The following is a 72,089-nucleotide window of genomic DNA, read 5'->3' on the forward strand; positions in this document are numbered from 1 at the left end:
GGACCCAAATGAACTTGTTAGAGCAACCACCACTTGAAGGAGTAGACTAGAAAAGTGTGTGTTGCACAACATTGTTTTCATCATAGTCACACACTGGAAACTACATAAATAATCACTTGAAGTGCACCTAGAAAGTTGAAAGCTTGATTTTACATCATGCACAAAAGGAAGCATCCCACAAGCACCTAAGTGCACTTAAAATTGAGAACTATTAGAAAAAACAAAGGAACTCACATGCAAGATAAGCAAGACTGAATGAACCCACTAATAGGAGAAGACCCTCAGATCTTGAATGTGCAACCAAGGATACTAAGCCCTAGAGTAATCCACTTGGAGAGCACAAGGAGTGGACACAATTAGGGATGCAACTCTACCCGACTTGATCAATCTAATCAATGTTCTAATTGCTCAAGGAGTCAACAATATGTTAGGAACCAATACCAACTCGAAAAATGATGAGCTTGACCTGGGAGAATTCTCAATCAACACCCAACAAAAAATTGATGGCCTGGTATGACTTGCAAACCAAAATGGAGCATCATGGTAGACCACTTGAGGACATCTTAGCCAATCTAGAGGAGAAGAGAAGGTTGGCAAGAAAAATGCAGCAAAACATGGCCACCTACAACCAAGAGCAACGAGCTCAAAAGCTAAGACAAGACATAGAAATGCATGAGGTTCAACGTGTCTTAGCTCTCACCAATAGATCCAGGATAAGATCAAATGTTGAGAGGGAGAGAGCCTTAGAGGTTAATCTTACACTAAGAGCGAGCTTCTCATGAAGTAACTCTTAGACAACACAGTTGCGAAGCAGAGCAAAGCACATTTAGTGACTATGTTGCTAGCAGGACTAGGCATCACCCCAAACTCTAGGAGCTAGACCAAGATACCTGTGGTTGCTAAGCAACTCAACAAGTATTAGCCTAACAATGACTTATATAGCTTTGTGGAGTAGTTTGAGCAAGTGCACGAGGCGAATGGCCTCACAGACCTAACTCAATGTGCATAACCTTTCAAACTTTGCCTAGGAGACAAAAGACAGTAGTGATACACTAGTCTAGAAAATGCCGAACAAAATGACTTTAATAACCTCAAGAGTCTCTTCATCAAGAGATTATCTGAGGTGTGATACTCTGACAACCTCATTGTTAGATTGATGAATATCAGTCAAAAGGACAAGGAGGATAACTGGGACTATGACATCTACATGCAAAGTCTCTTTAAGAGAATTCTAGCCATAGAGCAACCTAAAAAATGAGTGGTCTCCACTGTGTTCATAAGCGAGATTAGAAGTGAAGAACTTTACAAGGCCTTGATGAGCAACTCAAACCTGCAAAGGGATATGCTAGCTAAGGTCTTCGAAGAAGCCATACGAGTGGATGACCTACTCAAGGAGAGGAGCTCGAGACCCACAATCCAAGACAACATTGTCTCTAGAACATTAGAAAGGGATACAACCATTGGTGAAAGATCTAACCAGAGCACCCAAGACTAGGGAAACAATGTCGATCAAAGCCAAGAGTTGGCAAACGTGAAGCTAGAGTTGGCTAAGCTTCAAGAGATGATGAGAAGTCCCACACGACCTTACATGCAATGCATGCATTGCGAAGAAAACCACTTTTCGGTCAAGTGCATGGATCCTAGATCTAGACCCTGTGCCAATTGTGGTAGGTTTGGTCATGACGCAATGCATTACTGATTGCTAAAGCAGTTTCCATACAATTAGCCTTACTATCTTAGGGAATAGATTGCCACATTATGGAAGGGGAGCTCCACTAGCTCTCCCAGCACCCAATGATTCAAAGCTATTGTCCCTAGGATGGACATCAACCCCAAAGGGATACCTAGACCACCTCATGTACATTACATAGAGGAGTCGAGCGAGGATGAATCATACATAAACCCTTATGTCTCATATGATGAAGAGGGTAATCCCATCTTGATGGATTTCAAACCAGTGCATGGTGATGGCATTGGACAAGGGAAGAGGTAGAGGTCTAGGAGAACATAACCAAGAACCCATCGCATGCTAGACTTGGGGTCACCCAAGACACATCTCACCTTGATGCCTTGAAAGGGAGCAAGCCAATCAAGTGAAGACTGACTTGAGATGCCCTAAGTGTGGGATCACACACTTGTACACCAAGTGCCCTAGGCAAAAACCTTCCACTATTTTGGCTATTGTGCCATCCATGCCATTGGGGTTGTTCGGAGTTGAAGCACTTGATGGCAAAGCCAGGCCAATTTTGCAAAATGTCATGACCCGAGCACAGGTAAAGTAACCCAGTATTTCATTACCTAGACCTAGCAACCTCAACACAGCTTCAATAGGGAAGAAAATCCATAGAAGAAGGAAAAAGAGGGTTGAGACAAAGATTATACTTAAGATGGATAGTGCCACCATGTTACCAAAGGAGAAGCAAGTCACAGACACAAAAGTAGAGACATTTGCTCCTAAGATAGCAGAAAAGGAAAGTGCCAAGATTGGAGAATACCTTGATCCAAGGCACCAATTATAAGGGGTTGATAAGGTCAAGAAGTGGGTGAGAGAAACCTAAGAGTACCTAAAAGATATGGAACCCATCATGGAAGATGAAATTGATGATCTCTCTAGCGTGAGCACACCAGTCTCGCATACTCAATTCAGATCAAGAGACATATCCACACCTTACATAACACCAGAGACAAAGCCTAGATGACACAGATGAGCAAATTGCCCAAGATCATTGGCAGAAGAGTGTGGAGCCTAGAAAAAAGCAAGGAGTTAGCAACCTGCTCACGACATTGATATCAGCCCCTTTGACCCTACTTTTGGGAGAACTATTTAGGCAGAACCCAACACTATGGCAAGGGTTGAAGCAATGGGTAGAATGACATAACAATCTTGGAGTGATGGACTTGCCTAACTACAATGCAGTAATGCACATGCCAAGCTTAGCCTATCCTTTGCAATGAAAATGTTGAGTTTGAATGTGTACTCTAAGAAGTCTACAATAGGTTTTTTCTACACATTTAGAGGAGATGCACCTCCTTAAACTCAGTGCCTAAGTCTTTGCGCCAAGATGTCGAATGTGAATGCTTTTTGGGAAGGCACAGAGATGCATGCAGTCTTGCATGGCAATGCATTAGGAGATGCTACAAGGAAGGTGTTGTAGATACAGGAGCAAGAGTCAATGTACTCAGCCATGTAGTCCTGCAGGCTTGGGACAACCCACATGTGGAGACCACAAGGTTTAATATCACTTTGGCTAATGGAATGAAGGTTAGACCATTTGGAGTATTGAAAGACTGGCTGCCCTTAAAGATAGTGAGAGTCCAATTCTCAGTGAACTTCATAATCATGAAGGGAGTGGAGTACGGCGTCCTTCTAGGCCAACCTTGGATGCAAAATGCACGAGTGATAAAAGATTAGAGCAATGGTATCATATTCTTAGGCAATAGATTGGAGGTTGTAAGAGTTGAGATGGATACTTGGAAGACCACCCCAATCAACCTAGATGCCATCTTTGCTATATTGAAAGGAGACTCACAAGTTAGAATATCCTACGGGCCCCTAACAAAGTATGTCCCTTGCCCTGAGAGGGCTAGTAGGATTGGATGCACGTACTAGCCACCATCGATCTGCCATTCTCAAAGGAAGAGGAGGATTATAAGCAAGATACCATGGCAATCGATGAGTCCCAAAAAGTCACATCATCTCAGTTGCTCCCTAAAGAGTAGAGTCCCACCATTAGTACTACTCTACATGATGGCCACAAGCACTAGTAATTGACCAACACCAGTGTATCTACCACACAAGCCTCCAATGTTGAACTTGCCTATACACGTAGGAGTGGCCACCATCACTAAGATTGAGGAAGAGGGTGAGGAAGCCATGGCACTTGCCTTCCTACACATATCAGTGACTGCCCACTAGAAGACACATGTCTTTGATGCACTCATTGATGAGGGAGCTGATTGTAATATCCTTACGCATGATCATTGGAACCTCATTGGTCAGCCCCAATTGCAGTCTACTAATGCTAAACTCAACCCATTTGGGGGACAGTCCTACTCCTTGGGAAAGTGCAAAATAGTAGTCTCTATCAAGATTGAAAGCCTTCCTATGATCTTCTATGTGATGCCTAACACCAAGGCCATTGGTAAGGAATCACTACTAGGACATGCATTCAAAAAGCAAGCACACTGCAATGTTAACTATGACTCACAGTGTATTCACCTTGCCATTGATAATGTTCATGTAGTGATGGCTTTTAGCAAGTGCAGTGCATCTCCATCAAAGCCTGCAATGCCATTAGTAGAGGAGCCTAATGCAAAGTCTAAGAAGGGGGGTCATAACTTATCCCACCCTGCCAAGACAAATCGCCCGCAACCCAAAGGAGACACATCTAGGACCATTGAGCAACAACTCAATTGGGCACCCAAACAACAACCACATGCTCCTAGAAGCCAGTATGCATGAACTCGTAACCATTAAACCTCATGTCCTAGCCTAGGAGGCAAAGATGGTGCTACCAAAATAAACAAACAGTCAAGCCACGATGGGTGTTCAAAGACCTTTTGCATGCTCAAGGCTATTACGAAGGCAACAAATGGATTTGGTTGCCCAAGATTAGGAGCAGCATGCATGCTCCTCAATCCAAGCCCTCTAGTCCATCTCCACAAAGTAGTGAGCTAGCTAACGATGATAAATCTATTGCCTCAAAAAGCACCAAATAAATAGAACCTCAACGAGTCTATTGACTAAAGTCACAACTAGCCAGCCCTAGGCAAAAAAAAACACTTCCAATGTCCCAACTACTCCAAAGCAAAGAGCAGCACATCAACTAAGCCGCAGGACCAATCCATCGCACAAGTGGCTAATAGACACCCTATTTATCCAGCTCACAACCAAACCCCAACCTCTTACAGACCTTAGACCCTCCTATGAGTGTAAATCTATCCTTACATTAGCCATAGATCTAGCCACGAATACGAGGGATGACTTAGTCACTTGCATTAGATGCTTGAATGCCATTTTCACCGCTTTAGCCAGGAATTATGAATGGCTAGACTTAGGCCTCCTCAACGAGTCATTAGCAATGGAAGTATGCTCCATGACATGCACTTGGGAGGACTATGAGTTTGTGTTCTTCAAGATTCCTAAGGTAGTTAAGGAATTGATTAACAGTGAGATCTCTCAAGAGCAAGCTTGCACACATAGGTTGATCACATCTTATTGCAGGAGCAATGTCTCTGCAACAAGCTAGGAGTTAGAAGAGTTGAAAAAGCTAGCCGACTTTGACTCTTCCTTTCTACGAAAATGGTATGCTCTATATCTCCAATGGGAACAAGAGGGCTGCCAAATCATGACTAATGCCAAGCAAAGATGTGCAAATCAAAACCGCTCAGTATGACCCTATCTATGTGGCTCCTACCTCATTCAAAGTATTGGCCATCATGTGCAAACAACCTTTACGGGAATATGTCATGGCCCACCCCTCTTTTAATCAAATCCTGACCGAGGAAGAATTGCATATTGCTAGCAAAATGAACTTTGGTGACTTCATCACTTATATCCTGACCTACATTACACACGTAGGTATTAGACCCCATGACATGGACTATCATGCCCACTTGGAGTATAACCCAAATTTCTATGATTGGCTCATGATGAAGTAAAGCACAACAAGAATGTGCTTAAATGCCCTTAATCCTTCACTCTCTAATCCTAGGAAGGATTTTCATCATTCCCGCAAGGGAGGGGATAAGGTGGAAAAGAAAACATGACTTGCACTTCAAAACTTCAAACTGAATTTCAAAAGCAAAAAAGAATGAATAAAGGAGACTTGTACCTCAAGAAAATCTTTTATGAAATTCATGGTTGGAATGTGTGGATTGCTTGAAGTATAAAAAGTTCACATTCCCTACTAAGAAAATCGTACCATTCCATAATGTTCAATCTTAAACTTTTTATTTTTTGCAAAAAGTACTCTCAAATGAGCTAATTGTGAGCTGTTGTGTGATAATAGGAACTCAAGATGGCAGGCCAACTTCTATTCTTAGAGGAAGAACACAACATGTACCAAAACAAATGGCCATTGAAACACAAGTCTACAACTAGCTAAAGTATCCTAGCTTCAGTAATTTGAGAGAGTTGGTGAACAAGGAAGGCGTGGTGAGACAAATAGTTGACCAGTGCAATCTTCATAAATATATAGAGAAGATTGGCTAGAAAATCGACCACAACACATGCACAGAATTCCTAAGAGCTTTTGGTGTGTACCATTGTTGGAGAGTCTTGCATCCAATGCCTTAGATGAGGAAAATTGGAACATCTACATCTAGAGGACAATACATGCACCATTGGCAAAGGTACAAGCCACAGCACCAAGGGTGGCAAAAAAGGAGTCTCTGACTACCATAGCAGAGTCCCGAGAGGAAACAACTAGCCTCCAAGGCTTTGATTTTAGGCTTTGGAGGAGTGTTAATTGCCATCATTCAGAAAGATCTAGGGGAGGTGGAAAAAGAAGTAGTAGAGAAGACCCCGGGGCCGTCACCAATCCGAGAGGAGCATCGCTCTTCAACCCCAATTAGCATGCCAACCATCTCACTTTCAACAAGAGAACAAGGGGAAGATGAAGTCCACAAGGAACATCAGCACAACATGGAGAGAGAGTTACTAATGAAAAGGAGAATGACCAACCATCTCATAGCAAGAAGCCTTGAGTGAGAGGATAGTCAGTGAGCAGCCAAGGCTCAAAATTGTTGAGCCAAGGGGAGAGAAAAAAGATCGCTCTCAAAATCCCCATAAGAAGAACTTGATCCACCTCCGAGGAAAACTGAGAGTTGCAAAGGGTGGAGGAGGAATCGAAGAGACTAGAAGAAGAGTGCAGGAAAATGCAAGAAGAGGAGGAAGAACGACTAAGGCAACAAGAGGAGGAGGAGGAGATTGCTCTAATGAAAATGGAATCAGAGATTTAGCCTACAAGCTGGCCCATCTCGAGAGTGAACGCCTCATGGAAAAAAGCAAAGCCGCAATTGTCAAGAGAGGACTGCAGGAGTAGCAACGTACATTCTTGAGTACAACATTGAATGTCACGCAGCTGAGAGGAGACGAGACATTGGAGCAACTAAAAAGAAAACTAGAGCTAACAATGAGGGTGCTACAACATGGAATCCATGGCATGACACCCAAGCCTAGCATCGACTTGGGAGTAGAGGAGAAATGTGCTCCCCTAATCTCAACTAGTTATATCTCATAGGAACTCTCCTTCCTAAGGCTTCGGGAGCCAAAATAACAAATGTAGCCACCTCAACATGAGCCATTGGAACTACTCCAAGAAGAAGGACCTAATTCTAAATCAGATCAATAAAATAAAGAATGAGTGTAGGAATCAAGCCCCCTCTATGCCCACAAGTACAGTCAGAAGAGCAAAGTATTACATGCCAAGCCATGCATGCCTTGACAAATCTCTTAGACCCCCTCAAAATCTAACTATTGAAGAGCACCAAGATGATATCTAGCATGCTTCCTCCCAATTTATCTTTTTAAAAAAGGAAAATAATAAAAATGAAAATGAAAAGAAAAGATAAAAAAATAAAAAACCCACACCAAGTAAAAGGAAAGGAACAACGAGCCTTCTCATGTATATTAGAGTGCCACAAACACTCTGGTGAAATCCCATGCTGCACAAGAACCTGCTAATCCTCTCACACCAAGCTCTTAGTTCTTGCTTCAATCCATACAATGCTTTGTTCAACTTGCATACATAATGTAGGTATTTAGGATTTACATACCCTTCAGCTTGATCCATGTACACTTCGTCTTCTAAATTCTTATTCAAGAATGCATTTTTCACATCCATTTGATACAATTTCTAGCCATACATAGAAGCCAAAGCAATCACTGATCTCACTGTAGTCATCTTTGCCACTGGACTAAATGTCTCCTCATAATCCAATCCATATGTTTATGCATAACCCTTTGCAACCAACCTTGCTTTATACCTTTCTAGAGAACCATTTGATTTGCACTTGACTTTGTACACCCATTTGTAACCAATTTATTTCTTTCCATGAGGAAACTGCACTAAATCCCAAGTCTTTTTTTTCTTCAATGCATCCATCTCTTCATCCATAGCTTGTCTCCATTCTTTGCTTTTCACAGCTTCCTCAAACCAAGTAGGTTCCACATGATGTACATATGAAACCATATAAGCATAATGCATCTTTACGAACCCACTATATGTCAATCTATCAACAGGATATCTAACCCTTTCTTATCTCCTCAACTAAGGTGGACTACTTGGTGTCTCAACTACTCTTATATGTGGTGGTACATAGTGTTCCTACACTTCCAGTACCTAGAGTTTTTACATGAGGAATACCATACTCATCATCAATAGATTCATCCTTTGAACTTTCAGCCATAGGCCTCTTTCCTTTTGCAATCGCTCTCTTTTATGAACTCCTTAACCTATCACTCCATGGACTATAGCTACCACTACTTTCTACATTCTCCTGAAGTCCAAACGTATCTTCTAAGTGCTAATTTCCAAGATTACTATTTGCTGAAATTTTCTTCCCATGAGCATCATCATCACTACTCTCATAAGAATCCAAGTCCATTGCAATCTTGGGCTTGTAACATGATTCATACTCATTGAATCTGACATCCTTGCTAATGTAAACTTCCTAAGTCACTGGATCATAGCATTTGTAACCCTTCTTCTCATCAGGGTATCCAAGAAAGATGCATTTTATAGCCTTTGGCTCCATCTTCTTCCTCAAATCATCAAGAACATGAACATAGCAAACACATCCAAAAACCCTGAAGTAAGCAATAGTGGGTGTCCTACCATACATCTTTTCATATGGTGATACATGATGAGTCAATGTTGTAGGTGTCATATTCATGATATGTACTGCAGTATGCACTACCTCTGCCCAATATGTCAATGGCATATTCATTTGGTTCATCATTGCCCCCTAGCAATCTCTACTACGATATAATTCTTCCTTTCTACCACACCATTCTGCTAAGGTGTATACCTGCATGTCAACTATCTTTTGATTCCATGATCTCTCAAAAAAACTAAAAATTCATATGACATGTACTCTCCTCCATTATCATACCCCAAGCATTTTATGTAACAACCAAATTGTTTTTCAACCATAGCTTTAAACTTCTAAAATTTTTCAAAGGCTTCACTTTTATGCTACATGAAATAAACCCAAGTCATTCTGTTATGGTCATCAATAAAGGTGATACAGAACCTACATCTCCCACTCAATGAGACATTCTGACATGGACCCCAAATATCAAAATGCACCATTTCCAAAGGATAACTATTGATTCTCCCCCTCTTTGGAAATGGTAATCTAGCTTGCTTGCCAAACTGACAAGCCTCACATACATTATCATAATTAACATAACCAAAATGGGGCAAGCCATGAACCACCTGTTTAGTTTGCATTTGTTTTAGTCTTTGTAGGTTTACATGACCAATTCTAATATACCATAATTCAACATCCTTATCTTGACCATGCCCGCATTCAACATACATAGAATTCTGAATGATGGAAGTACATGCATCCAAGGCAAATAACCTGCCTTTCTTCTTCCCTTTTGCAATCAATTTTCTAGGCCTTCCATTTCAAAATTCCTCAATGAAACATCCATATCTATTGAATCTCACCTACATTCCTTGGTTTGCCATTTGACTAACTGATGCTGCTAAGTTCTTAATGATTGTAGGTACATAAAGTACATCCCCGAGCTTATTTTCAACTCCATCTCTAGTGACAAGTGGAACACTACCAATATGAGTAATTTTATGCAAAGTGCCATCCCTAGGAGCCACATATTCTTCATTATGCATTTGTTATTTTGTGTCAAACCAGTCAACATGATGAGTCATGTGTTTTTGTAGCCCCTGAGTTCAAAACCAATTATCCTCACTGAGAGGGTGTGTCATGTTCCCTAATACATGTTCCATGGCAAATAAATGGCCTCTAGCATAGCCACCTCTAGATCCATAACCTGCACCTCCATAGCCACCCGCATAATGGTCATATTGAGTCCTTCCTCGACCCTTAGGCATAGCATTTTTCTTGTGATAACATTCCCTTTCAAAATGTCCATACTATTGGAAGAGAGGGAGAGAGACAGAGTGGAGCGGAAGATGAGCCTCAACTCATTGGTGTTCTTCTTCCATTATTCTTCCATCATATTAACTGAAAAGAGACTTACGCACATAGGTATGACTAACCAAGACTAATTGTGGTTAAGTTACTGACTACACCGACTTATTGAATATCACACACATGTACAGCTATATCTAGCTAATGTCAGTCACACACATAAAGATAGACTGACTGAAGAGTAATGGGAGCTTGATATTCTAACACTCCCCCTCAAGCTCAAACCATCTGATAAACTCCCCCTCAAGCTCAAACCATCTGATAAACTCCCCCTCAAGCTCAAACCATCTGATAAACTCCAAGTAGCTATCTAAAGTATATGAAGTTTTCTTTACCAAGTGACTTGGTAAATATGTTTGCTACCTGGTCTTCAGTCTTTACATGAATCAAGTCAATCTGCCCTTTAAGAACCATTTCTCTTATGAAATGGTAGTGAACCTCAATATGTTTGGACCTAGCATGGTAGACAGGATTGCTAGCCAACATAACACTACTGAGGTTATCACAATGTAATCTCACTCTGCTTTCCAGCTGTATTCCGAAGTCTTTCAGTAATTTCATTAACCAAACTACTTCGCAAGCCGCTAAGGCAGCTCCTCTGTACTCAGCTTCTGTACTAGACAATGCAACAGTAGGCTATTTCTTACTCTTCCAACTAATCATACTGTTGCCCAATCCAAATTCATAACCATTGGTTGACCTCCTATCATAGGCACAACCAGCCCAATCAGCATCAGTAAACCCTATCAAGTCAAGAGATTTTCCATATGCATAAAACAACCCATAATCTATAGTACCCTTTGCATATCACATGATCCTCCTGACTGCATCTAAATGTGGTTTGCAAGGCTTCTGCATGAACTGACTAATCAGCTCCACTGCATAAGATAAGTCAAGACAGGTAATAGTCAAGTATAGCAAGCTGCCCACCATCTGTCGATACATTGTCACATTCTCTATGTCATTCCCAACATCAATTTGTAGCTTGACATTCTGATCAAGAGGTGTCTCCATAGGCTTGCATTCAGCCATACCATACTTCTGTAACATGTCATGAGCATACTGCTTCTATAGTAGCCATATACCTTGAGGCATAGATACTACCTCAATTCCAAGAAAATACTTCAGCTCACCAAGGTCTATGACTTTGAATTCAACTTGTAAACATGATTTAATTTCAGCAATGCCCTCTTCATCATTTCCAGTTATGATAAGATCATCTACATAAACCACTAGAAACACATATCCATGATTTGTCTTCTTCGTGAACAGACTGTGATCTGCATCACCCAATCTAAATCCATGTAGTTGTAAATAACTGCTAATCTGAGCATTCCATGCTCTAGGTGCCTGTTTCAGTCCATATAAAGCATTTTTCAGCTTACATACATTTGTAGGAAAGTCCGAGTGAACATAGCCTTCATGATGCTCCATATATACTTCCTCGACCAAATCACCATTCAAGAAAGCATTCTTGACATCCATTTGCCATTGTTTTTATCCTTTGCATGCTGCCAAAGCAATGACAGTTCTGACTGTTGCCATTTTAGCCACCGAACTGAAAGTCTCCTCATAGTCAAGGCCATATTGTTCCGCATACGCTTTTGCAACTAGCCTGGCCTTATAGCATTCTAAGGAACCATCTGATGTGCACTTAACCTTGTACACCCATTTGAAGCCAATGGGGACTTTGCCTTTAGGCAACTCAACCAATTACCATGTCTCATTTTCAGCCAGGGCTGCATACTCCTCATCCATGGCAGCATACCAGTTATCATCTGTAACTGCATCATCAAACTTTGTAGGTTCTTTGTAACATGTCACACTAGCCATATATGCATAATGGCGGGCTAAATAACCAATGTATGTAAACCTGTCAACTGTTTTTTGACTCTCTCAGATCTCCGTAACTGTGGCTCACTCTGAGCTTGCCTCTCATAAGGCAATACATAATGACTCTACCTTGCTCCAAGTGTCATAACAGACGGAATGCCCAACTCACTTTCCAAACTGTCGCTGTTAGATGACTCACAACCTGCTGTAACTGAACCTGTCACATCCTCAAGTATCTTTTCTTTTCCCTTATTCAATCTCCCCCTCATTGACATATCCATGTCAGTGGACGTAGGAATACGACTCCGCAGGCGTCCTGACCAAGGACTTACTGTAGGTGACCCATCACATGCAGGACCACTCATAGATGTACTCACTGTAGGTGTATTTTCAACATTACTAGTGCTAGTTGATCCATCAGTAGCCACTGCAACAAGATTACCATACCACAATGCCAGCTCATCAAAAACAACATCTCTGCTAAATCAATGTCTCATGTGTAGATGGTACATAATACTTGTAAGCTTTCCGGTCTTGTGCATAACCAAGGAACACACTCTTGACAACTTTAGGATCCAATTTCTTCCTCTTTTCATCGGGAACATGCACATATGCAATGCTACCAAATACCTTCAAGTGTGAAATGTAAGCTTATGACCATACAACCTCTCATATGGAGTTACATCATGAATCCCTGCTATAGGGGTTCTATTCAGCACATAGACAGCAATCACTATTGCTTCAGCCCAATAACCATTTGGCAAACTCTTCTCATTCAGCATAGCTCTTACCAATTCCATTGTTACCATATTTTTCATTTTTGCTACACCATTTTGCTGCGATGTATAGCTGCAAGTTAACTATCTTCTGATCCCATGTTTAGCAAGGTACCTGATAAAGTAATTAGAGACATATTCTCCACCTCCATCTGATCTAAGACATGAAATTTTACAGCTCAACTCATTTTCAGCATGCTTCTTGAAGTCCTTGAATGCATCAAACACATCATCCTTATGTTTCAGTATGTAAAGCCAAGTATACCTGCTGAAATCTTCAATGAAGGATACATAGTAATGAGCACCACCAAACAAAGCATTATGAGATGGACCCCATACATCTGAATGTACCAATTGCAAAGGTCGTGAGCTATTCCGTACATGTCTCATAAATGAAAACCGTGCTTGCTTTCCAAACTGACATGCATCACATACATGTCCAAAGTCATGATACTTGAACTTAAGTAGTCCAAGCACAATCTCCTTCTACTGCATAGATTTCAGCTTTTGTACATTCACATGGCCAATCCACTTATGTCATATCTCAACATCCCATATAGCACCATCATCATGTGCAAACATGGCTGCTTTCAATTCTAGAATTGGCGCATCAAGAGTAAAAATTCTGCTATCTCTTCGGCCTCTAGCAATCAATTTGCAGCCATTACCATATTCTTCAACAAATCATCCATCTCTATTAAATCTCACCTACAGATTCTATTCTGCCATTTGTCTAACTGACAAAAGATTCTTGGTTATTGCAGGTAAATGTAGTACATCATGCAGGTTCTTTTTCTTGCCATCAGGCATCAACAACGAAACAATCCATGTGTGTTGAATGTCATGTTGGGTGTCATCCCTAGTACACACATAACCATGTGAAGCTGCAACCATCTCATCAAACCATTCTCCATGAGATGTCATATGATTTGAAGCCCCTGAATCAATATACCATCTCTCATCTATGTTTTTCCTAGATGCATTCTTGGACACATGCTGCATGGCAAATAATCTGTCAACCTGCTCATCATGAGCACCGCTAGAAGATACATAGTGCCCATGTTGTTCACCCTTTGCCTTCATATCTCCCTGCTTCTCATAACAATCCTTTGCAATGTGTCCATATCTGCCGCAGTAATGACAATCCTTATCTCTGTTTGACAGATCATTTGACTGCCATGAACCAGATCCACCACCTCTACCATGGGGTGATCTCCCCATGCCTCTAAAGCCGCCAGATCCACGATGTCCCTGTGTATTTGTGCTATGCCATGCATTCTACTAATGCTGTCCATAAGTGTTTCGAGTGTCTCCTCGATCTCGAAAAGAGCCATGGCCTCTATCGCCTCTGCCACGCTAGCTAGAGTAAAGAACAGTGTCTCTACTTTGAGACGTACTAGAACATATACTCATCCCAAGCTTAACTTCCTCATGCAGCAGCAAAGCAATCAGCTCATCCCAATCAGGGGTTTCAACTCTCACAGAAATAGATGTATCAAATGCTTTATACTCTTTGCCAAGTCCATTCAATGTCACTGCAATCAGGGGTTTCAACTCTCACAGAAATAGACGTATCAAATGCTTTATACTCTTTGCCAAGTCCATTCAATGTCACTGCAATCATATCATCCTCAGACACTGAAGATCCAATGGTGGCAAGCTGATCCGCTATGTCCTTGATCTCTGTAGTGTAGGCCTGAATGCTTCTGCCTTTCCTAGAGATGTTATTGAATTGTTGCTTTAGTTGAATCTTTATTGTATGTGTTACATTTCCATAATTCTTCATGAGTATGTCCCAAGCATCCTTCGGAGAACTACATCTAGTAATCTATATAACCATAGCATCTGATATACATAAGAAAAACCAATGTAACACCTTGCATGCTCTCTCAATCCATAGCCTATGAGCCCTTTTCTGATCATTTGTCGGATTCCTTTCATAAATTTCAGGTTCAGCCTCATCACCTGTACATAAGTCTCGATAACCTCTGCCAACCCAAAAAATCTTCATATGGAACTTCCATAAAGTAAAATTTTTGTTGTCCAGCTTTTCTCCCACAATTTGAATGATATTGTCAGTGCCTTGAGCATTTTCCATAGTTGCAGCTTAGGTATTCAATGATGTATACAACCTATAAGTATCTGACTTTTTTTCCTACAGTTCAGGATTAGTTTCCTGCTATTCAGGACAGTTTCTTGCTATTCAGGACAGTTTCTTGCAATTCAAGATAGCTTTCCTGACAACCTGCTTACTGTAAACTGTATTCCAACAATAAAAAAACATAGTCAACTGAGCATAAACCAAGCTCAAATCAGTTCAAAACATTCTATGGTAGTGGCAAAACATCTCGACAACAAAATATGTCCATACAAGTACAATGTTTGTACTGTCTGCAAGTAGCAGTACCAAATACAACCAGCCCACTGCTATAACCAACAGTATTTTCTCTGTTAAAACAAGAGTATTTAGACCTCAAAACAGCCCTAAAACATCTCATTCAATTGCCACTCTATGCAGGAGTTGATACATGTCCAACCGGTCAGAATATATTGCATGTATGTCAAGTGAAGTTGATAGGTATCCTTCCTGTAGACAATAACCAGTCAATACCCTAGTATAACCAACAACAAATCAGTCCAAACTTTGGATTTTCAGCACACAGTATCCCAAAAAGCATCTACCACTCAAGTGGTATGATCCAAGTATTTGTCAATAGCAAATAAACATCACAGATACTTCAACCCTGTAGGTAAATTGTTTCCAGATTCAAGACAGCAAACCCAGTTCACTGTCTCCAGCCTGCAAATAAGCTCCACAACTGAGCATTTAACACTCCAATATCATGCTTAAATCCATGATAATAAGGGCATATACATTATTAGAATGAAAGCCACTAGTGCCCTGGAATCACCTACTGCTTATTGCAGTAAACAACCAGTATGCATAGGTCTATGCTAAATATCTCAAAATCTGTGAGGAATTTGAAAAAACTTTCTTCTGCAAAGTTGTAGACCACGTCGAAATGGTCAAGATAGCGAGCCATTTCTCCAAAAACCATTTCTGTAGTAGCAAGATATAGCTTCTGCAAAAAAATGGGCTGTATGCATAGTCTCCTTTGATGGCGTTTTCTTCAAATCTGATGCATTGATGTTAAATGGCCATTGCCAAGCCTTCAGGCTTCAGGCGTTCATGCTCTGATACCATGTTGGAAAAGAGGGAGAGAGACAGAGTGGAGCAGAAGATGAGCCTTAGCTCATTGTTGTTCTTCTTCCATTATTCTTCCATCATACTAATTGAAAAGAGACTTACACACATAGGTATGACTAACCAAGACTAACTATGGTTAAGTCACTGACTACACCGACTTATTGAATGTCACACATGTGTACAGCTATATCCAACTAATGTCGATCACACACATAAAGATAGATTGGCTGAAGAGTAAAGGGAGCTTGATATTCTAACACATACTACCCACAATAATTACATGCACCATCTCTATGTAGAGGAGTAGATTGTCCTCTACCTCTAGAGTAAGCTCTCTCCTTGCCTCTAGGCATGAAACCACCATGACCAAAGGTACCTCGGCCACATGCAAAGCTATCACCACCACAGCCATAAGATGAGCATCTAGCTCTAGATGGGCTACCACACCCTCTCTGATGATAAAAGACATTATCTCCACTTGCATTCTTGCTACTGCTAGATGCATTCAAACCCAACTTTATTTCTTCTATAAGTAGCAAAGCAATCAATTCTTCAAAGTCTAGCATAGAGCCTTCTCTAACTGAAATAGAGATATCCAAAGATTTATATGCTGGGCCAAGTCCATTAAGTGTGACTAAAACCAAGTCATCATTGGCATCCGTTGATGCATTTGCAGATGCAAGATCTTATGCAATCTATTTGATTTTTATAACATAGTCACTGATAGTGCAGCTTTCTCTCCATGCTCCATGAAATCTTTGCTTAATTTGTATCTTCCTTGCCTCAAGTACATGTGCCATACATTTTCTCAATGATGTCCCATGTGTCTTTACAGGTATTTGCCTTCTTGATATAAGGAATCAAAGTCTCTGATATGCATATAGAGATCCAATGCAAAACCTCCCTATTCTTTCCACTCCAATCCTTGTATGCCTTCTTTTGATCTTTCGTGGGCTCCTCAAGAAGCTATGGACATGCATATTGGTAATTTGAGTTATTTTTGACATTTTGATAGCTGTCATTTCAAAAAAACCACCAATATATGCTGTCCCAATCAAGCATTCAGCAACATGAACCAATCCACTACCTCAAATGGTCAACCCGAGATTTAAAAATACACCAAAATAGCCCAAATTTTTATGTGAATTTTCTTCCAAGAGAATGGCGCATATACATAAGCTCAAGTGATGTCATATACATTCATACATGATACCCATACATCATACATTGGTTGTCCAGCAAGAAACATTCAAAACAAAGCTCAAACGGTGCTCAGATGACCCAAAAAGCATCAAAATACGACCTTAAAACCGACTAATTTATTTGCTATTTTCCTACAATTTGTTGTGCCAGAAATGAATTCCCAACTAAACTAAATCTATAAAAAAAATTCTCGAATTTTACTGTAATTTTTTGGCCTCCAAAATGGTACCCGAAAATGGCACAAAACTGGCCTTCCATGCCTCCAAAACAGCTAGGTCAGCTCCTTGCTTTATGTAAACCATGACAATTACAATCGAATGATGCACCTGCAATGTGTGTTTGTCTAAGTGTCACTGTCTAATGTATGCCAACCACTGCCTAGCAAGCCCTGAATCCTTCTTCTGTCTGCAAATCCCTAGAAGGCTAATTAGATCTTCGATGGCAGAGCGATCACCCATGCCCTTTCCAACATGGAGTGGCTTCACAAGAAGCAACACAATTGTCTCATTTCACTTTAGCATGTGCCCTAAACTGTGAGAGAGTAAGATATCCATCCTTCAGGAGAACTGTTCCTTTCGTGAGGGCCATAAACAGTCGTCAAAATGCTTAACTGTGCATCTGAAGGTGTTGGTCCACTTTCAAGGTCAAACCAGTACACGTTGCTCTACTCATGTGGGGTGTTGTGATACTCATTGTTCATTTTTCATACATTCAAAATGATGGGTCATTATGCTACCGGAACTCCATGAACAGTAGAGACACATGGTCTGTAAAGTCAAGTTCCTATCATGTGGCCGTCCACCACCTGCATGCTCCCAAGGAGTCTCACCCAAAGTTACTACCATCTGCCTATCCACCCCTTGGATGCTTGGACATCCACAAAGCCACCCGAGACCTCCCATGGTAGCATCGACCTTGACTTCTCACCGCAATAGCTCCTCAAGCAACTTCCGTGATCGAGCCCCCCAACAACACCATCATCCTCTCTATGAAGCTACAGAAGTAGGCCACCTTTTCAAACTCCTCACTACCCTCTCTCTATTCAATCAAGAGCGTCTCTCTTCCCGAAAGTAAGACAGTTGCACGATCTCCCCCTGTTTGTAGCAATCCAAAGTAGGCCACCTCAGTTTCAAGCCTCTTCCAGCGATCGAATAGTCTTGGTGGATATTTCTCCAATGGCACCACTAGTCGTGAGGGATTGTGTTCTCTTACCACAATGAATCAGAGAAGAAGAAGAAAAGTAGACTACTGCTCTATTCACCACTATTTTTCGAAGGTGTTGATTGCAAAGAGTGGAGAAGACATTACAAGGTCTCCAGAACTGCTGATGGTGATGGAGGCAAGCATCAGCTTATTGTTGAGACGGTTTTCAATGGGAAGCTCTACCTCTTGAGTGCTCTGATACCAACTGAAAATAGATGAGAGATTCGATGGGGATGCACAATGGAAGGTGGTTGAGGCATGGATATGGAGGCTCAAGCTTTCTTCATTCTTCTTTTCAGTCTACTTTTCCAAGTCTCTCACAAAGAGATAGATCCTTTGACCTTTAGGACACTTTACATAGCCTCTCACATACTTACTTAATACAAGCATAGGATAAGGGCTTAGGCTATGCCTTATTTCTCAATACCGGGCATGTAAAAAAGGGATGGGTGCCCAAAGGGGATTAGGGTTAGGGTTTTATATAAAAGGCAAAAAGTGAATGAAGAAGCTCATTCTTGTGTGTGTCCAAAACTAGCTCTCCTCTTCTCTTCTTCTTCTTATTCTTGTTTGTTTGAGCTTGTGCTTAAGAGAGGGAGTGTGAGGGAGTGAGGGAGTGAGTGTGTGAGGGTGAGGGACCGTGGTGGAGAAGCTCTCTATCTTCTTCTTCTTCTCTTCTCTTCTCTTCACTTGTGCACACGGCAATGAAGCATGGAGCTTTGCACTTGAGAATCGAGCTTGTTTGAGCTTGCACCTTGGATCGTGGAGCTACCGAAGTGCTTGAAGGAGGAGAAACTTGATCGAGCATGGAGGTAAGCTCACTATACTCGTTAAGTGTGAGAGTGATTATGGCTATGTGAGAAGTAGCCATTACACTTGGCTTGAAACACTTGAAGCAATAAGCGGTCATTGGGTCTTGGTGGTCGAGCATAAGCTCACACAGTGCTACTACACAAATGCATTGTGAAAAACCTTGGAGTGCATCATCATCCAACTTTCTATTAATCTAGAGTCAATGTCATATTAGTCATTAGTGTTAGTGTCCAGAGTATGGATAGTTCTAATATACTGGATTTTTGGACAATTTTAGTCTACTTTTTATGTTTTGGATATTATTTCTTGTAAATATCCTAAAAAGGTGTAGAAAACTTCTAGAATAGGGTGACATGCAAAAAGATAAGTTGCTTTTCAACTAGTTTGGGAGATCTCATGCAAAAAGATGGGCTTTCAAATTCGTGCAGTGCACAATTGCAGTTTTCAAGCAACAAACAGCACTCCGAATGGAAAGAAGAAGAAAGAGTGATTTGGGAGAATTCTGAGCATGTGTCCTAGAGTTTTACCTCCCTTTCCAAAGCCAATGGAGCCATCAGATTTGCCATCTGAGTAGTTGAGAAGAAGCTAGTGTTTGGTGCATGTTTTTTTGTCTACCAAGGAGCTCCATGAGATCTAAGAGATTACTTCTAAGTAGTCCCAAACAAGGATTTTGTTAATCTTCTCAGGTTCTATCAATACATAGTGCTTTGAATCATTGAGCTTTGTCTTTATATTGTGTAAAGGCTTTGGTAGATTTGAATCCCTTGCCTATTCTTTTTCTTCTCTTCTATCTCCTATTTTTTACTTCATTCTTTCTCTAATCCCCGACGGATACAACATTTCGACTAAAACCCCTCCGACACCACACATAGCTTGGAGAGCTGTTGTTAATATGTAATCGCCCGAGTATCCACCTTTTTTCCACCAATACCCAAATTCAAAAACACGTTTTTTTTAAAAAAAATTCAAAGAAACCTTGAAAACAAACAAAAACCTTTAAACATTCAAAACACCTCTTATTTTTTTAAAAAAATAATGAAAATCTTTTTAAAACTTCAATTATCAATCCATTTTCTCCCAATTTTGATAGCTAAAATTTATATAAAATTTTAAAAAATCTCTAAAAAATTAAATAAAAATATTAAAAGTTATCATAATATTAATGTTGAAAAATATCAAATAAATTAAATAAAAATATAGTAAATATTATTTTCTATTTATTATTTATATATTATTAAAATTAAAAATAATATATCATAATTCTCATTTTTTTAAAAAAAGATTTAAAAAATCAAAACAAACCTAATAAAACCAAACAAAAATCAAACATAAAAATTTACCTACATAGATTCATACATGTGTGTCTATATCACTTTTCGGTTTGACCATTGTGTTTAGTCAAGTTTTTTTATAAAATTTATTCTTATAGGAGATTGAGTAGCTTCTAGTCACCTATTTGTTTGTTTCTTTCATGGATTTATGGCCATCATGGGATTTGAGAAGTCTCCTTATTGTTATTTTCTTGTTAGACTTTGTGGGTGTCCCATATACCACTAGGTTCTTTTATTATTCCCTTCTCCACGTGCACCCTTAGACACAATTAACTTATAATTAAAATCAATCCAACGTTGCACCACAAAGTGAATAGACTACATCCCCTAAATTATAAATAAAATCACCCAACCATTAATTATAAAAGGAACCCTCGCTATTACATGAGCATATTGCACTATAATTTCACTTAATTTTTAAATAAATTAAAATGAACCCCCACAATCACATATGCACACACGCACACTATATGTACTAAAATAAACCCCCAGTGCCAAGCATGCATTCACTTTGTACCAAACATTATCTAAATGTAAAAAGGAATTGCATTTGTAGAGACCTTTGTCGAGTTAAAGTCAGAGTGGAGGTGGGTTGCGAAATTCGATTCACCTTACACTAAGGGGCTTAATTAAAATTAACTTCTATATAAATTTATAACTCATAAAATGGAATACAAATAGAAGTCACCCACTCACCTCACTGCACCATAGGTTGATGAAATGCATTTATGAAATGTGGTTGTGGAGTTAGGGGGGTTACTCATCCTTATTAAAGAAAATTTGAAGCTTAATCCCCTAAGGCATATGGATGATAGTAGCAAGGTGGTTGCCATTATTAAGGTATGGGGTGAAGAGATTGTAGTGCTATCCTTACATGCTATAGACATCTCTATTAGTAGGGGGTGAACAGGTTGTAGTGGCATCCATATATCGTACAACATCCTTAGATCTTATGGACTATTAGGGTCTTAATGAATGCAAGATCATGCAATGGTCGTCCACCATTCTATTTAAACAATTTATTCTTAACTCACTAATTTCATACCTGGCCTAAAATAATATTGAACAAAGTGAAGGATTCATGGCTTACCCCTATTTACTGGTGGTTGGGATTCTTTAAGAGCACAAACACCTTCACCAAGAGTCATGGCAAGCATCAAGCTTTAGAACAAAGAAGCATAATGATCTTAGTGTTGCATGCAAATGTGCTCTTTTTATGGATGTTGTTCTTTGCTTTGATAATTGTTATTTTCACATGTTATTACAAGAATTTGATTCTTAATTCAAGTTCAACAAAATTTTCAAATTCAAGCTACTAAAATCCAACTACCAAAAAACTAGAAAATGTTTCTATTCCAATGCCCTAAGTCACACATCAAAGGGAAACAATTGCAAATGTTTAAAATGACTCATGTAACTTGGTCAAAGATGATGCTATAATTTGGATATCTTTAAGGGTCATCTTGCATCTATAGTTGGATCAACTAGTTGTGTTTGACAAAGGGCTTATCAAGGGCTTATCAAGAAAGACTAGTTGTGTGCGAATGGTGTTTGACAAAGGGCTTATCAAGCTTGTGTTCCAAATCTTGGAAAGGAAGGGATTGTCTCATTCTAGACCACTCACAATGTCGAACTTTTATTGCAAGATCATGGGTGTTGGCACTAAGAGTGGAATATCTCATTCCAAGTTAATCCACCCCAGAACATGGATTCATCTATGAGCATCACACAAGATGCAGATTATCATGAACCTAATTCTCTCCATGGAATCTACTCTAACCTAACAAGCTAACATTTGGCCCTACTTTCACCAAAATGGTAGCTACAAGTTGCCATCTCATTAGTGTTTCACTTGTGTGACAACCAATGAAATGGTCTCAAGCCCCTTTTTCTTGAGATCTATGGCAAGGATGCCCCCTTGTCCCACTCCTCTTTGGTATAATCACTAAGCCCTTCTTAAGAAGAAAGGAGTTTAAGATGGTGTCATTAAGGCACCTAACTATGGCTAGTCATGTCCGATAATATTTGGCTAATGATAGCTCATGTAATTGCAATTGAGAAGCAAACAATGGACTCCTTAGTCCATTTTTTGCCAATAATAGCTCTAGTGTAATTGCAATTGAGAAGTAAAAAATGGACTCACTAGCCCAAGTTTACAAAAGGCTTCCAAAAATTTGAATTTCCACCATCAATGAATCTAAGAGATTACTTCGATAGCTAGAATGATACCAAACCTTGATTTTTTAATATGGCTTTGAATTTTTGAGGCATATGGAGATCCTTAAATATCTCAAACACCCCCTTGGAGTTTGTGACTACGCCTCAAAAGTTGGGTGGTTTCAACACAAGATTTCCTCCAAGCTTGCCAAATGGTGGCAACTTCACCTTTATTGGTAGACTTTGTGATTTTGAAGGGGCATGATTTAGTGCTTTGGCCAAGTCACATGGGAGAGCATTGAAAGGCAGCTTAGAGATTTTGTTGGCATGATTTTTAAGTAAGGATTTTGAGAATTGCCAATGTTATGGACATGATTATGAACATGCAATTTCAAAACTAGGCATTGCAAGAGGTGAATAGAAGTCCACATAGCTTTGCTTCTCTCTATCCAAAAGGGTGTGAACATCAATCATGGGCCTCTATCATCCAATACCAAAATCCAAAGTCTAGCTTGCAAATGGAACATGGGGTGTGATCCACACCCCTTTGGCTTTATTTCACTATTTGAACAGTCAACAATTAATGTTAAATATCTAAGTCCATTCATAGTAAATGTATAAAGACCTGGGAGGCTGTCTGTGAGTCCAACACAATCTTTCGAGAGCCTATGTACCATAGGGAAAGGTATGGGCTTTGATATGGGGGTAAACTGGTTCAAGGAAGTGGTGCTAAAGTCCAACATGATTGGCCCTCCAAGACAAGGTTTTGAAAGAAGAGGAAACAGGAGATGCCCTGAGTCATGTGGGCCTCTGGAAAGGCTATAAGGAGGGATTTCTGGACTAAAGGCAGGGGCTCCACGAGATTGCGCATCTCACCACATGTACAATTTGCAAGAGGCCATGCCGATCCGTCTTGTGAGAGCATATCCAGCTCGAAACCAGGGGCAGAACATCCACACCTGGATAAAGGGATTTGAACTTACGGACAACCTTTGCCCATCTCACCAAATGTACAGTTTGCAAGAGGGCATGCCAATCCATCTCTTGTGTGGGCGTATGCAGCTCAACCAGGGGCAGAACATCCACACCTAACTCAAGGGATTTGAACTATGGACAACCTTTGCCTTAAGTAATTGCTAAGAGATAAGAGGCCCTTTTGATAAGGAAAACCATGAAAGCAATGAATCATTTAAGAGCTGTAGTTCTTTAAGTCCATTTGAAAGTGCAGAAACCAAGCCCTCTTTAAAAGAATTAAAAATAAGACCTTGATGGAGCAGACGTCAACTTTGGTCTCTGAAATTTTAGTGGCATATAAGGGAAAAAATCTAATAGACTAGCAAAGAAAAGATAATATGTTGTTGCCTTGAAGAATGTCTAGAGGCTTTGTGGGGGTTTGGGGGAACAGGAGTGATCCCCTTGTTAAACTAGTTTGATAGAACATGGCTTTTCTACTGTCATGCACAAGTAACCAGATCTGCAAGATGTACAGCAAGATATACGACTCATAGCCTAAAAAGAAAATTTAGTTCATTTCCTCTATGGAGGATCACAACATATATATTTTGAATTGAATTGTCATAAATCAGTATAAGGTAATCAAGAATACGAGTATGTTCCTGTTATTGAATCTAAAAAGTTGTGCTAGTAAAATATGCTAACTGATTACCTGCAAAAGCAGAAATTACGTGTTATCAGGATCAAGCAATGAATGCAAATATTCCATATCTATTGCACGACTCTTGCAGGTTATTTGACCCAGCCTAACAAACAATTGACAAATTTATCAGCATCTTGTTGTAATTAACTGATGCGAACTTTTCAAGCAAGGTATTGCAAAAGAACCTGTATGCTATGGGTGAATGTGAAGATTTCACTACTCTGCATGCATTTTGAAAAGTTACAGTGACAATGAAGGCAGACATGGCAACTTACCTTCCCTTGTTAAGCTGGACAACAACCTAGATCTCTCAGTCCTAAAACTCAAATTGCTTTTAAAAATCATACCATCAAGTACCATGCCGCAAAACAGTGGGTTGGGCATACTTTTGACAAGTTACAAACCCGTGAAAGGGACACTTTTATAAGCACTGCCCAACAAAACTTCATCTTCTGCACAAAGCTATATAAAGGCTCTCTATCTTTGCCTGCGGCGCGAGTCCTTGGAACTTCTGCCAGATGATGTTGGGATGCCTGTCCCTCCTGGGGATGTGTTGTAGTTACCATGATCATAGCCTGAGTGTGAGTACATTCCTCCAGGAGAAGCTGGCTCATCTCTTCCTCCATAACTTGGCATGATGGGTGCAACACCTTGGTGCGGCACGGGTGTCACCTTGAACAGGTTGGTTCGCAATCTGGACAAGACCTGGGCAAGAGCTGCCTCCACTGCCCTTGGGTCTCCTGAAATCTGCAGAAAATGATAGTGTTCAGAGAAGTTTTAATGTAAAGCAAGATGCCTATTATGAGCTCTAGAAGGCAGACAATCCTGAAACCTTACCTGCACAAGTTCACTCCCCTCGTCAGCACAGCGAGGTAGTTCTTCCTTTGGAGGAATGCGTATGTTAGCTCTTGTTGACTTCCTCATGTCAGTTATTATCTGGCCACCCTTGCCTAGCAAACACCCAATTTGACTAGAGCGTACTAGCAATTTGATGATAGCCCCACTATTCCTGGACTCCTTATCTATTGGGAACTCTTGTAGACGCTTATGAATTTGCATTGTCGCTTCAACGACAGGAGAAACAAAGTTATCAATATACTGCAAACAGAACACACACAGATCAAAATTTGCATGGGCAAAACCAATTCCAGCCACCACCCTAATGCACTATAACTACTTACCTCTAATGCAGAAACCTCAATAATTCGTTCGTCTGAGTCTTCAACTGGATCACAAACTTTAATTTTTGCTCCAGAATCTTCTCGAAGCTTACGGATTACACTGCCACCCTTACCAATCATTTTACCTATCTTCTCATTAGGGCACAACACACAAACCATGAGCTCCTCTTCAGCAAACCCATCTGGTCGGCCAGTATGTCCTGGCCATGCATTTCCCGGCCCTGCACGACCATGAGGACCTGGACCCATCATGGGGCCTCCAGCGCCATAAATATAACTTCCACCAGGAGGAGTAGTATAGAATGATGGCCCCTGGATTCTTTCACGTGGAGGATTGTCATATAGCTTGCTTGAAACAGCATATAGAGCTTTTCTGACCAATGCCGGAGTTCCAGAAATCTATAGGCACAATCCAATATCCCATGATAAGAATAGTGACATCAGCTTTGGCAATGGCAATAGCTTCATTATTACTGATTGAAAGCAATGGACAAGCAAACCAAAATATTTCTTACTTAGAAAACTCTAATGAATTACCTTCCCTCCACTCTTCAATTCTGACAAAGAAGCCATAAGCATACTGACATCAACTTTATTTAAGAAAAAGAAGCTTGAATATCTGTTTATTACTATATTTATGTATCCATTCCCATTTAGTACTAAAACCTCTGCCAGAAGTCAAACGACAAACTTAAACAGCTCACATTCTATATTCAAGATGTCAATAACCTTTGTCCTTCAGAGGGAGGGTTTTATAAATTACACTCCTTGCCTCCCCTGCATGCTTCAAGGAATGCTGCACTTACTCTTCTGCTCACAGGTAAGGTTTACACCCCACCCCTCCAAAGCATGGTTCAAGTAATGCTGCACTCTACCCTTCTGCTTGGGCAGGTTCAGGGACCATGTGGAGAACACTTCACACTCTCTTCCATATAGCTGTCCAAAGGCTCCCTACATGTTTTCTCATTTGTGAGCAATGCTGTGAACCACTACCTGATGAAGCTACCATGCAGGTCAATGTAAAAACTACTGCATCAGCAACTTACTTACAGAGCCGCCTCATAAACCTATGTCACTTCTATTCAGCCATGCAGGCATTCCGAAAACAGACTTCAGCACTCAAAGGCCAATAAACCACATTTCAGAAAATATTCACATTCGACCCCAAAGAATGGCACCCGATCTGGTTTTTCTTTAAATTACTGAGAATGCTCCAAATTATATACAAATGCCTGGGATTTTTTAGCCTTTCTCAAGATACAACTGATCTGCATATGCTCAATAGCTTTCTCAGCCTCATTGTTGAACCCAAACCAAATTTGGATTGCTCAAAGGCCCCCTGAACTAACAGCCGCCTGTCAAAGGCAAATCTTTTCTGATAAGCTAGCTTTTTATATGATATCCTATAGTGTCTTAATGAGATATGTTATCTTATGCATAAACTAAGCTAATTCCATCTCGCAGTGAAAAGATGACAGAGTTTTCCTCTACCATGTGTGTCTCTGATTCCACTAACTATTGTGGCTTCAACCTCTCCGCATTGAAAATCAACTCAATGCACGAGTGCTTGTACCATACTTCGACAAGTTTAATCTGGAAAAGCCAACATGGAATGAATACACACCTAACATTGATTCCTGCACATCCAATTCCAAAAAAGGATCAAAAAGCACTTCAGCTTGCCAAATTGCCACCATTCAGGCCCAAATTTGCAAAGCGTTCCGTTTGAGAATTGTCTTGCATAGTCCCTATGCAATCCCACAGTATTCCTCTCACAAATAAAGAGATTTCTCATAGCAAAACTAAACAAAATTACTTTCTTTGTGACAAAGTTGTCCAAAAATACCCAAGACTGGAGATCTCAAAGAGTAAGAGAGAATCTCAGCCCACAATGTTGCAATAACCTATTTTGACAGAATTTAGATCAACCACAACAATAGTACCTTCTGGCTATTAGGAAGTTACAGAGCTAAGTTGATGTTCTTCATGCCAAGCAAAGGAAAATAGCTGCTGGCTCAATTCCCACACGTGTTGTATTTGCATTCTAAAGCTAAAAGAGATAAAAACAACAGCAAAACTCAAGAATGCCTTTTTAGAGGCACTAATTCCTCAAACAACCTACAAGCTGCAATTAATGACAATGGAGCTATTGCTAAAACACAAGGGGACTACTAGCTGCTCACTAGGTGAAACTTTCACTATAACTTGACTAAGATCAAAATTTCAATTTGGAGAAAAATTATCATTGAACCTTGTTCCCTTTGCTTTGTCCTTGTATCTCATAGCCCATCTACATATCCATTACATGCCCAATGCCAAATCCTTTACTGCCAAAGCAATGGTATAAGACACAAAGACCTTATGTACGACTCAAATAGAAGATAAGAGAACCCAAAGAAGACAAAAGAGATCCTCAAATCCTAATTACAATTGTAAAATAGAAATTTACACAATTATCTACTCAAAGAGCCCAAGCTCTGTCTAGAACTTAGAATTCATGAGGTCACCTGATTGCCCTATCCTAGACAGCTTTTCACTCTATCTTGATCCACCTTGAACAGTCTTCATCTCGATCAACCCATGAAAACTCCAACTTACATCAATCTTGCACACACTCCAACAAGTAGGTAGACTCACTTGTTGCTCCTTGCAACTCAACACAAACAAAACATGTGCCATTGATTGTCTCCAAGATGAACACCATAATGATACTCCAATAATCACTATCAAACTTTCTTACCATCACTTGGGAAGTCATTTCCATCATCACTTTACCATGAAGAACAGATGGCTAATGTTTAACATTTGCCATGTCACCAATATTTACTATTTCAATTTTTAGAAATATATGATGTTTTAGCCTTCACAAGACTGCCATCACATTTACCAAGACACAATTTGTCATCCATGATCTATTGGTGATTGCACATGCATCTCATTTCACACTTCTTCCAAGCACTCTCAACCATGTCATCCACCTCCACGTATCTCATTCACTGCCCGATGTATGAGCATGTGCATGTGAACAACACCCACGTGCATAACAAATGGTTACCATGCCAAGAGCTAGGGGTACCCAAATTAGAGTTCATTTCCATTAAAAATCTTTGGTAAATTTTAATTAAATCATTAAAGTTCATGTCACATTCTAGTAACATGTTCTATGAATCCTTATGCATGCCCTTGTCTATTGCACATCTAGTTGCAAACTATATCTTCTCCTCCCTTTACCAACACAATAGCCATAGAAGATTTATTGTGTTTTCACCGACTGTAAGTTTGAATTGATGTGTTTCTTTGTCTCCAAGCTAGCGTGGGCTAGACAAGGTAATTGCAAAACTTTTCACCCTTGAAGCGTTGCATTTTGGGCCGAAACATTTCACCTTTGGGCAAGTCCCAAGCGAAACACTCAAGTGAAAAGGTTGAACAAGATATGATATAGTTCTCTTTATATGTAATGAGTTGCAACTTACACATTTATACCATATAAACCCTTTCGTGCCAATTAATGATGTCTATCATATATATAAAGTGTTTAAAAACTCTCAAAAAAGACCAAAAATCAATCTTTTTTTAATTTAAAAATCTTGTTTCAATCAGCCGTTTCAGTCGTCCGAGCGTTTCAAGCTTCAATCAAATGTTTCCACCATTTCAGCCATTTCACGTTTCAATGCCAAGAAAACGTGTTTCACGGTTACCATGGGACTAGATGGCATGTTTTCTATGCCACATCTTGTGTTGTACTCTACGTATTGAGCTGCTACTTACCATGGGACTAGATGACCTATTTTCTATGCCACATCTTGTATTGTACTCTATGTATTGAGCTGCTACCCCCTTGTATGGACTGTATTTGTTGTTGCTTGTTGGTTTTCCACCTGCTCAATCTCGCATTTTTGCATTGCTTTCTTCTTTACATATGGTAGACTGCATTCTTGTTAACCTAATCCTTAACATACTTGTGTTTTATGCTCAACTTAAGTGAAGTTTTCATTAATCTCACTCATTGTTGCTCCACTCTAACTCACTCGTTCTTGTTCCACTCTTTACATTTGTTATCTACTTGGCTTTTGTGTGTTTGAATTGATTGTGAACTACTGTAACTCATCTTAAGTGGGCTATCTAACCTCAAGTGCCCAAAGTAGCTCTCTCTCTCTCTCTCCCTCTTTCTCCAATACAACCTTAGTTTGAGCTAAGAGTATGCTTGGCACAGTAACATGGAAAGGGAGACGAACCAGGACAGAGTCGAGGTCAAGGAGGGGGGTGACTAAATGCAAGGAATGAGGACGCGGTGTGCGACAAGAGAGAGGATGGCATACATAAATAGCATTTTAAAATGTATGCAGGTGATGTGGTGGGTGGATGTGCGAGTTAATGTATACTACTGAAAAACTGCTCAACTTAAGAGAGGTTTTCATTAAACTCACTCATTGTTGCTCCACTCTAACTCACTCGTTCTTGTTCCACTCCTTGCATTTGTTATCTACTTGGCTTTTGTGTGTTTGAATTAATTTTAAACTATTGTCATCTTAAGTGGGCTATCTAACCTCAAGTGCCCAAGGTAGCTCTCTCTCTCTTTCTCCAATACAACCTTAATTTGAGCTAAGAGTATGCTTCGCACAGTAACATGGAAAGGGGGACGAACTAGGATAGGGTCGAGGTCGAGGAGGGGGGTGACCAAATGCAAGGAATGAGAACGCAAGGTGGGACAACAGAGGGGATGGCATACATAAATAGCATTTTAAAATGTATGCATGTGATGTGATGGGTGGATGTGTGGATTAATGTATACTACTGAAGAACATATAGATGTGCATGTACACATACGTGTATTTTCCATTATGGGAAAACTGCATGTGTAATGTGGGCTCATTTGATATGACTTCTTATGAGTATGTTGATTTTGTATGTGTATGTGTGACAAAAGGGGCAATCCTTGAAAAAAGTTTGGAAAACTCACCCACAAAAAAAACCCACGAAAAACCCGCCCCCAAAAGTAAACCCCCTCCAACCCAAAAAAAAGTCCCCTAGAAGGGGACGAGACAAGGAGATGGGGTAGGGACCATTGTTGGGGATGGGACTGGGGACATCTCCCCTCCCATTTTGGCATCCCCTTCAACAAATCCATTTGAGATAGCATTTTCGCATTTCAAGGACCCAAGATGGCCATTCCCTGATGCTTGGGATACAATGCTCCTCAATTGCAAGTTCTTTGCCTTTATAGATCCAATCCATGTGTCTAGTGCTTCTATAGCCTCCTTGATAGATAGTGGTTTCTCAAATTATTGTTTATCCTCAGTTGCAAGTTCTTTGCCTTCATAGAACAAATCCATGTATCTAGCGCTTCTAGAAACTTCCCTAACAAATAATGGTTTCCCACATTCTTGGTTATCAAGGTTCATTGGTATCTACTCCAAGTGGCATACATGGCGACTTCCCCACCCTCCACAGATGAGATAGTGTCATGTGTTCTGGCCTATTTGCAAATGGTGGCCATGTAGACAAATCAACAATAGTGATCAAATCAATGTAGAGAGGGTCGCCAAGTTCCATAGAGGCATGCCTTGTTCTGTTTGCATGGTACCAGATGGATAGATGGCTACTATATCAAACTTTGACTCATATGTTGGATTTGAATGCCAATTCCTTGCTAATGTTTTCCATCATGGATATTTTCATGGTAGAGAGAAATGCCTACATATTCTACTACATGTTGAGGCAAGTCTGGTTCCTAGACCATTCACTGATACTACAAATGGTGGACTTCCCTAATCACTTCTCCTCTCATAGCAAAGTGGCACTCCTAACATGCATGTCTCGAAGCCAAAGAAGGATTGTAGGAGAGTAGAGATTTTGCATGCTTATGCCTACATACATCTACATATGAGTGTTGAATAAATATCACTTTTTCACCAATTGACAAATCAAAGTGGAGTGCCATCAAGTCCAAGATGGGAGTTACAACAAGAAGTTGAAAATTTCTCTTGGTTGATTCTCACACTTGGAAAAGGGAATAACCTACTCAACATGCAGCACGTCATCGGCTTGTATGTTCAATCATAAAACTGCATTTACATACAACTTTTGCATCCCTTCTTCAAAGGGATATACAAGCATGTCCTCTTGTAAATTTGGACAAGGGACTAGAGAAAAGGAGATTCATAATTTTGTGCCTTAGACAAATTGTGAGTAGCTCCACAATAGTTGGTCACCAAAATATGTAACATACAAAGAAATACTAGACTAATAGCCTTTACAAAGAATATACATAGATTATCACCACAAATAAGCAAATGGAACATGTGGAAATGTTACTCTTAGTCGAACTTACATTTCAAAGTCGAGAACTGCTGCATTATCTTTGTCAAGAAGAAACTAAATGGGTTGTATGATTCACTCTCAAAGTTACAAGAAGTCCTTAAGTGGCTTGAATTCATAGAGCGAAGCTGGTCCCAAGAAGTTTGCTCTAATCAGCCAATCTCTAAGAGCACTAAGATGGCACCAAGAAAAGCACATGAATAAGTGATTGGTGGTTTAGATCCATCAGGCCGAATATCATCTAGCCCTTTTTGTTGTTGGTGCACACAATGGAGGCCATCAAATAAAGGACTCTAGTCTAGATCAAATAAGATCCATACAATTAAAACTTCATTCCCAATATTCTTAGGTGAGACATCAATGGACTTCTGCAAAAGCCTGAATATTATACAAGTCTCTTCCTAGCTACAAAGAAGTATTGAGATTTGTAGGGGCAACGTTCATCCAGAGGAGAGTAATTCAAGGTAGGATGCTACAACAAAGAGATGTACTTGCAAAATTAAGCTCGCATACTGGCAAAAATCTTTGGGTTTAGCCATGCAAAATTCACGCTTAGTGAGGGGCTTCACTTCAATAGATCTTTCATAACATGAGTAGCACATGCTAGTAGCATTTATTGAAGTACACTTCTGCTATCAAGATTGGACTCTAGTAGTAGTTAATTGTGGCTCACTCAGCTGACAGAACTACGAGACTCACTTGAACAAGCTCATCTGTTGAAAATGCACATGGAGGAAGGTTAGTTTTCTGCAAAACTCGTATCTGGGCCGGAATGTCTCTCCTCATCTGCTCAATAATTCGGCCCTGCTTCCCAATCACGCAGCCAATCTGACCACTTGGAACGAGAAGTCTGACAGTGACCTGCCTAGGGGGCTCATCTTCCTCCTCATCCTCCTCCGGAGGGCCTTCGCCTTCGGTAATTCTCTCGTGGATCCTGAAGAGAGCATCTTGAGCTGCACAGAGCATGTCTTCGGTGTCATTATCCGCAAGCCGGCCGTCTCTGTCCATGTCTTGTCCAGGAGATGAGCTGATGAACACCACTCGCTCCTCCGCACCGGGGACGGCATCTTCCACTCTGATCTTTGCTCCCGTATCCTGCCTCAAAGATTTGACAATGCTTCCACCTTTCCCAATTATGGCGCCAATCTTAGGGATGGGACAAAGGAGACGGTAAACGATGTCCACGGAGGGGGGAAGCTGCTCCGAGTCGGAGAACCGATGGCGCTTGTGCCTGCCATCCCGGTCCTCGCGGTCCGGCTCATCGTCGTCGTCGTAATGCGAGCGCTTCACAGGCGAGTCATAATAGCCGTCCATGGCCTGCGCAGGCTCACCAAGATCAATAGGCGTGCAAATTGAAGGCGTTGCAGGAGTAAGAAGAGCTGCTCCGCGACTGTGCTTCGAGAAGAAGACGAACTGGCCCGATGGCTGTGGAGGAAAGGCAGTGTGCTACAACACTATAACAACAGCAACAACAAATACGAGCAAGAGACAGCTTTGCTAAAGCCCCGTCAAACCCTAAGGGAACTAGATCTTGCGCAAATGTCAAATTAATTGCTATACGCAACTGTTAAATTAATTGCTAATCTTCTTGGGCCTGCCTTTAATGCCTCGGCTGCCATGTGATGTAAAACGAGAAAATGCGAGAAAGAAATGATATTTTCTTTTTAACCCTACATAAAATTGCACTATCAAAACTAGATATTGCACAAATCTATACTATACTATCTCTTATTGTAAGATTTCCCAAGGATGCCATCGGAATCCTAATTACGTGGTTGCAATCAACATTACATGGTGGTCACTCAAGGCTTCAAAATTGTCAAATGTAAAACAAGGAGAATATAGATAGTAAAAGAAATATCAATTCTCTCTTTGTCTCCTTTTATGCAAACAAGTCAAGGGTAGGATCGTGCACTATATTAGCTATGCTGGTCCCAATGAAAGGATAATCTATCTCTCTCTCTCTCTCTCTCTCTGTTTGTGTGTGTGTGTGTGTGTGTGTGTGTGTGTGTGTGTGTGTGTGTGTGCACATGTGCACATGCATGTACATAACAAGGTTTCATTCAACATATGTTATCATATTTGTCGAACGAAGAATATCATAAATGTAGGCATGTGTAGGATCATCTCTACTTAACAATGGCATGACTTTTCCATGGTTATGGGCACATGTTGAATTATTGTTGCTACAATGGGTGGAACGGTGGAGAAAAAGGGAGGTGGCTGACTTGACCCTCCTTACCAATGCATAAAGATGTATTCCCTCAAGCTGCAAATAAGGTCTTGATTTTCCCTTTTGTTTACAAAAACGTGTTTAAAAGACAATCAAACTTTATGGAAGAAAACAACAAGAATGTGAAGATAGAAGAATACCTCTTCTAAAGACAAGAACACATGAAGAAGAAGACAAAGAAGAAAAAGATGGAGTGCCCAACCACCTACTAATTGTTGCCAAACTATACATCTAAATGGGAGGGGGGGCAATCAATGTAACAGTATAATTGATAGAAGTCACCTAACCACCTTACATTAGTACCCGAGAAGAAGAACACAAAGGGAGGTATTGAAACATGTATGCATGTGTATGTGTGGTTCCTTCCTTGTATGTAGACAATATGAATTGTACCTTGGAGTGTAGAAAAATGAGAGTATTGAGGTGGATGAATAAGGATTTGAGTTGGCAAGCCAAACTAGATCAAATGCAATGTACTTGGTGTACTCATATGCCTATTTAAAAAGGCATCTATTAAGCAATTTGTGTGGCTTTCTCTATTCTCTCAAATAGCCTACTTTGTCTACAATCCACCTTGATTCTATTCTCTTTTAGGTTAAACATATCGTATAGTGAATAGGTGTATATATAAGACCAAGGTAGAAAACCTTCTAGAGAGGCAAAAAATGCCCTAGCAATCCTAAGGTGTAATCCCCCCCCTTTTTGTGTGTTCCATAGGAAACACCCCCTCTCCCAAATATAATTTTCACTAATTTTATTTCAAATTATTTTACTCCCCCCCCTGTCGACGCCACCAACTAACGGGAGGGAGGGGAAGCAAACAAGAAGAAGACGACGATGGAGATGAGGAAGAAAGGGCACACATGTACCACCTCCCTCCCCCTCCCCCACTATCCCTCCCCCAACTCCTCCACCTGGGCGGTCCGAAATTGGCCGCCGCCATGCAAGCCGTCAAGTGGAGGTTGAGGAGAGCGGCACCGCCACCCCCCATATCACCCTCCTCCCTAAAAAGACCCCCCCCCCCCCCCCCCCCCCCCCGCGGAATGAAAAGGGATACCATGCCCCCCTATCGAACTGTGCAGCTGAGAAGAGAGAGATAGAGAGAGAGAGAGAGAAGAAGAAGAAGAAGAAGAAGAAATTTCCGAAAGTTTCCAAGCTCCCCTCGCCCTTGAGAGGGGTTCCCACACACTATTTTTGTGAGACATATAATCAGCAAGCCATCTACCAAGGACGCACACGCAAGGAGCAGTTTCAAGTTGCCTTGGACCATTGATCGAGCCCTTGATTAGAGGTTGTTTGAGCCTTTGTCTTTAGCAGGAAAGGTATCCTAGGATGGCCCCCAAGCGCAGATTGCCTCGTGCTGATGGAAATCCCATAAACACCAATGGAGTTACCAGTTGAGGCGATACGACAAACAACAACTCAAGTTCGGGTGTAGATAATACATCCTTGAATAACCGGGTGCTATTGATAATCTTTCCCACATAGCAAATAGTACATAAAAGAAAAAGATTTGTTTTGCAAAAGATCATACTTCATTGCATTGAAATGATCTTGCATTGAAATGATCTTACATTGAAATGGTCTATTGAACTAATCATGTTTCTTGCATGGAATTGAATAAATTGGTGCATGACATTAGAGTTATTTCTGCAGAAGAGCAGCTTGTAATTCGTAGGTCATTCGCACTCATAAAATTACACAACTAACAAAGCTTGCATAGATCCACACATGAAGAGTAGATAAATGTGTTAAGTAACTCATAGAAAGAGATAAAAGTTTTCGTCTTTGACTCGTAAAGTTGCACTCTTGGATGTATGTGCCAATACCATTTGGTTGTAAGATGCATCTTTTAAAAAATTCTAGAATTGAATTATTGTAAGGAATGGCATCTCAAGACGTGTTTAGAAAAGATAGCTTGCATCTCCATATTAAGCATGAAGGATCTCACATTACATAGAAAGCATTTGCTCTCAAGGGTGCTAAATCTTGCATCCTGATTCTCTTGATATCATAGATATAATTTTGATTGTATTGCGCATAGGATGTGGTCTTCATCGTAATTTGTACTAAAGCTAGCTTGTAAGAGGAAAATTCATTAGGCCATTCTTTTGATGGTAACAAACTAAGAATTCAACCACAAGATAGATTGAAAAACGTTACAGTGGATGCTGGAGGGGAACTGAAATTCGTAATGGATTCTCAAGAGGGTGGAGCCACCCTCAAACGAACCTTGTGGATCTTAGATTGGATTATCTGGATCTTGCCGAAAACCAAACCCAAGAGCTATAGAGCTTATGAAAAATTTACCATCTGGAAACTAATGGGTGTTGCTAATTGGATGTAAGTCCAATTGCATAAATTCTCGTTCTTATTGCATAAGAAAGAGGGATGAAACAAGGGTATTCTCTACCCCCACAGTGGGGCATTGAAATTGACATCAAGGCAAGAAAAATCTGAAGGCTGATTGCTAAGGGTTCAAAAAGGAACTCCACCTTAGTAGGTGGCTTCAACACTCGCCCACATTATTGTTTGTGCTTGTAATTTTAGGAGCATTGTTTGTGAAAGGATTGTTTGACCAAAGCTCTCATAAGAATCTTGTATAATGAATCAAGTTAAATTCCTTGAGGGGTGTGCCAAGCCACCCCCAGCTAGCCGCCAACCCTATCCAAGGGGTTCTAAATAAACGTAATGGGAATGTGGACCGAACCCGCCACAAGAGGTCTCTCTGTGGATTAGTTTGATCATAGGAGGATGCTTGGGTGCCAAGGGGGGCAAAGGCTTTGGCTGCAAATCCCCTGCCTTCGGGTCCTACTCAAATGGTCTATGTGACTCGAGATAGATTCTCAAGGCCCCTGTTACTAGTGCAAGGGCAAAAGCTTGGAGGAAAAATGAAACATCATCCTTAGGGGTTGAGGGATCGTGCAATGGATGGAAACTTGTACTTTAGATGGATTCTCAGTATAATAATTACTTTTCCTTAAATAAAACTTGTCTGATACTGTCTTTGTGTCAGTGCATAAGATTGCGTGAAGGAACATGCATTTAATGGGACTAATCAATGAAGCTATTCATATATGTCTTCATTAATGTGCTCTTAGGTATTTAAAAAACTAAAGATGTTCCTATCGCCAAGGGAAGCGGGTGGGTGCAAATCCTTGACGGATGGCCAATGGCTGGGTGGTCCTGATGAGCTGGGAGGCTTCTCGAAAAGTTAATAAAGACGTTGACCTTAGGATGTCTAGGTTAGAACCCTAGCTTGTACCATCTTAGGGAGCCGGAATGGGACTTTGCCCCATTGGCAGAGAGGTTGAGTAGGGCATCCCTCTCGTTTCCCATTCTCTTTGAACCAAGTGCGGTACAGGTTTGCTTTCATTTAGATGTTCTGGCCAAAGTGAATTATCTGAAGATCAACACTAGAAGGCTGCTAGAATGACCTATCTGTTAGAACCTAGAAACTCAGGCTGATCCTTAGAGGGCTGACCGATACACTCCATTGCAAGGAAGACTCGAGAGGTGCTATCTGACTAACCTATGTCATTCTTCAAGAGTGCCAGGCGGTGTCCTTTGGATTTCCCTCCCGATGGGTTACGAAAATGTGTCAAGATCCGTACATGTTACATAAGGTTATTCACATACATCACTATTGAAATAGTAATAGATCTCCCCTAGAAGTGATGTGGTAAACAAGAGCTAATACTCATGTATAGGCAAGTGTCAAGCCTAGTGGACTATGTTCAATCCAAAGAGCACTATAAGCCTAAAGTTTTGCTAAAAGTTTCAAACTTCTCATAAGGCAAACCTTTTGCAAAAAGATTTGCAAGGTTGTCCTATGTTGGCACATAGGCCAAGCTAATCTCACCTACAATATAGTTTCTCCCTAACATAAGGATAAAGCACCTCAATGTGCTTAGTAGGAGGATGGAACACTAGGTTCTATGCATTTCCAATGTGCTTTGACTACCTATGAAGAGGGTGGTGGCAAATGATTGTCTCCAATGGCCAAATCAACTAAAAGGTGTTTGAGTAAATATACTCAACCATAGCTCTGAAAGTTGCCTACAGTCAACTTTCACACTAGAAGTGGCCACTATGGATAGCTTCTTAACCATGATATGCATGACTTGCCAAGCATGAAGCAATAGCCATTGTGGATATTCAAGTGTCATAACAACAAGCCCAATCAGAATCTAAAATAAGTATACAAATCTAGCAGTAATGATCCTCTCTTGGGATAAAATAGCCTAAAACACTAAGTGGCACTCAAGTAACAAAATATACACATCACTATCTTCTAATGATTAGGTCATTGCTATAGATAAACATGCTCATCTATGAGACTACAAATTGAATGCAAGGCCCCCACGATACATACATAAATCAAGCATCCAGCAATATGCTAATAGAGGAAGACATCAAGGCAGTCTTTGATATCATGTATGCTTGTGTGTTAACTTTAAGGGCTCTTCTTCTTGCATCTATCTTATCCATTATAGCACCTTCTAAGGGTAAGAGAGGGAGAGAGAGAGAGAGATTATGTGTGAGTGTGGGTGAGGGAGAGTAAGGGGCCATTGGAGAAACCCTTCTCCAACCCTTGTGCCATTTCATTCTTCTCTTCATTCACAAATAAATTGGAACATGAGTAATAAATTGCGAGGTAACACTTGGATCGTGGCCACTTACAAGCTCATTGTGACTACAATGAGATAGGTAAGCACGTGAGTTTATTACATCTTGAATCTAGTCATACATGTTTTTCTTGGTAGATTAACAACTGCATGGTTGGATAGAGAAAGGGTGTTTGTAGCTAAGTGAGAGATAGCATAGCCATTATGATTGAAGTTCTTGAAACAATAACTATTTCATCAAAGTCCTATTGTCGAGTGAAAAGCCCAACATTTTGGCTCCATTGCCAAGACCCAAATGGAATCAACCATTGAGATACTTACACTCTTACTATACAATAGAATAGGAGACTGATCAATGATGAAGATTGGCTTATCAATGATGAATGTTGACTAGTTTAGGAAAACCAGATCAAGATGGTATTAATTTATTGGATTGATTGTTTGCCTGATGTTTTGATTAGATTTGGATACACTACAAGGGATTAGGCCCGCAAATGGCTACATTGATGCATTTTCTTTATTGAGAAAGAAAACTTGTGGTTTGTTTGTTTAAAGTCATGATAAAAGGTGCATTAGGAGACTCACATCGTGGTCTGAATTCCTTAGAGAGAGAGAGAGAGAGAGAGAGAGAGAGAGAGAGAGAGAGAGAGAGAGAGAGAGAGAGAGAGAGAGAGAGAGAGAGAGAGAGAGAGAGAGAGGGGGGGGAGGGAGAGAGAAAGAGATAGCACCCTTTTCTTTAATTTTTAGAACAAACTCTTATTTCTCAAAAAGTAAGATATCCACACATTTCAAGGCTAATTGAACCACTTAAGTAATGCAAATTTTTTGGACTTGCACTACCTTATCATCACGTTCCATTATATAAGCATGAAAACAAGCAAGAAAACCCAACTAAACATTGAAGAAAACTAGCTAAATGATGTTCTTCACTACACTACATTTAATGCACAAGCAAAATTATGCAACTCTAAAGTACTTCTTAAATGATTTTACACAATACACTAGCTCTCAACAATGACTATTGTACACTTTTATAGAGAGTTAGTTAAACCTTACACATAAAGATATGGTTGCCCCATTAATGCATGACATTTCAGGACACCTCTCTTTTCTCCTGTAGACCACTTTAGATCTCTTCATTCTAGCTCCTGACTTCAAGCTCCAACTCCCACAGTGTTGATGCCAAGCTCGCAAGGTTCTTAGGCTTCATGGAGTCATGGGGGTTCATGGCTCTGATACCGTGTTAGAAAGATGAGAGAGAGATAGGAGCAACTGAGAGCAAACAGCTCTCAATGTTCTTCTTCTTCGTTACTCATCACACTTACTCTAATTGAGTAACACAAAGTACAATGTACTACAACTAAAGTCAAGTAGTATAAAGAGACTTAGTCTAACTGTACCAACTAAGTCAAATACACACACATGTCATCTAGCTAATCTACTGTTGGATAGAGTCGAGAGGTAGTAGGTAGACTGAGCTTGCATATCTCGACGGCAAGGATGATGTGAATGTATATAGATAATTTTGATTTTTTGCCAAAAAGCTAGGTGATTAGTGTGATTAACCTCAATCAATGATTAATCATGTGTGCATAATGAGGATGTGAAATTATCCACTTAGGTATGATTTCAACGCTAGAAATTTGGGATGATGAGCATTTTGCATAGGAAGTATCTACTATCCCCAAACATGGATGCAAATAAGTTTGTGGGCATGTAATGCTCACTAAATACATTTACCTAATATATTATGCACCAAGTATAATTTGAGAGGTATGCATAATCATTCAATATTTCATGGTGTGTTGTTTGCAAGGTTTGAATGGGGTTGGGGGGATTTGATATGTTAGAATAGTAACAGCTTTCAGCAAGGGCACCATGGCCATCCAAAGGCATGTAGTACCATCGATAGCCAAACCTAGTGTCAACCCTAAGGAGGGGGTAGTCTACCACAATATATACCTATTTCAAAGTGCCACCACCCTCTAGAACCCACACCCAAAGCTACTGCCTTAACACTCAAGTGGGTCCCCAAGCATAGACCACAGTCTCACAAATGTCAATCATTGAGAATGCATAGTTTCCATGCCTCAAACTCTAGGCCTAAATGGTAGAGTTGACACTCCTATGGTTCACGCGTGACTGAGCAGTGCTAGGTCCCAAAAGCCATGATGTGAGCCTAAGGCTACTATGAAGGTAAAACCTTGATGTAGCTACTCAAACTCTCCAATGCCATGTATAATCCTCAATCTCATGCTCCAAAAACCAAGGCCTAAAAATGTCAATCAAAATAAGGGAGGAGAACAACCAAAAGGAAGGGCCCTCAATCCTTGGGTGGTCAAATGGTCTATTGATCGAAGATCAACCAAGAGTTTATGAGTAATTGCTCATGAATAAGCTCCTTCCTAATGACGCTAAGGTGATCACCACTACAAAACACAATGACACAGCGTCAATCAAACTCCAAACTTCTCAAACCAAGCTCACCACACCCACTGAGAATCCCAAGTGGAAGTGCCATGCATCAACTAAACCCAAACCACCAGCAAGCCTCAGGCCATCACAACCATGACAATCCATTCTTGAAGTGGCTTCTAACATGGCCATAGATATAGGGGATGAATTAGTAATGTGTATCCAATAATTGGACTCCACTTTCATGTTATTTGCTAGAAGTTGCAAACATTTGGACCTAGGCCTACTCGACAAACCCATAGCAAATGAGGTATGTTCCTTGCCATGTTCTTGGGAAGAATACAAATTCATTTTCACTAAGGCCCCCACTATTGTAGATGAAATGATTGGCAATGAAATTTTGAGAGAAGCAGCCTTAATCCAACGCTTACTCACCTCCTACACAAGAAGATCAAAATTCCCATGCCACCTCAGGAACTTGCTAAACTCCAATGATTAATCAAGTCTAAGTCCAATTTCTTATGCAAGTGATATATTTTATGCATTTCATGGGCTCAATAAGGTTAGAAAATCATGACCAATGTGGACCAACAACATGCCATCAAGACTTCCAAGTATGACCAGTGTTGCCCCAACCTCATTGGCAAAGTGTTAGCCATGACAATGAATCGGTCATTAGAAGACAACATCATGCTCCACCCATACTTGGATAGGATCCTAATGGAGGAGGAACTCCACATTGCAAGCTAACTCAACTCTGGTGACCTCTTAACTGATGTATTAACTTATATCACACAAGTGGGCATTCATCCATAGGATATGGACCGTTATGCGAACCTAGAGTATAACCTCAAGTTCTACAATACTCATTCTTAAAAGAATAAGGCACACCATGGATGCACTGAATGCATGTACACCTTGATTCCCACAATCCTAGCAAGCATTTTCATCATTTCCAAGGGGGAGGGAGTAAAAGTGAAAATTTGATGAAAACTCAAAATAGGAGTTAAATTTTAAAGGGAAGAATGAATGTGTAAAAGTATGGGGATTAATTGATGTGAGATTTCTCATTTTGTGTGTTATATCCTTCATCATCCGACAATAATCTTTCTAGTCACTTTACCTTCCATGCAAGAGATGTCCTTTAAAGAGAACTAATCGTGAGCTATTGTGTGGCAATAGGAACCTAAATGGTAGGTCAATAGGATAAAGGCAATAGGTTGTCGCTTCTCGGAGGAGCAACACAAAAGATATGGCTTAGCCAAGGGGATGATATATGCGTTCAATTAAAATACCGCAGCATCCACAATTTGGGAGGAGTGATGACATCTAAAGAGGTAGTTGGGCAGATAATAAAATGGTGTAAACTTGCCAAATACTTGGAGAAGGTGGGTGGAGGGGAGCTTCAAGCTCTACCCTGAGACCTACGGACCACTTATTGCTCAAGTGTTTCGAACCGAGTGGCCATGGCTACCTCTCACATAGTCGACGCGCAATGCCTACCTTACGGGTGTAGTGAGCTTACCTTGATGCTCGATCGAGTACCCTCCTCTTTCTTGCACACCGGTAGCTCCACGATCCTTGAGGCAAGCTCAAGCAACCTCAATCCCTCTCCCATGAGCTTCATCCTCCATAGCCACGTGCGAGACAAGAGAAGAGAAGAGAGGAGGAGAAGATGAAGAGAGAAGATGGAGAGCTTCTTCTCCAAGATCCCTCACTCTCACACAATCACTCCCTCACTCCCTCACACTCTCTCAATCCCTCTCTCAAGCACAAGCAAGAAGGCCAGAAACAAGAGAAGAAGAAGAAGAAGCTTTGGCCACACACAAGAATGAGCTTCCCATTCACTTTTCAACTTTATATACATGCCCTATTTTTCATGGGCGGTCATCCCTCTTTTTTACATGGCCGGCCATTAGCCTAGGCCCATTTCCTCATTTCCCACCATTCTAGTCTATCCTATCCCCAACTAATGCATACAATTTGCACAGGAGTGAGCCTGGCACTCTTTTACAAGGTTTTGGAAGTGTTTTCGCACTTAATGGTGCCCTTTTTATTCTTTTACTCTCCTTGGGCGACTCCAAGACTTCTTGAGGATTGTGCCCGTGCATTTAATTTTTTCCCGGGTCTAGTTGCCAGTTAAGGCGCCTTTTCTTTTTTTTTCTCTTTTTCCATCTCCCGCTCCTCTATGCTGCGGTAAACATTACCCCCCTCCTAGCCAAGTGCCAGTCCCATGGCACTGTGGTGGGAAGTAGTGGGATAGATGATGCTATTGCTAGGTGGAACTGGTGGGTAGATGACACTGATACTTGTGAATAAGAGGTGATGGAGTTTGATGACGATGACCAGGAGAGATTCCGGCGTGCTTTGGGCTTCATGAAGATACTCGACATCCTTCACACTGTTATGGTGCCCCTTATGTAGCCGATCGTCTTTTGAGTATCCGAAATGCTTGAAGCAATAAGCAATCCCTTAGGAGGATGGTATTGGAGGGATTTATTCTGGAGAAACCCCCCAAACGCTGTTTGCCTTGAAAAGCCATGGCCTTGGCTGAAAATCCTTGTCTTTGAATAGAGGGTCTTCAATTTTGAGTTGAAGGTCTTCAGGTTTGTGGAATCAATAAGCGATCCGTAGATCTTGAGACATTGGGCATGGATCATTGGGCGATGAGGTTCCAAGATCTATGCCAATGGCAGATCCATCACTGGGTTTTCCTTCGGCTTGATTTGGTTCAGTCATGGCAGCCATCAGTAGGCGGATGATTGGCAACATGAAATCTGTTGAGCCATTTAAACCTTCGTAGCGAAGCTCCTGAAGTTGCAGTAATGGGGTCATGTCCGACTCATGGAAAAATTCCTTGTCATTGGAGGATGTAGTAGATGATCTCCTTCAACCAATCAGCTAGTTCTTGAAACACGAACATAACCTGCAAGAAAAGTGGTACACTTCCTAGGGGGTGTGTCTATCTCACTGTGTAGTGCATGGTGCCTGTGCCAGTGGAACTGGGAGATGGGTCTAACCTTGGGCAAGCCCTTGGTAATGTCCCGCACTTGAGGACCCAGTTTGTGCGGCGTTGGAGGTGCAGTGCAAAACTTAGGGTGACAGGTCTGAGAGTCTTGCCCTTGATGTGCCCTAAGTGTGAAGTGGGGGAGGGGCTAGAGAGGACTCTAGATGCAGTGAGTGTGGTGCACAATAATAGTGAAGGAAGACTGCAAGCACATGTTTTTTTTTTTTTTGGAGAATAGGAGAGAGTACATTGGGCAAGGTATGTGGCACCTATTTAGTCACGGGGCGGTCACAGGCATTGTGATAAAAATGCGCGACTTTGTAGGTATTCTTTAATACCGGCTTTAGCTCTCAGAGGAGTGGTGGACAAGAAGGGGTGATTACACCTTGCAAAGTGGGTGTCACTCATATTCTCTAAGAGCTCTAGGCAGAAGGCAGGGAGGAGAGTAGCCCGCATCATCAACCTAGTCATGGCTCTGCTATCTATTCCTAAGTTAATATAAAAAAAGAGTGGGGGGAGATGGGCTTCCTCTGCTGCAGGTTTCTGGAGTAGTAGGAATTTGAGAAGTCGGAGGTAATTACAAGTGGTCAAGAATGCTGGATCGGGGCAAGAAGAGAAGTCTACCAGAAAACGATTTATGGAGGGAAGTATATCTTCTACCCTAAATACTAAGCACTCCTCAGGGCTTCTAGCATTTACATTATAGATTCTCGGGAAGTCATAATCCCCATGTAAATCTCTATCGTAGTCCACTCCATGCCTACGGGGGTAGGGCATGTAGATGGGATCATTACGCTCTTCGGGGAGTGAACTACAAAATGCGGTCCAGGCATCAAAATTGGTGTCCCAAATCCTCCTCCGCTATTTCGGCTGTGCCTCGTAGCCTTGGACGGTTTTGGGAACCAGATTGACCTTGTCTTCCCAGTACTCTTGGGGCTCTTGTCTCCACCTAGTCATTATCATGCTTCTTTCTTCCATCCATCTATTTGCAAGTTCTTTAGCTAGATCTTTGATCTTGGCTACGACTCCTAGAGGCAGAGCTTGATCCAGAGAGCGTGGGAAAGCAAATGAAAGCTCGGACGGCCTCTTATGTAGCTCTCGCTGGCGCCAGATGACCAACTCCTGGGGCCAGTCTACAGGATGTGTATCATTCCTCAGTGGCATGGGCTCCTCAGGGAGTTGTCGTGGAAGTGTGCATGCTCGGCGTTGGGCCTCCTCAGCTAACTCTTGTCTCCTTCTCCTTGCTGCAACTATGTTTTCAGGTAGATCGGCATCTGCAGGTTCCTCCTGTGGGATCTTGGGTTGAGGTGGACTTGGCATCCTTTGTGGTTATTCGTCATCATCTTGCTCGAAATCCGGACCCTCTTCGACATTTCACTCAACCATAGGAGGAATGACTGGTGGTGGTGGCGGTGGCTGCTCCTGCTCCTGAAAACCTAACTCCTTGAGCTCAGTAGTGGAAAGGCCCGTACATCGCAGGTAGTAGAATTGTTGCTCTTTAGTTATTCCTGTACTTGTTGGAAGCTCCCGCTCTTGAAGACCGTATCTTAGAGCCCGGGTGGTTAGTGTGAGAAATGCGGGATCTAGAGCATGGCAACAACGAAAGCTATGGAGGATGGAAAAAAAAGTGTAGACTCATGATGGAAAGGACACTGTTTGTTACACAAGTGAATTAGGTTCCAAGATTGAGACTTGGACTCATAAACACAATCTTGTGTATGTGGACAATGACATTGACACTTTACTGAAATGAAAAGAGTACTATCATTGCATTAATAAAGGAAGCAAGTACAATGCTTTATAGGAAAGTAGGAAACTGCAGTAGGCACCATTGTGCATATGGGATAAGTTAGCCTGCATATCCTTGACCCTGAGACTCCATACAAAGAGGCTGTTTGAGTGTGATTGCTGATTCTCAACACCCCTCCTCAATCACAACTAGAAAAGGCACAAAGTGTGTAGAGGCTATAATGAGAACCACTTGCAAAGTGTGGGCATACCACACACATGGCAAAACACCAGAGGCTGTCGCAGAAAAAGCTAAGTGTGGGTACCATAAACATGGTGGACATCCAGAGGCTGTAACAGGGGCCTCACAAAGTGTACAGGGACTGTAATGCCAAGTTACATAAGGAGTTTACAAAGCTTATGGCAGGAAGCATTAGGGCAAGGAAAATACAAGCCTATTAAAACAGTCTATCAGAATTATGAGAGTACAAGGACTGATGAGTCTTGTCCTTCCGATCCTGGTGGTCTTCATCTTCATCTTCTTCTTCCTTTGCTCCATTTTCTTCTTCTTCTTTGACTGTGACTAGAAAGGCCTTTTGGGATCTCTTTCTTGCGTGGCAGAACTTCTCGGTGTGTCCGGTCCTTTTGCAGAAGTCACAAAAGAGCTGATCCTTCTTGCCTTTGTACTTGTTGCCAACATATAATGCATGCTCATCTCTAGAGGTACTTGGTTCTTCTTTAGTTTTTAGCTTCTTTTCTTCTTCTAACAGTGATGCCTGGATATCAACAAGTTCAGGATTTGGCATGTTGATTAAAGTTGTTGATACATTATTATATTCAGGAGGCAAGCTCTTAAGTAGAACACTGATGCAAACATCTTCATCCATTTTAATGTTGATCCCTTCAAGTTGGGTTAGGAGTCCTTCCATGTAATTAAGATGTGTGGCAAGTGATGTGCTGGACTTCATTTCAAGCCTGAAGAATTCAATTAGGAGACCATACTTTGATGATTTAGATTGTGCACCGAATAGGGTGTCAAGTCTTTTCCATGTATCCTGTGAGGTCTCACAGTTATCCACATGGTGGATATAACTGTCGTCTAGCTTCAGTTTGATAATGGCCTGAGCTCTGTCATCATTCTTTTGCCAAGTAGTTGCAAGGTCCGCATCCCGAGGTTTCTTCTCTTTGCCATTTGTGATGGCCCAGAGACCCTTTTTCATCAAGATGAGCTTGATGCGGGTTTGCCAGGTGTGAAACCCGACTCCTTTGAATCGAGCATTTGGAGAGTCTTTGCCCATGTTAGATTTACGGGAACAGTAGCAAATCAACTTCAGACTTATTAGATTTGAGCAACAGAAGAATTGGTTGAGAGACACAAGTGCTAAAAAACACTAACTGAGTGTCAATGAATACCAGATCTGCAAAAGTCTTTTACTCTTTTAAAATCCAAGTGATCTTCCCCTTCTTGATTTGATGCTGATGCCTTCAGATCTGAGTGACAGTACATTAATGAACTTCAGAGAGTATTGCTCAGTGATTAAAATCACTGTTGATAACTTCAGTGAGAGAAACAGTGAAAAATGTCAAGATTTTGAAGCTTTGGCTATGGTGGAATTAGGGTTTCTGAGACAGGGCCCTGATTTTTTGCTGATTGCAGGAGCTACAGTGGATCATTTTCAAAAATTTTTATATGCCTAGGAAGCTGATTTCATGGGCTACCAAAGCCCTATCATAATCATCAAAATCGTGGACAGTATGCAGCACGCAGGGGGCGCGAACAGAATCGGCGCAGTCTGGGGCAGCGACGTCGAATTTGTGCAATGCCAGAGCTGTAGCTTGCCAATGTGGTTATTTGTTGTGCCAGGATGAAGCGCCTTGAGCAGAGGAACAACTTCCTAGAAGAAATTGTGGGCTGAAATGGCCTGGTTGAAGAGTTATGGAAGCTCTAAGTAAGGTAGGTCCTGTCTGGCTATGGCAGACACAGAGCAGAGATTGAGGATTTTCACAATGCTGAGCTCCAGATGGTCCAATGTCCTGGATTCATGTGATACAGGGAAGCTTTGTGAGTTGGGGAATACTTTTCCAGAAGGAAGCTCCAAGAGATTTGACCTGTGGAGTGAGATATAAGCAGCTCAATCTGACAGGGTGCTGCTGGCTATGGCTGCCATGGAAGCTTCAGTGAGAGTAGAGTTGGGAGATGAAGTCATGAGCTGACATTCAGCTAGACTGAGGTTGAAAGGAATCAAGAGAGGCTAGACAAGCAATGCCATGCCCAACTGTGCTCTGATACCAAGTGAGAAATGCGGGATCTAGAGCATGGCAACAACGGAAGCTATGGAGGATGGAAAAAAAAGTGTAGACTCATGATGGAAAGGACACTGTTTGTTACACAAGTGAATTAGGTTCCAAGATTGAGACTTGGACTCATAAACACAATCTTGTGTATGTGGACAATGACATTGACACTTTACTGAAATGAAAAGAGTACTATCATTGCATTAAGAAAGGAAGCAAGTACAATGCTTTATAGGAAAGTAGGAAACTGCAGTAGGCACCATTGTGCATATGGGATAAGTTAGCATGCATATCCTTGACCCTGAGACTCCATACAAAGAGGCTGTTTGAGTGTGATAGCTGATTCTCAACAGTTAGCTCCAACTTTCTTTTTACCTTTTCCACTGTATCATCACCCTCAGCTTGCATCACGTGGAGCACCGTGTTGAGGAAGGCCTGTCGCTAGGTCTTAGTGGTTATTTCTGCAGCCTCAACCCTAGCTTTGGCAAGCATTCTTTCGCATTCTGCCACCGCTAGGCGTTCGGTTAAGTCCCTTATCCTGTCATAGTTTTTCCTTTCCCACTCCATGGCTCTCTCCTCCATCTTTTTCCTTTGTTCCTCCAGCTGGCTCGCTAGGGTGGTTACTACCTGTTTTTGCTGCTCATTTGATAAAAACCATAACTGGTTTCTTTCTCTTAATTTCTGAGCTAGCTGTTCTTCGGCAATCCCTCTTGCTTGATCAACAATGCTGAGCCTGTGGTGCACCTCGGCCATGATTTATGATTTTCCCTGCACCAACTGCTCTTGGCTTTGGATTTCAGCGAGGAGTAGCCTTTTTTGGTTGAAGGTCATGGCCATGAGGGCTTCCACGTCTTCCTGGGAGGTCTCCAGCGCATCTTGCAATCTTTGCACTTCATCCTATAGCCGTGTTGCTTCAGCTCTACTGAGACTCCTGGCCCTTCATTCTTCAGGAATTCGATTTCCTTATTAACCTGTTCTATTCTTCTAGCTCCTGCCACGACTGGGGCTCCGTGGCATGTTCTTGTGGAGCAGTTGTCAAGATTTTGGGAGAGAAGGAAGGAGTCTCACTTGTAGCTTTCTTGCTTGCACAATGGGGGAATACACACAAAGGTGGAGGCTGAAAACAGTTTTCCTCTTCTTAGTTGTGCAAACCAAAAGAACTCAAGTACATAGAAATAGAAGAACCCTATATATGGGTCTCAAACCAAACTCAACTAACTAAGATGGCATACTAACTGAGCCACGAACTAGAGTAGATAAGGATAGCTATCATCTAGCTATTATTCATGGGCGGTGTACCAACCGCATCTGCAACTGACAAGTTGGTGACATAAATGCACAACGGTCACCTTGGCATATCACGAGTGGAGCTCGATATCTCAACAATAGTGGCTTCGCCTTCATGAACCCCCTGGTAGAGCATTTCCACTTGGGCGACCCTTTGCTGTAGATCACTGTATTGCTGCATCAGTAGCTTTAGGTTCCTTTGTTCCACCACCAGGCTCTGCTCCTCGTCCTCCAGCCTTTGTCTAAGGCGGCTTTCATTGTTTTGGGCTTCCTTCGTTTTTTCTGCTAGCTGGTCCTGCAGGGCCTTTATCTCTCTCCGTCTATCGACTTCCTGCCTTGAGACCTCTAGCCTGAGGGCCGCTGACGTCTCCTTTTCTTTCTCTAGTTCCAACAGGGCCACCTTCTTCTCTTCTTTTGCCTTGTCCAGTTGTGTCAGTAACTCGGCCACATATGCGTCATAGTCAGTGTCGGCAGGCATGGGAGTATTGGGCATGGTGGTCGATGCCTCCAGCCTTTGTCGTTTGGGGTCTTGCCGCCGTGACTCTGCATCTGCGGCAGTGGGCCTTTTTAATCTAGTTTCAGGCACTATTTCGGCCACCTTGCTCACTAGCATCTGCACCATGGTCATGAGCTGTGCCATGTCTAGGGGAGGCGTGGGTTGTGCAGTGGTTGCAGTCGTAGTTTCAGCCGTTGTCGGCACAAAGGAGGGAGGAAGTGGATGTAGGAGGGACTTGCCCTTGCCTACGACCACTGGAGCTGCTTCCACACTTACACTGGCTTCGGCTTTATGGCTAGGGCTTACGAGTTCGAGTTCTCCGCCCCCATGGGTCTCTTCCACCGATCTTCGTGTAGCTTCCACCAGTTCGGCTAGTTCCTTTAGTCGCTGCTCTTCGACTTCTTCTCCCACCCTTCTTTTCCTATTCTCTTCTGCCTTCTTCGACTCCTTTCTTATCCTTGCAAGCTCCTCCTCCTCTTTTCTCCTCCTTTCTTCCTCCGCCCTTCGAGACTCTCTTTGAGCCCTTTTGATGTCAGCCCGTTATTCCTTACTTAATTTCTCTTTCTTCTCCTTCTGTCTCCTATCCCTTTTGCTTTGTTCTTTGGGTTTGCTCGCTCGTGGAGGCGGCACCTCCTGCTCTCCCTTGTCACTTACTATTCTTTCGCTTGATTCCCCTCCGTGGTGAGGTGGGCTTTGATGCGCGGCTTCCTCATCCATGACGCCCTCATCCTTTATTGCTTCGTCTATGATGGCTGTCAGGATACCCTTGTATCTAATCGTAGCTGCCTTTAACGCAGGTTTCTTCCTTGCAGAGCGCGCGATTGAGGCAGGGGATTCTCCTTGTGCTGGTGCTTCTGTCGGAGTGAGGATGGCAGCTGAACTTTGAATGGTTTTCTGTACGAATCCATTCCAGTCTATCTCTTCAGGGACTCCTACTGCTATGCTTTCCAATAGTGGGACCCTGATCCTGTTCATCAACGCATTGTACTGTTGGCCCGAGAAGAGGGTATGGATCATCTTCGCTTGTAATTTCACTGCTGGGTCCAGGATGTCAGCCAAGCTGATTCCATCCACGGTGTGCACCGCTTCTTTCTTGACCCCCAACATGGTGTAAACATCTCGTCTCGATCGTCTCTCTTTCTTGGGCACAAGCCCCAGGGCCTTTTCTATGATTGTTGCATTGAGGGGCACTTTGATTCTTCTTTCCTGCTCCCCTGTCCTTACTGTGACAGTGCCGCAATTCCTGCTCTTGTCGAAGTTCCTCAGGAAATCCGCATACATGCTGTAATCCACCGCCTGCCCCACCTTTTCCACGTACTTTTGGAGGTGGCATCTGTCCACCAAGTCTTTGATCGCGGGTTCCTCCAGGATGGCCTCGTCCAGATTCAGTGTGTGCTTGAAAGTGAACTGACTGAATCCTCGCGTCTCGATGTTGATGCCGAATTTGGTCATCTCTTCTTCAGAGAATGGGAGTTTGCCCCCTTTGTCTTGTCCTGCCATGGTGGTGACCTGTCAACACACCATGCCAACATTAATGCCTAACAATTGGCTTATTTCTAATCAAAACTCAGTTTGAGAGAAAAATATATGTGCCCAAAATGGGTACACTTGCTTAGAGGCTTGACCATTGCTATTGTTTTACTTTGCAGTATTCTTCCATTGAAACGTACTTAATTATAACAATCTGCTAGCTAGATAGCATAACTTTTCATTTTTGCTCTACTCTTGCTCACATTGCTCCCCCCTCCGTCGGGGATCTTTCAAGGAATCCTTCCTAGGATTAGCACAGGAAGGACGAGGTAAGCGTTGTTTCGCGTGGGTTGACTTACCTAGCCAATAGCCAATCATAGAAGCTTGGATTGTATTCAAGTTGGGCATGACAATCAAGAGTAGATGGTTGGATGGAGACTTGGAAAATGTAGGTCAAAACATCGTGGAAGAGATCTCCCGTATTGAGGCGATTGGCAACATGTAATTCCTCTTCGGTGAGGAATTGGTCAATGTAGGGGTGGGTGAGCACATGGTCGTCCAAATGCTGATTACGGGTGATGGCCAAGACCCTAAACAAGATAGGCGCCACATAAGTGGGGTCATATTCGATAGTTTTGACTACCCTGTGTTGCTTAGCATTGGTCATTATTCGACAACCTTTTTTCTCCCATTGGATCCTTAGCGTAAACCATTGCTGCAAGAATGTGGAAGGTGAGCTTGCCCTCTACGTGAGGTCATGCAACTCCTGTTCAGGAGCAGAACGAGGAGGCTTACGATACGAAGTGATAAGTCTTTTGAGGGCAGTTTGATCCTTCGAGATTTCATCGTTTGCTATCAGTTCGGCAGCAATTTTGGGGACTTTAGTGGTCATAAGTTTGTATTCCTCCCAAGTGCATGGTAATGCACGAACATCCGAAGCAAGCATTTCGTCAAGAAGGCCTAGGTCAATTCTCTCGTAGCTTCTAGCAAATGTAGTGAAAATTTCGTCTAACATTTTAATGTAGGTTATTAAGTCATCCCCCGAAGTTGCGGCAAGGTCCTTAGCTAAGGAGAGGAAATATCGTATCGCATATGAAGGTTTAAGACCCGCTGGTGGGGGTGGTGCAACTAGGCTGGATAGTTGGGACTCCCTCATCGGTGTCACAGGTTGGGCCTTGCACTCTGAAGCACTTTGAGGTGTTGCAGGAAGCTCCAGAGGCATGGGGGTTGTGCTAGGTTCTGAGTGAGCAGTCATAGTGGTTTTGAAGTTCTCTGGATTAGGTAGGTTCAAGGCATGTGGCATTTGATTTGGTCGATAGATGAGCTGAGGCTTGCTAGCCATAGCTGGCCATGGCCTGCTCACTATGTGCTGGGCGCCACTTGTGCAAGCCTCTCTAATTAGGGTGAGATTGCTTGTAGATGGGCTTCGTAGCTGGCCATTTTCAGGCACCCAAATCTAGGGATTGCCCTCGTAGTATCCTTGTGCCCGCAAGAGATCTTTGGGAATCCAGTGCGGCGTGGTTGTGTATCTACGGCGATAGCGCCTAGACTGCCTCTTGGGTCGGGAGGGTTGATAATTTTGACGTTTAGGATCATACTTGGGTGGTCTACCCGGATGTGGTTTTTGCCGTTTTGGCACCCATAGAAATTGGGACTCTTCGGCCTTGTGAGCACTCTTGGTGGGTTTGGGCCTGGGGTCGAGAGCCTGGTATGAAGCCGTAGTTTCCTTTTGTTCAGACTCGGGCTGAAGCGTGGTCATAGGGGTTTCTACCGGTGGCTTCGTAAAGGTGGGGGAATTAAGACAGCCCTTTTGTTGAAGGTCGTCACTATGCGCACATTGCCGATAACAAGATGTATGTGGTTTAGGTTGTAATCAACATTACAGTTGGTTTGCTTCTTGAAAGTGCGACCCAATAGTAACACATTACTAGCTCCTTTAGTGTCAGGTAACACATGGAAGAAGGCTGGTAAACTTTCAGACTCAATGGAAATGACCACCTTGCACTTCCCTAGGAGTGGGTAAGCGGTACCCCCAAACGGGGTGAGTTTAGCCGTAGTGGGCTGTAGTTTCGGTTGACCAATGTGTGTCCAATGGTCATGCGTCAAGATGTTGTAGTCGGCACCTTCATCAATCAAGGCTTTGAAAGAATACACCGCTCCTGCTGCAATTGTGATCCGCAGGTACACCGGTGCCACTGCTTCTTCATCCTGATCTGTAAGATGAGTTACAGTAGCCATGCGAACGTTTAATGGGGGTTCTAGCATGGGTGGCTCATGTAATGGATGTGAAGGAGGATAGTACTTCTTAATGTGGCTGCCGTTAAAAAAGCCTATTCCTTCACCGTCAAGTGTCTCCAACTCGACATTCTCGGTCCTACCGATCATGCGGACTCTGAAAGGCCCTAGCCCTCGAAACTTCATCTTCTGTTTATGTCCTTTTACTGAGTACAGCAGAACAAGGTCCCCTTGTTCGAAGTCTCGCTGCTTGACATGCTTGTCAAACCACATCTTTCGTCGAGCCTTTTCACAAATCAGAGAGTGAGTGGCGAGGAGTCAGGTCTCCGTTAAGCGCTCGAGTTTCACCAAGCGGTTGGTCCAAGCCTCTCTTCCCTCCCAATGCTCTTGGACTGCTAGCCTCAAGCTAGGGATGAAGAATTCTAAGGGTAAAATGGCTTCAGTTCCGTACGTCAGCCTAAAGGGAGTCTGTCCTACAGCTGTTTTATAAGCTGTGAGATAGGCCCACAAGGCCGCCATTAACTTGTTGTCCTAGTCACTTCTCGAAGTAAACACGGCTTTTGTAAGCACGTTGACTAGGATTTTATTTGTGGATTCGGCTTGGCCATTAGCTTGAGGGTAATAGGGAGAGGACTTTCGATGAATTATTAGGAAGGTAGAGAGCAAGTGGGCAATCACTTCATTAATGAAGTGTGTGCCTTGGTCGCTTACAAGAACTTTGTGGTGGTCCTAGCATCGTTCTTCCTCATGGCTCGCATCTCTACCCATTTCGTTAGATAGTCGGTTGCCACTATGATGTATCGAGCTTGGGAATATTGTGCTGCAGGACTGATAGGTCCAATAAAATCGATGCCCCATTTTTCGAAGGGTTGTTGGGCTATGACAGGGGTCAACTCCATCTTGTCCTTTCGCACAGGCACTTTGATCCTTTGGCACTCATCGCAGTGCTTTACAAATTTAGCTGCATTGCGGAATAGGGTGGGCCACCATAGCTGGGATTGTAGCACCTTTCGGGCTATTGTGTCCCCGCTAAAGTGTCCTCCATCAATTCCGCCATGTGCTTCGTTCAATGCGTCATGCCTCTCATGCTCACATATGCATCTGCGCAATAAACCGTCTTGTCCCAACCTGTAGAGTTGGCCAGCTATCAATTGGTATGGCTGGATTTTCAAGATAAGTCTTTTTAGCTTGGCCTTCTCAATGGGTCGCTCTGGTAATCCATTTTTTAGTACTTGCACTATGTCATCGGCCCAATACGGTGTCAGATCAGCTTTAAATAATTCTCTCTCACTAGACAGGTTAAAGAGATGGGCATCCGACAAATCGTCATGTACGCCTTGCCCAGCGGCTTCTCCTGTGGGTATGCGGGACATGTGGTCAGCAATGTAGTGCTGCTTTCCTTTGCGTATAACCACCACAGAGAAGTCAAACTCCAGTAAGAGGAGTAACCATCTAGCTATGCGCCCTTTGGCGCAAGGCTTGTTCACAAGATACATCAAGGCTTGATGGTCAACAAAGAAGACAAAGGGAGTGACCAATAGGTAATGCCTAAATTTCTTTACCGCAAATACCATGGCCAATCCCTCCCTTTCCGTCGTGGAATAGTTCATCTCGGTCTTTGTGAGCTGCCTGCTGGCAAAACTCACCGGGTAATCCAAGTTATGCTCACCAGGCTAGCATAGCATGGCTCCAATAGCGAACTTAGAGGCGTCTATGTGCACATGGAACGTTACGTTCCAGTTTGGGGCTCGCAAGATTGGTGCAGTCGTAAGAGCCTTTTTCAACTCCTCATATGCGCGCTGGCATTCCTCCGTCCACTAAAACACTATCAATAGCTTGTACAATGGTCTAGCTATTAATGCATAATTTAGCACAAATCGTCGATAATATCCAGTGTGTCCCAAGAAGCACTGAACTCCCTTGTAGTTATCGGGTGGCGGTAGGTCAACAATGACTCTGACTTTGGAAAATTCATGACTTTGGAAAAGTCAGTAGCAATGCCATTCCTTGAGACTACGTGCCCTAAGATGCATCCGTGTTTTACCCAGAACTGGCACTTTAAGGGGTTCAACGAGAGGTGGTATAGCCTACACCTTTCAAAGACAGCTCTCAATTTCTCCAAGTGTTCGGCCCAACTAGAGTGTAAACATAGGTTGTCTATGAACACTTCCAGTTTGCGCCTAAGCATGTCCTTAAAGATAGTGCACATTAGGCGTTGGAAAGTTGCAGGTGCGTTCATTAGCCCAAAAGGCATGACAATGTAGGCGAACACGCCCCATTCCGTGGCAAAGGCAGTCTTGTGCCTGTCGTCGGGGTGCACTTGCACTTGATTGTAACCCGAGAAACCATCCAGAAAACTGTAGGCTTCCTTCCCTGCTACCCTCTCAAGCATGTGCTCGGTGTAAGATAAAGGATAGTTATCCCTTTTCGTAGTGGCATTCACTTTTTTGTAGTTCACGCACACTCGGATTTTTCCATTTTTCTTCATGATAATCACGATAGGTGATACCCAATCCGTGTGCTCGATCTCATATATGAAACCTGCCCTCATGAGTTTATCAATCTCCTCCTTCATTGCATGGGAGTGCTTGGGATTCATGGCGTAAGGTCGTTGTTTTGTTGGCACTGCATCTGGAACCATTGGGATGTTATGAGTCACGACCCTAGGGTCGACTCCCTTCAGTTCGTCCAATGTCCAGGCAAATACGTCAATGTACTCTTGTAGGAGCGCAACGAGTTTGGTCTCTTCCTCCTTCCCCAAGTCATCTGCAATGAACATTGGTCTTGGTTTTTCACCTTTCCCAGCCAAGTTAACCTCTTTGACTTTGGCGGGACCCTTGATCGGTTCACTAGTCTGACCTTGTCTTTTTGCACCTAACAGAATTACCACTCTGTCACCTTTTTTAAATTTTGTAAACCATTTGGGTAGATCCTGTGGTTTCCTCTGCCTTTCCGCTTCTGAGTCCCTTGCTTGCTTCCTGGCCTCCTCTTTTAGTCTCCTGCACCTCAAGTGGACTAGCAAGTCTCCCTTGGTGCGTTTGACCTTAGAGGGTTGTGGTACCTCGGGATCACTCTCAGTGCTAACTTCCGACTCTGAGTTGAACTCGCATCCCTCACTTGAGGAAGGTGTTTCCCCAGGGGGTCGTAGTTCCGTAGGTGAATCTGTCTTAAGCACTGGGATTACCCATGGTTGTGCTACTCCGGCTTGCTCGTAATCCATGGCTCCTATTCGTTCTAGCCAGGATCTGTCACACTCCATTAGCATGACTCCTTTTTCATTCCGATTGATCCCTTCTTTCCTAGGCCTCAAGTCTGCCCTGATTTGTTCTATCGCTTTTCCCTCCGTGTCGTACTCTATTGTGTCTACCTCTTCTTCACTCTCTTCTCCCGTAGAGTGACAGTCCTCATACTCCTCATCATCCGGGTCCTGTCCTTCTGACTGGTCATCATCCCCTAAGCTTCCCTCTTCAATCTCCTTGTCGTCAGTAACTAAAGCCCAGTTATATAACAAGTTCAGGTCGTGGACCTTGGTCCATTTCCATTCTGATTTAGCTAAAAGGTCATGTAGAGGTTTCAAGTTAGTAGCCAAATTGCCGTCCAATTTATTGGTTAGATACTCTACGATTTCCTAAAGCTCTAATTTGTTGTTGGGGATGCGGGACGAGGCCGGTTTGCCTGGGTTGAGTGAGCTTCCTGCCATCATGCAAAGCAGCACAACTGGCTCCTTAGTTGGCATGGTTGCGGCTTTAGCAACCTGCTGATGTGGTCCTTCCTCATCCGAGAATGGTAGGTCAATGGTTGCCAAAACATGCATCCAATCCCTCTCATCCTCAGGGCAAGGAATATATCTAGCGAGCGATCCATAGGGCTTGGTCGTTTGAGTATCGCCTTTTAGCATAGCTGAGATGGCAACTAGGTCAACAGGTGTCGTCGTCCAAGTGTCCATCTCTACCCTCACTACACTAGTTCTATTCCCTAGGAAAATCAATCCATTGCCCTAGTCCTCTATGACTCATGCATTCCTCATCTAAGGTCGGCCTAATAGTATGTCATAATCCACTCCCTTCATGACAATGAAGTTTACCGAAAATTGCACATCGGCAATCTTTACCAGCCAATTCTTTAAGACCCCAAATGGTCTTACCCTCATTCCGTTTGCTAGTGTGACATTGAATCTAGCAGTCTCTACAGGAGGGTTTCCCCATGCCTCTAGGACTGCATGGTTTAGCACACTAACACCAGTGCCTGTGTCTATAATTCCTTTTCGAGTCATGTCTCCTAAGGCTAGGACGGGCAAAACTGCGTGCATTTCAGTGCCTTCCCAAAAAGCATTGATGTGCAAAGACTTAGGATCTGAGTGTAGAGTTAGACTTGGGATCCGTGTAATTGCATCATGATCTTGCGGATCAGCACCCGCAAGTCCTGCGTGTCCCTCGATCGAGTCTTTTAACTCCTGCCACAAGGAGTGATTTTGCCTAAGCAGATCCTCCAAGCTTAGAGTTACTGGAGTGGACAGCAAGGTTGTGAGGAGGCTACCCGACCCTTGTCTTCCTCTGAGGCTAGCAGTTCTAGGCCATGCATTCTATCTGCCCTGGTAAGTTTCCCCCCGACCTTGCTGCTGAGTTGCTCCTAGTGGTGTAGGTATGCTCCCAGCTTGTGGTTTTGTGGGTGAGACTGGTGTGCTAACATTGGAGAAGTCGTCCGTAGGGTCTTCCAATATGGGTTCAACATCCTCGAGGTGCTTTTGGGCGTCCTTGACCCATTCCTTGACCTTGGCTATAGCCTCGAGTTGCCGTTTGGGGTGGGGATATTCCCCTACCTTGGCACTCCCTAGCATTGTTGTCTTAAGCGCCAAGGTCTCTGCCTCTGCGTCTATGACCTTCTTTCCTGTTACTAGCGTAGTTGTTTCCTCGGTTTTAAGGGTTATGTTTGCATCGGTTCTCTTTTTTTGTCTCCTCCGGCTTTTCTTCCCCATTGAGGTTGCATCAAGGTTACTTGGGCCTGGCAAGGAGATGCATGCTTGTTTCGTTTGAGCTCGCGTCATAGCATGTAGTGGGATGGGCATATCCTCACTACCAAAAGTTTCCATTCCAAAGAGCCCCAAGGGCACCGATGGCACGTTGGTAGCGCTCGTTGATGGCTTCCGCCTAGGACAGTCAGGAAACAGATGTGTGATTCCACACTCTGCGCATCGGAGATCCACTTTGTCTTTGTTAGCTTGTTCTTGCTCTGGGCAGCGTGATGAAATGTGGCCTGGGTGGCTGCAAGTCCAGCATGTGACTGGATCCTGGCTAGGCCCTCCAAAGCCTCTGCCTCGTCCTCTTCCTAAAGCCATCACCGGCACTGTCCGATAGTCCATCAAGACTGGGTTGCCCTCCTCGTCGTAGGATATGTACGGATTGACATATGTCTCTTCCTCATTAGGCTCCTCCACAAAGTGAACAGGAGCATCGCTAGGTGGGTGAGTCACAAAAGGCCCTGGTGGCCTGGGTATACCAGTTGGGTTCATCTCCCACCTAGGCACGGCAGGTCTTGAGTCAGTTGGTGCTGGAAGAGCTAACTGAGCTCCCTTGACAAAGAAATTAGGTGGCCTATTACCTAAGTATGGAGGGTTGTATTGCTGCGTGTATGGGAATCTCCTCGGCATTCTGCAATGCGCTGCATCATGCCCGAATCTACCGCAATTTGAGCACGGCCGAGATCTAGGATCTTGGCACTCCACTGGGAGGTGATTGTCGCCGCAGTATACACATTGTACATGCGATCTCGCAGGCTTTCTAATGAGCTCTTGCATAATCGTACAATCTCCATTCTCATCTCTGCCATCCCTTGGTCGTGGTCTACACTCTTTCCCTTATCCTGCATGCTAGCAGTTGCTTTTTTCCCCAAGGGGGTTGATCTCTCAGGGTCCCTTTGGCTTGCACTAGCTCTGTTGGTAGTCCTCATGCTACGTTCCCTGAGTTGATCATCTATGCGTATTGCCTCCTCGAAGAATCGAGCTAGCACGTCTCATTGTAAGGTGGAGTTATTGGCCAAAGCCTTGTAGAGCTCCTCACTCCGAATCCCGTTCATGAACATTGTAGACACTGCCCTCTCGGTGGGTCGCTCATTGGCAAGGATTCTCTTGTAGAGGTTGCGCACCTGAGTGACGTAATCCCTAATGTCCTCCTTCTCCCTTTGACTGATATTCATCAACCTAACAATGAGGTTATCCGAATACCCTGCCTCCGAAAACCTCTTGATGAAGAGGCCCTTAAGGCGATCGAAGTTTGTACGTTCTGCATCATCCAGACTAGAGTCCCAGGTCCTCCCCTTGTCGCCTAAGCACAGGCCGAAGGCTTGAGCTCACTGCACAGGGTCAGTAAGACCGTTCGCCTCACATACTTGCTCGAACTACTCCATGAAGCTGTACGGGTCACTGCTAGGTTCGTATCGAGCTAGTTGTTTTGCTACTGCGGGGATTCTAGCCTGCCCTTTAGCCCCTTGAGTGACTCCCAATCCTGACAGTAGCGCGGTGGCTAGGGCAGTAGCACTCTGTTCCATGGATGTATTGTCCATGAGTCTCTTTGCCACCAGTTCACTCAACGTCATGCCAGCCTTTGCTACCCGTTCCCTCTCTATGTTTGGTCTGGACTTGGCTGCCCCAGCTAGGTCTAGTATTCGTCTAGCCTCGTACATATCCGCGTCTTGCTGCAGTCTTCTAGCCCTTTGCTCATGGTTGTAGGCAATTATGCCTTCCAGCACTCTCTTGATAGCTCTTCTCTCTTCTTCTAGGTTAGCCACCACTTCCTCTACAGGTCTACCTTGGATCACGGTCCTGGTGAGTAGATCGTAGTCATGGACCAGTTCCTGGACCGAGGTTGGAAATTCTCCTAAGTCTAATTGGTCTTCCCCTTGGTCGCCTCTTGATCCCGACATTGTTTCTGCTTCCAGCTCCACGAGATTGTCAATGAATCCAATCAGCTCCGGCAGCTTCCACTCCTCTATCCTGTTGCTTCCCGTGTCTTCGTGTTTTCTCCAGGTACTACTAGTAGGGCGCTCAGGCACCTGTCTAAGTCTTGGGGTCTTCTCCTACTAGTGGGTTCCTTAATGTTATTAGGTATCCAGATGTGTTCCTTGTTATTCGAAAGCAGCGACGATCCTTACTCACACGTTGTGCTTAGTGCTTTCATGGTGCTTGGTGCGAAAACAGGCTTTTCTCTTTTCTTGCTATGCAGGTTTAGTGGAGCACAAGAGTGAAGTGCCGGTGCAGAAAGCGTTTAATGCAAACTCCACCTTGTTTCTACCCACGTTCCCAGCCTAATTTGAGTTCCCAACTCGGTTCCCAGCTATTCTACGGTCTTTCCGCACCCTAAGTTTGATTAGTCTCTGAGGTTCTAATGGTCAAACTGGGTCTTGGGGGTGTTCAGGGTTGCATCCTGGGGTCAGGTCTGTGGCAAGGCCAGCAAAAGATCCTTATCTTTTTCTTCTGGCAAAATGGTCCGATTCTGGGAATCGGACAGAGCTGGTCCGACTTTGGGTGTCGGACGGTCCGATTCTAGGAGTCGGACGGTCCGATTCTTGCAATCGGACTGGTCTGGTTCGACTCTAACAGTCGGATGGGGTTGGTCCGATTCTGGGACTCGTTCGACCCTGGTGGTCCGATTCTGGGAATCGGACCAGGAGGGTGGTCCTACTTTTGAAGTGGTCTGACTATGGATTGGTTCAAGTCCGGCTCCAATGGTCCGACTACGATGGTCCGATTCTAATGGGTAGTCCGAGTGTCACGTGGCACGTCCGATCGGGTTGGTCCGATTCTTGCAATCAGACTGGTCTGGTCTGACTCTCTCAATTGGACGGTCTGATTCTGGGAATCGGACAGTCCGACTCCAGGACTCGGGTGGTCCGATTCTGGGGATCGGACCACTGCGAGTTGGTCCGACTGCGTCGGCGGCGGGCGCGATTCCGACGCGTTTGAATCCTTCCTAATGCCTGCTGCACTCAATCACCACAGACTTCCCATATCTGATTAGAGCACTATTGGAAAACACCGGACTCACTTGGAGCAGCACGAATCGATGACGCCTAGAATCGGGGTCGCGTTTCCTCGTCTTGTGAACCAGAAGCTCTCTCTCTCTCTCTCTCTCACAAGGCTAACCAAAGAAATGAGGTTTGTCTTGGCCTCCCAGGCCTCTTAAGGTCCTTTCCTAGCACTGCAAAACCTTACAGCCAGTTCCATGTCCCTGTTTCACCCAAAAACTTGAATCTGGTCCCCTGTTTTCTTGTTTCTAGCAGCAGCCAAAACCTCTGTTTTCTCTTTTCTTACCCTAATCTAACCTTAATATTCTAGTGCAGCCAATATGAAAAATAGAAATACAGAACAGTAGTCCTAATCTAATGCTTCCAACAAACCCAAATACTTACTTATTCCACGGATTAAACCCTCCTAAATCTCCTAGTTATCTCGAGCACTGGTTCCAGGCTGCAAACCCTACTTCCATGCCTGATCTGATGCGTGCGGCGCTCAAGGCTCGATTCTGTCTGTCCCGACAACAGAACCAAAATGGAGGGGAGCTTCAAGCTCTACCCCGAGACCTATGGACCACTTATTGCTCAAGTGTTTCGAACCGAGTGGCCATGGCTACCTCTCACATAGTCGACGCGCAATGCCTACCTTACGGGTGTAGTGAGCTTACCTTGATGCTCGATCGAGAAACCTTCTCTTTCTTGCACACCGGTAGCTCCACGATCCTTGAGGCAAGCTTAAGCAACCTCAATCCCTCTCCCATGAGCTTCATCCTCCATAGTCACGCGCGAGACAAGAGAAGAGAAGAGAGGAGGAGAAGATGAAGAGAGAAGATGGAGAGCTTCTTCTCTAAGATCCCTCACTCTCACACAATTACTCCCTCACTCCCTCACACTCTCTCAATCCCTCTCTCAAGCACAAGCAAGAAGGCCAGAAACAAGAGAAGAAGAAGAAGAAGCTTTGGCCACACATAAGAATGAGCTTTCCATTCACTTTTCAACTTTATATACATGCCCTATTTTTCATGGGCGGTCATCCCTCTTTTTTACATGGCCGGCCATTAGCCTAGGCCCATTTCCTCATTTCCCACCGTTCTAGTCTATCCTATCCCCAACTAATGCATACAATTTGCACAGGAGTGAGCCTGGCGCTCTTTTACAAGGTTTTGGAAGTGTTTTCGCACTTAATTGTGTGCTTTTTATTCTTTTACTCTCCTTGAGTGACTCCAAGACTTCTTGAGGATTGTGCCCGTGCATTTAATTTTTTCCCGGGTCTAGTTGCTAGTTAAGGCGCCTTTTTTTTTTCTCTCTTTTTCCATCTGCCGCTCCTCTGTGCTGCGGTAAACAGTGGGGTAGGACATCGACCACCACAACAAATGCATAGAGTTCTTGAGAACTTTTAATATCCAAAGGAATAGTGGCACAATAACCATTAGGCAAGGAGAGGCCTCCAGAAGGGTGGAGGTTGCCCTAAATCCAAAAATTATGGATAAGGCCTTGGGATTAGTAGATAAATTGGGGAAGAGGCCAAAGAGGGACATCTACAGAATGCTCGGAATGGACAAAAAGATCTACACAAATGATGGGATCAGTCAGGCTAACATTCCTGACCCCACTATCCTCTTCTCAAGCCAGAGATATAATACTCTCATAAATAGAATAGGAGTACCATTGCTAGAGAGCCTTGCAAAAAATTCCACCGACGAGGTAAATTGGAACCCCTATGTTAAAAAGACAATACATGTGTCAACAAAGGTACTAGCCATAACACCAAGGGCAGCAGGAGAGGAGTCTCCGACTACCACAACAGAGTCAAAAAGAAAAAACTGGCTTTCGAGGCTTCAACGTAGGATTTGGAGGAGTACTAATGGCCATAATCCAAGTGGCCATGGGGGAGGTGGAAAAGGAAGTAGTAGTGGAAACCTTGAAGCCATCAGCTATCCAAGAGGAGCATCGCTCCCCTACCCCAATGAGCCAGCCTATTTCACTCTTAGCAAAAGAACAAGGGAGGATGAATTCCACAAGGATTAGTAGGGAAAAATAGAAAGAGCTACTAATGAAAAGGAGGCTAACCAACCCACTCAGTAGTAAAAAACTTCGAGCCAGAAGATAGTCAACAGTGAGTAGCAAGGGTCAGAGCTGTCAAGCCAAGGTGGGAGAAGAAAGATCACTCTTAAAATCCCCATAAGAAGAACCTAGTTCACCTTTGAAGAAAATAGAGAACTACATAAGGGTGGAAGAGGAATCAAAAAGGCTTGAAGAAGAGTGCAAGAAGATGAGGAAGAGTGACCGAGGCAACAAGAGGAGGAGCAAATAGCCCTAGCCATTTGGGGATCAATGGAGCAACCCTCCCAATCTCAGGAATTGGCAATGATGAGCCCAGTACAAGAAGACATGCCAAGCACAAGTGCAACAGAGCAAAAGAGGCAGGACCAAGATTGGTGGTGGAAGGCAAGGATAAAGCCCCTCTACACGCAACCCCACCAATCATGGCCACCCCTACAATCACCCCGACACAAGGAACTACTGAAGGGGCAATCAATGAAAGCAGCATCATGGCTTGGGTGCAGAATTTAATGAGCAAAGTGAAAGAAATTTCCCCTATCCCTAGCAAAGGAGCCCCTCTTGCAAGAATGAAGAGGCCAGAAACAGCCAATACAGAATCACGCTAAGGGCCAAAGGCACCCCCTTTGGAAGTGTCAACTACTTTGGTGCCTTCAGCCATGCACAACACTCAAGATCATGACAAATTGGTAAATGAGCTTCAAAGTCAACTCAACAAGATGACTGAGGAGAAAAAGGCCATGCTTGCAAAGCTAGAAGAGGAGAAGATCACATTTGTAGCCTACAAGGTAGAAAGAACAAGAGTAATGACCATCTTAAATAGGAAAACGATTGCATTGAAAGAGGCCTAAAGGCAAGGGAAGGAGAAGAGAGATTAAAGGATCTGTACGATGAAGGAAGAGACAATTGTATTGCCCTAGAAAACATGTGCACCTTAAACTCTAGGGAAAATAGGCACCTAGAGCTAGAAATTAAAGAGTTGAAGAGGCACAAAGAGGAGGCAAGGAAAGAGTTGCATGCGGTGAAGACTCAAAGAGATGAGGAGACCATGAAGAAGTTGGCAGAGCTACACAACCAACTTCAAGCAGCTCTCCACGAACAAGCTATACTAAGGGAGCAAGTAGAACACAAAGATGAGGAGCAACAAAAAATGCACGCATTGTGGTGGGAATAGGAGGAGGTGATCATCACTTTAGCCCAGTACCAAAATTAAGGGCTAGAGTTGATGAAAAAGAAACCTGAGGAATGGGTAGCCAAGAATGAAGATAGGGTCAAAGACTTTGCTTACCGGCTATCCCATTCCAAGAATGAACACCTCCTAGTGGAGAGCAAAGCCATAACTATCAAGACAAGAATGTTGGAGCAACATCAAGATTTTTTAAGCACAATGTTGAATGTCACACAGTCAAAAGAAGAAGAAGCATTGGAGGAAGTAAAAAGAAAACTAGAAGAGCATTGCAGCATAGACTCCATTCCAAGAAGGTACCCAAGCCTAACATCAGCTTGGGAGTAAAGAAGTAACAAGCCCATCTAATCTCAAATGGCTTAACCTTATCGGAACTTAGCTTGCTAGGGTTTGGGGAGTCGAGCAGTAAGTGCAACTGCCTCCACAAGAGCCAATAGACCCGATCCAAGAAGAAGGGCATGATTTTGAACAGGGGAAACAAGAGGAAGAATAAGTGCATGAACCAAGCCCCCCTCTCTACAACCACAAGTACAACTAGAAGAGCAAGGGGAGGAAGCTATACCACTTGAAAGGATGGTGGAGATGAGGTAGAAATGCAAAGAATAGGTGGAACTAGCCCCCAGGAAGCTCCAAGCCAAGCCATTGCAAGTTCCACAAGTGGCTATCCCTCAAAGTAAGGAGTGCGACCTTGTAAACTTGGACCAAGAACTTGCAGTGTGGGAGAAATTGGAGAACCATGGCTGTTGTAGAATCCAAGATACGTGCTCGACTTTCTTATATACTTAAAATATATATGGCGAATGTTATGTTGGCATAGAAGGAGAATAGATGAGAGAAAAGAAAGATGTAGAGAGAGAGAGATAGAGAAATTGGCAACACACTAGGGACTGGAAGATGGGCCAGTACCTCCTTGTGGAGTTATATTATTGACAAGGAGCAAGCTCCTCCATTACACATAAGCCAGTTCTTGCTTGTAGATCTTGGAAACAAGATCACGATTCCTTGCACGGTATACAACCGGCTAACACTTGCACAACTTGGAAGTTGGCACCTTTTGATCCTTCTTGAGTCTCCTTCTCTCCTACACAATATGTGTAGGTGGATGAAAAAACGTACAACACAAAAGTTGTAGATCTCGTTGTTTCCAATAACTCTTGTGGCCCGTTTTTAGAGATCGTTTTTCTATTGCAAGATATTTTACAAATGGATTTTCCAAAAAATAGCTTTTAAAACTGTACTCTTAACTTGTGGTCCATGCAACCATCGAGTCATAGATAAGGAGAGTTCATTAGATTGCCTTGGGCCTCAACCTCAAAATTGAATTCCACACAAAAGCTTGTGTCATTTTAGACCTTAGAAAGAGAAAATCACTTCTCTCCTCACTTCTAGAGGATCACGTCTCTTGTCTTTCTTAGTGAGAGAATTTCCTCTCTCGTCTTTCTTAATGAAAGAAAAGACCTTAAACCTTGAACCTTAAACCTTAACTTGTAGGGGAGAGGATGTCCCCAAATGAATGCAATGCTCATTACATACAAATAAAACATTCCCAGGCATCCTTGGATGCATACATAAATACATATACACAATGCTAATGCACTTCCTCTTCTTAGAACTCAATCCATCTTCATTCATGTATAAATTCTTAGTTCTTGTGTACACTCTTACACTTGGCAGACACTTCTTTCCCCCTTCATAACTTGTACTGCATGTACTAGATATCCCCGTCATAGTGCTCTGATCACCCCATTAAGTGAAGCACTAGGAATATTGGTCTCTAAATGATCTCATGGCCATGCTATATCATCATCAACACTTAAAGAAAAGTGAGTCATTAATTTATTGACATGAATTTATTAAATAGAGAATGCATAATAAGCAATCAATTTAGTGACATCCCTCTGGCTTCTAAACAGTTGACCTGAACTGTAGAGGGGATATATAGTCCTTAAGAAGATCTGGAAAGTCTTGTAGTTCTCTCTTAGTCATAAACTGAGCGTCCAATGGGGGATAATTCTTAAACTTAACCAGATACTTCCGTAATACCTTATCTGACCTTAGAGTATTGTCATGATGGTGTAAAATTCTCTCAAGCATAAGGAACTCTTCTGTTTCTTCTATGCCAAGTAAATCTTCCTTGGTTGGTTCCATCGGAGGTTCTCCAATATAGGGACGTAGCAAACTTATATGGAAAGTATTATGAATGTTCCAATGACTTGGTAGATCTAAACAAAAAGTCATATCATTTATCTTATCTGTGATCTTGAAAGGGCCATAATAGCGATTAGAAAGCTTAACCACTTTACCCTTTTGACCTTTCTGCTTCTTCAAATGAGCCTTCTCAAACTTAAGAAGAACATACTACCCCAACTTGAGATCTAACTTACAACGATGCTTATCTGCTTCACATTTATGCTTCTCTTGTGTCCTTTGGATAGTAGCTTTTACTTAAGTGAAAGTTGTATCAATGTCTCTAACAAACTCATCTGTTGCAAAGATCTTATCCTTCATAAGAAGAATGGGTGGTAAATGAGGCTTACTATAGATGATCTCAAAGGGTGCCTTACCGGTACTAGAATGCACTGTATTATTGTATGCAAACTCTACTAAAGGTAAATATTTTTTCCATTCTCTTTTATTATCAGAGACATAGGATTTCAAAAGGTCCAAAACAATAGAATTAGCACTTTCACTCTACCCCTCTGTTTGAGGATGATAAGAGGATGAAAACTTTAACTTTGTCTCGAGGTTCTCGAAGAGACCTTGCCAAAAGAGGCTCATCATGCAGGGATCTTGATCACTTATAATGGACTTAGGCATGCCATGATGCTTGAAAATATGAGCAATGAAGCTTAGCCATATGATCGGCTTTGATTGTCTTTCACACATGTATAAAGTGAGATTGCTTATTGAATCTATTAATGATAGTCCAAATTGCATCATTGCCTGCTTGTGTGCGAGGAAGCTTCATGATAAAGTCCATGGCTATACTTTCCCATGAGAATAGGTAATGGCTTCACTAGACTAGGTGATTTATGCTTGTCATACTTCACTTTTTGGCATATCTTGCACTCGCGGACATATCTTTCAATGTCAACTCTAAGAGTGGGCCAAAAGAAATATCTTTCCAATGCTTGAGTAGTGGGTAGAATACCCCTATGTCCAGCATATGGAGATGCATGTGCTTCATCCATTACCTTGTGTCGCAATGGTAATGCTACACAAATTGCTTGATGATGATACAAATAACCATCTCAAATCGAGTAAGGTGTAATTGACTGACCTGAGTTAAGATGATCGCATATGGTTGAGAAGTCGGAATCAGTTGTATACATTTTGGGTAAATCCGTGAACTCGTTATGGTAAACAATTGTGATTGCATTTACTCGAGGTCACCGTGATAGAGCATCTGCTACCACATTCTTAGTTCTAGATGTGTGAAGGATTTGAAAATGAAACATAGATAAGAAATTTGCCCAACGCATCTGTTTCTCTGAGAGCTTCTTCTAAGTGAGGAAGTATCTTAGAGTTTGGTGATTTGTTTTAATAACAAAATCTGCACCAAGTAAATAGTGTTTCCATACTTGAAGAGCATGTACCACCTCCATAAGCTCTTTCTCATATATTGGAGCATGTAGCTCATGGTCCTTGAGGCGTCGACTCTCAAATGCTATTGCATGATGGTCTTGGTTAAGCATAGCTCCAATGCAATCCCCAGAAGCATCGCAGTGAACTTCAAAAGGTTTTTGAAGATCCGAAACTATGAGAATTGGTTCTTGAGTCACAAGAAACTTAATTCTTTCAAAGGCTTGTAGTTGCCTTGATCCCCAGTAAAAAGGCATTCGCTTTTTAGTAAGGTCATGTAGAGGAGATGCAACATATGCAAAACCTTGTATGAACCTCCTATAGTATGAACATAGGCCCAAGAAACTTCTAACTTCATGTACATAAGTAGGTGTAGGCCATTCAACAATGGTTCGAATCTTCTCAAGATCCATTCTCACCAAATTATGAGAAAGAATATGGCCTAAGTAATGAATTTCCGAAAGGAAAAATTCATTCTTCTTGGCATTGACCTGTAGTCTATGCTTGCGAAGCTCTTGAAAAACAATAGATATATGTTTTCTATGCTCTTCTTTAGATCGTGAAAATATTAGAATGTCATCAAAGAAGACACCTATGAACTTTGAGTGAGGTCTAAAAATCCTCTCCATCATTCGATTGAATGTGGAGGGTGCATTAGTCAAACCAAATGGCATGAACAAGAACTCGTATAGTCTAAATGTTGTACGAAAAGCTATCTTATGAACATCTTCAGGTGCTATCTGTATCTGGTGATAGCCACTCTTGAGATCAATGAGACTAAAGATACTAGCCCCTTGCAACTTATCCCAGATATCATCTATCCTTGGGATAGGAAAACGATTCTTGATTGTGATTTGGTTCAAAGATTTGTAGTCTATGCACATACGGAATGAACCGTCTTTCTTTTGAACAAGTAAGACTAGAGAGCAGTATGGAGAAGAGCTAGGTTGAACTAACCCTTTTTCCAACAATTCATTTACTTGTGTTAGGATCTCCTCTTGCTGACTTGCACTTACTCAGGGTAAGGCGGTTGGTTAGGTGGTGAACTTCCTGGGATAAGATCAATTGTGTGATCTTCTGAACTCTTAGGAGGTAGCTCTCCTAGGAGTGAATCACTAAAACAATCTTCATATTGTTTAACAAAATCATGTCTAGCTTGATCAATTGAAGAGAGGGTTCTTTTAAAGTCTGAGACTTAGAAGCATTAGTTGGTATTGTGTGTTCATTAGAGGCACCAAGTGCCCTTGAATCATTAGTTTCTTCTTTTGACTCTCTCACAAAAATCATGTATGCAGAAATAACTTTCTTCATTTCTTTAGAAATGCTAACATGACTAACCATTGGCACATGCCAATCTCCAACATCAGCAATGCATACTATGTTCCGACCCTTGAATTGAAATGCAAGGGTCTTCTTAACAAAATCGGGAAGAGGTCTAATCTTGTAATGCCAAGACATGCCTAAGATAACATCACAGTTACCTATGGGTGCAAGTAGAAAAGATTCTTGGTCACGGTAATTCTGAATTCTAAGATTCAACTTCCCTTGAATAAGAGTAGAATTGGTTGTAAGTCCTTCAAATGCCAAACTTGATCCAATTGGTGTTCCCAATCGATTCGGTGGAATTTGTAGCCTTTCAACAGTATCTACTGACACAAAATTATTTGTGGACCTTGGATCAAAGAGTATCGAAACTCGTTGATTGTTGAGTGTTCCCTAACCCTTTAAGAGTTGTCTTTTCTTCTCATTTGAATGAGTGTTAACTTGCACATCTGGAACACAATTTGAGGATGGTAGAGGAGGATCTTTAACCACATTTGCTTCCTTCTTTTTGTGAGGACAATCAAGCTTCATATGCCCTAACTCACCACAAAGAAAGCACCTTCCTTCCGCTTTGTACTTTTGTATCTTAGAGGGTGAGAGATACTTGCACTTTTTCTTATTACCCTCTGGCTTTGAATATTGGTCATGGGTAAAGGTAGGTCTTTTTCGATTAGTCCTATCTCTTGGTTGATCATAGAGCTGCTCTTGTCTAGCTCTATAAGAACTCATCTCCAACTTTTGAGATGTACCAAGTGTATGCAAACTTTCAGCTATGATGGCAGACTCCATCATGCGAGATAAGGTTTCATGTGGATACACCTTCATGGTTTTGTGTAAATGAGGGAGTAGGCTAGCTTCAAACTTCCTTTTCTTCTCTTCATCGCTGATCTCCATGAAAGGAGTAACCTTTTGAAGAGTAGACCAAAACTTGTCCACATAACTAGTGACCTTTTCATGCTCTTTCTGGCCTAGCCAATCCCACTCCTTCTTGACATCATTCTCAAAATCAAGAGAACTGAGCATAAAACTTCTTCTCGAACCTTTCCCAAGTCGTATGTTTCCTTCCGTATAAAATGAGAGTCAACCACCAATTGCTAGCAGTGTCTTTCAAGTGCATGCCTACATGCCTTAGCTTGGACATTTATGAGAAATTACCATCAGAAAAAGCAACTTCAAATTGCCTGACAAAGGCTAATGCCTTAGTAGGATCTCTCTTACCAGAGTAAGAGTCAAACTTTATGTCCTTATCCCCAGACTTGAAAGTCTTAGTCTTCTTAAGCTTGCTCCTCTTACGGTCCCTCTTTGTCCATTTGTGGATTGCACAAGACTTAGAACCAAGAGAGTAGAAACTAGAAGATGAGGAGGAGGAGGAGGAACTTGAGTAATCAGGGGAGTAGATGGTTGCTGAGGGAGATGACTCCCTCCTTATATGCCTCACTCGAGGTGAGGTCTTTTTACTCTTCTTGACTTGAGAATCCTTCTTCCTTCCAGGAAGCTTCTCAGCAATTGGATGCTTTGCATCCACCATCAATTGGTGCAATGGTGTTTCCTCCAGTATCACCATCTTTTGGAGGATTCGGTCCTTCATAAGTAGCTTCTTCCCTTGCCCTTAAGCTATCAATCAACTAATGTGCTTCGGGAATCTCCAACAAGCTACGATACTCTATCAATTCAGCTTGTAATTGCTCACTTGTAGGTGCTTCATCAATTGCCATCTTTACCTTCTTCTTGCAAGGATCGCCTTTACTTTGAGAAAAGCAAACAGGCCTGCTCTGATACCACTATTATAGAATCCAAGATACATGCTCGAATTTCTTATATACTTAAGGTGAATATTATGTTGCACAGAGGGAGAATAGATGAGAGAAAAGAAAGATGTAGAGAGAGAGAGGTAGAGAAATTGGCAACACACTAGGGACTGGAAGATGGGCCAGTCCCCCCCTTGTGGAGTTATATTATTGACAAGGAGCAAGCTCCTCCGTTACACATAAGCTAGTTATTACTTGTAGATCTTGGAAACAAGATCACGGTTCCTTGCATAGTATACAACCGGCTGACACTTGCACAACTTGGAAGCTCGCACCTTTTGATCCTTCTTGAGTCTCCTTCTCTCCTACACAATATGTGTAGGGCTCTCCTCTTGGCACTTGATTTCAGCAGAGCTTCCATAGCACTTGCACCTTCTCTTCTCCTCTTGGAACTTGATTTCAATAGAGCTTCCGTAGCACTTGATTTCAGCATGCCTTCCGCAACACTTGCACCTTCTCTTGTCCT

General features: G+C 42.5%; 1 protein-coding gene across 1 annotated transcript; it reads right to left on the reverse strand.

The window, feature by feature from the left end:
- Window positions 1-24,691: 24,691 nt before the first annotated feature.
- LOC148028478 (RNA-binding KH domain-containing protein RCF3-like) lies at window positions 24,692-33,390 on the reverse strand. Its single transcript, XM_087688785.1, has 4 exons — window positions 32,562-33,390; window positions 25,545-25,943; window positions 25,201-25,461; window positions 24,692-25,110 (listed from the first exon to the last, which is right to left on the reverse strand). The coding sequence occupies exons 1-4, from the start codon at window positions 33,174-33,176 to the stop codon at window positions 24,841-24,843; spliced, it is 1,545 nt and encodes a 514-aa protein (XP_087544911.1). The 5' UTR covers window positions 33,177-33,390; the 3' UTR covers window positions 24,692-24,840.
- Between the last annotated feature and the right edge of the window lie 38,699 nt (window positions 33,391-72,089).

Source organism: Lygodium microphyllum, chromosome 11 (assembly GCF_053477565.2).
Source record: "Lygodium microphyllum isolate KBCC chromosome 11, Lygodium_microphyllum_v1.1.10, whole genome shotgun sequence".
Taxonomy (NCBI): domain Eukaryota; kingdom Viridiplantae; phylum Streptophyta; class Polypodiopsida; order Schizaeales; family Lygodiaceae; genus Lygodium; species Lygodium microphyllum.

Excerpts from the sequence above, each read along its gene's own strand:
- LOC148028478 (XM_087688785.1), bottom strand. The coding sequence starts at position 33,176 with ATGGACGGCTATTATGACTCGCCTGTGAAGCGCTCGCATTACGACGAC. Across the intron at positions 25,944-32,561 it reads CAACAGATGAGCTTGTTCAA|ATTTCTGGAACTCCGGCATT; the intron begins GTGAGTCTCGTA and ends TTGTGCCTATAG. Across the intron at positions 25,462-25,544 it reads TTGAGGTTTCTGCATTAGAG|TATATTGATAACTTTGTTTC; the intron begins GTAAGTAGTTAT and ends TTCTGTTTGCAG.